The 72,089-nt window shown below is 45.6% G+C and overlaps 1 protein-coding gene across 2 annotated transcripts; it reads left to right on the plus strand.

Moving 5' to 3' along the window:
- The first annotated feature begins 3,641 nt into the window (after positions 1–3,641).
- On the plus strand, positions 3,642–42,563 carry LOC133422311 (NACHT, LRR and PYD domains-containing protein 12-like). 2 transcript variants are annotated; one of them, XM_061712266.1, is made up of 12 exons: positions 3,642–3,669; positions 3,799–3,985; positions 7,875–7,939; positions 8,031–9,819; positions 12,759–12,932; positions 14,768–14,941; positions 26,698–26,880; positions 29,479–29,655; positions 32,917–33,090; positions 33,636–33,818; positions 34,025–34,198; positions 41,876–42,563. In XM_061712266.1, the coding sequence occupies exons 2-12, from the start codon at positions 3,837–3,839 to the stop codon at positions 41,883–41,885; spliced, it is 3,252 nt and encodes a 1,083-aa protein (XP_061568250.1). In that variant the 5' UTR covers positions 3,642–3,669; positions 3,799–3,836; the 3' UTR covers positions 41,886–42,563. The 2 variants fall into 2 exon arrangements, with proteins under 2 accessions (XP_061568250.1, XP_061568251.1); XM_061712267.1 differs by lacking the exon at positions 26,698–26,880.
- Positions 42,564–72,089: the final 29,526 nt, after the last annotated feature.

Genomic DNA, 72,089 nt, shown 5'->3' on the forward strand with positions numbered 1-72,089 from the left:
CATGGCAGCCATCTTGAACACTGGACTTAGAATTTTATAATCCTACTTAAAACCCAACTTTAATAACCCTACTTAAAAAAGTTTGGAAAAAAACATTTTCATATTAGCCTTAATATTCACTGAACAACAATCAATGTTCAAATGTCTATTTCTCCCGCGAGTCTGTAAAAGTACCTATATGCTATATGCTGTATTACGAGAACCGTAGTAGATACAGACATGTATTTGGTACCAAAATGTCCACAATGCCCAAATTTATAGTCGCACTCAATATATTTATGGGGCTTAAAATCGATGCATTTCGAGTTATAAAGGAAAAACCACATTTCTGGGCGGACATCTTGGATTTTGGAGGCCGTCCCCTTTGAATTTTGCGTGGCACGCGGTACTTTTGAATAGAGTGGGGTTCGAAGAGTATGTGTACCAATTTTCATGCTTGTATCCGCAACTGAACAATCCTTGCTATTTTTGGCCTTAATCTGCTCCACTATGGTCCCCTCAGCAGATGTGCTGGTCACCTCAGCAGCAGCTGGTCACCTCAGCAGATGTGCTGGTCACCTCAGCAGCAGCTGGTCACCTCAGCAGATGTGCTGGTCACCTCAGCAGCAGCTTCTGTGTCTGTGGTTCCTCTCTGGTCCAGAAGGACCGGAGTTCCGTCACATGTAAAATACCGGCTGCTCAGCTGAACAGTCCTGGCTCTGCCGTCTCCTGCAGCCGTCTCTGCTCTGGAGAACATCTGAACATCTGCAAGCAGCAAAACCAACCACCTTAAGGTCCATCTGGTTCTTTCCTGATGATTCTCTTCTTGTTCTTTCTCCCAGAATCCAAAACGTGGCTCTTTGACAACTGATGCAGGTTCTATGAAAATCACCAGCCGGCGTTGTCGACCCTGTTTTATCAGCTCCGTGACGTCGTCTCTCTCATCAGTGGTCATGTGATTTCCTATAAATACAGGGAGGAGGAGGAGGAGGAGGAGGAGGAGGAGGAGGAGGAGGAGGAGGAGGAAGAGGAGGAGGAGGAGGAGGAGGAGGAGGAGGAGCGAAAAACACCTGACAGGTTCAAAGTTCAGAGTCCATGTGGACGTGGACGGAGCAGCAGAGGAACCAGGTGAGTGTTTGTTCCTTCTTTTTCTGCTGCTGTTAAAGTGTCTGAGACTGAAACTAAAGAACTAAATAGTTCGGGGACACGGTGGAGCAGCTGGTAGTGCAGCGTCTCACAGCAAGAAGGTCCTGGGTTCAATTCCTGCCGGGGACTCTGTGGGTGCTGAGTGTGTGTTAGTTCCCCCATGACTTCCCCCTGGGTGGGGTTGGTGAAAGGATCTTTCTGTGTGGAGTTTGCATGTTCCCCCTGTGTTCCCTTGGTAGCTAATTTGACCTACCCTCACAAAAACATGCAGCAGTCCTGGTTCTACTGCCCCCTCTGGCCAACCGGAGCAACACATGGGGGGATCTGGCCGGAATAACGTGATCCTTCCACGCGCTACGTCCGGCCGGAGAAGCCCCACCCTGTCTGGTGAAAAGAAGCTGCTCATCCTCAGGTTAAGGAGGAGACCTGAGCTCAGAGCAGGAACTCCCGGGGTTGGTAGAGGGAGCAACGCCCAGGACTGACTTAGCTAGGAGCACTGAGGTTAAAATGGGGAAAAAGCCAGGATAAAAGTATTAAAAAAAAGAAGTAAATAGTTTGGGGTCAGATAAATGTGTTCAGATGTACCTGTATCAGGTTTAATCAAACACAGGAAAAGAGACTCTGGAAGCAGTTAAGATAAGATTAGATAATCCTTTATTACTCCCTCAATGGAAACTCACATGTTAGCAGCAGTAACTTAACACACATGCAGGGAAGGGGGTAAAAAAGTAAAAAAAAATAAAAAATTACAGGATATAGACAGTATATACATTGCGATGGAGATAAAAGTAGTGCGAAGGAAAAAAAACAGTGCAAAATAGCAGGTAGGATGAGTGTGAGGTAGACATCTTGCACATCTTGTTATTGCACACGTTATTTATTGTACGTTAGCTACTGAGATCAGCCGGGTTGTTCAGTCTGATGCAGCGGGGAGGAAGGACCTGCGATGCCTCTCTGACATCCAGCTAACTTCACGTTTAAGGGTCACATGACTTTCTGACATCACTGTCTGGTGTAAAGGCAGGGAGTTCTGGATGTTACTTTGTTGATATTTGAATTAAAACAGGAGCTTCTGCCTTCACGCCCCAACACAACCTCTGTGTGTGTGTGTGTGTGTGTGTGTGTGTGTGTGTGTGTGTGTGTGTGTGTGTGTGTGTGTGTGTGTGTGATACTGATGTTCAGAAGATTTTTACAGATTCTACAAGTTGGATTTATTTCAGTAACAGACTTTTTTAAGCTCTAAGTTTCTATCTTCTTCAAAATGTTAGACTCTTCTCTCTGAGACTTGAATTTAACACAAAGTTTATGTAGCACCTTTAGTCTTAACTATAGATCAAAACTATAATAATGACACTAACATTCACCTAGGTTCGGAATAAAGATGGGAAAGATTTGTGTTCTTTTGTCTGGCGAACCAAAAGAAAACTAGTGGAATAGAATCAAAGGTTAATTCAAGCTTTTAATATGTCAAGTACAAGGTTTTCCGGCCGGAGGTACATTTGTCTGGAACCACAGAAAGTAGGAGAGAAATGCACCCTGTGGTCATCAGTCCAGTAGATTTTATAGAAAGGGGGGTGTTCTTTGCACCTGAATGTCATTGGTAGAGCTAGCTGAGGGGAAGACACCCTAACGTGTCACTTCCAACTCTACATTTCCTTTCCCTGGGGTGTCAAGCCTAGATCACAGGTGAGACCCCCCGGTGCTAAGCATCTGCTGTTCCCCCCGTCTCCTCTTCAACAATGGTATGTGTATTGTATTTAACCTCTAATCTGATCTTGTCTACCCGTATCACCAGAGGGGTCGGCTCCGTGTCTTAATCAATCAATACATCCGTCCACAGTCGATCGTCTCTTATGTTGCTCACAAGGATTCAGAATGATCCAGTTCTGGTCTACAAAATAAATAAAAAACCGAGAGGGGCCCTAACGAGAGGGCCCCAACGAGAGGGCCCCAACGAGAGGGCCCTACCGAGAGGGCCCACAGACGGATGCGGCTCCTCCGTTAGCTTCTCACACACACGATTCAGTTCCAGGAGTTCTTTACTTTATTCAGAGCTTTTCAGGTGGACGTCTTAACCGGGAAAAGAAGAAGCGACCCGAGCCCCGGGCGTGACATCACACCCCTAAATCACAGATACAGGTTTACTAACCACTTGTTTCATGAGGGTTACATTTCTTTGTAAGTCAGTTTCTCAGCGAGTCATTCAGGGGTTTGTTTACCGAACAAAGAAGGAAGTTAGCGTTGAGCTAACAAAGTAGTTGGTTAAACTAACCAACATCTGAAGTCCCACCTGAAAACTGTTGTTTTATGATCTCAGAGAAATAAAGGGATGTTTTTGTGTAGAAAACTGAACAGGAGCAGGTAACGTTCAGGTTGGGGCTCTTTAGTGAGAATCAGTGAAGAAGTGGTTTCCTGGATGACTTCATCTGTCTTTCTTTGAGTGTTTCATGAAACAGAAGATATCTTCTCCAGGTGAAGACTCGGCTTCACAGATCCCACCTGGACAGAAATGTTGGCGTCAGGTTAGAGGAGGCTCAGCTTCAGGTCTGTCTCATCGTCAGTATCAGTAAAACCTCTTTCTTCCTCCTCACCAGTTTGGACAAAGGCCTTCAGGGAAAGTTGTTACATTGATTTCATGACTTAGTGGTGTTCTAATAAAGTTTCTGTCTACAGATTCAAAGATGGTGGGTGTTTGTGGTTCATGTCTCTGAATGACTGAAGTCCAGAAGATGGATGATTGTGTGGAGGAAGAGGAGGAGAGACCAGAGTCTCCAGGATCCATCAGTGTCTCTATGAAGAGTGACTGGTCCAAAGAACATCCTCCAGACTTCAGTAAAGAACCTGGACCCTCAGACACAGAGTAAGACAACTGCTGTTAACTGATTCTAGGACTCATCATGACTTTATATTTTCTGTCCATGGTAGTTTATTTGATGAACATAAACTTCCATATAATTGCATGTGATCTAGTTTTAATACATTTTTCATTTATAAACTAGAATCAATCCTATCACACCTCCTATTGTTCTCTTTCTCTATTAATAAACCTTTTATTTCCCGTTACAAATGTAAGGCATTAATTCCTGTAAAGGTTTGACACAAGTAAAACAGACAGAAGCTGCTGCTTCCTGCTCTCATGTATTATGAGAAACTCGCTCCCTCTACTGGACAAACCATGGTGACTCGTTGATGACATTAAAAACTATCTGTTAAAGATGTAGATAGATTAAATAAATCAATAAGATTATTAAACAACAGAAATCAACTTTCATATAATTACATGTGATCTGGTTTTAATATTTCTTTATAAACTAAAATTGATCCTTTCATACCTCCCATTGTTCTACTTCTATATGAATAAACCTTTTATTTTATATATATTATTATATTGTGGGTCCAGGTGAATGGTTAGATAGATGGACCTCTAAGTATTCACAGTGCTACCCAACACTATTAATTCAATTCAATTCAATTAAATTTTATTTATATAGCGTCTAATACAACAGATGTTGTCTCTAGACGCTTTCCAGAGATCCAGAACATGAACATAAACATAAACATAAACCCCCGAGCAATTATTATATAAACAATGGCAGGTAAAAACTCCCATAGTGGGAGAAAAGCCTTAATCCAAACAGTGGTAAGGAAAAACTCCCCTTTAGGAGGGAAGAAACCTGGACCAGGACCAGGATCATAAGGGGGGACCCTCCTGCCGAAGGCCAGACTGGGGGAGTCAGGGACGTCAGCAGCACACAGCAGGCAGGTGGAAGCAGCAGCGGGATGACCAGAGGTGGGGGGGGGGGGCGTCAGCAGCACACAACAGTCATGTGGAAGGAGTAGCGGGATGACCAGGGGGGGAGGGGGGGGGTGCAGGCAGGCGGAAGCAGCAACAGCAGACATCCACGTAGGCAGGTGGAAGAAGCAATGGGATGACCAGAGGGGGGGGAGGGCCGGGAACACAGGCCAGAACGCAGCTCCTGAGGCTCCGGCCTGCAAACATACACAAAAGAGAAAAAAGGGGGGCCGGCACAAGAAACTACAGGAACGATGGACAAAAATGATAGCTATGAGATATTTATAATAAATAAATATTTTTTTTATGATTATTGATCATTTTAAGAATAAGGATGGTTGTTGGACGTGTGGAGAGCCAGCAATCCTCACACAAGACACTTTACACGGTTAAAACCTGATGGGAATGCTAAAGGGACAATTGACTGGTTAGTTTCCGGTGCATGATGCAGTTTAAAGGAGCCTTCTGTTACCCCTTTTACACCAAGCTGGTTCCAGGGCTGGTGCTAGTGCTGGTGCTAGAGCCGGTTCGCGGTTGGTTCTAAGTAAGAACCGTTTGCTTTTACACAGAACTGGTGCTGGCCAGAGAGCCACATCATCACGTCACCACTCCCCCTCGTTTTCATCCCCACCCTGATCAGGAAGCTGAGAGCCAAAAGCTGTTTTAATTTCAGCTGTAACGCTGTTAATATGGCACTTTATTAAGTTTTAATATTTTTTCAGGTAAAGTAACCTTTAAGATCCCCAACCTGGGCTCAGTTTATCCAAATAACGCCTGTTAAGAAATTTGCTCTGAAAATTTCGGAATTTCTGCCTGACTGCCGGCTCCGGAGCTGATTTATGGTTCCGCGTTAAATCGACGCAGAGCCTACGGCGTAGGGTACGGCGTACGGCGCCCGTCGCCGCGTAACCTACGCCGTAGGCTCTGCGCAGCCCCGGGGCACAGCAGCTCCTCTCCTTTCCTCTCCTCTCCTCGGGAGCTCCTCCGTAACATACGCCGTCGTAGGCTCTGCGTTAGTGTAACGCGGACCAGAACTGCGGGCTGGGAGGCGTCCTCGCGGGCCGGGAATTTTTATTAAATAAATGGATCGATTTTTATTTAATAAAAATTCCCGGCCCGCGGGGACGGGCTGGAACGGGCTCGGACCATGCTGCCGCTGCATCGTCGGGCACGGAGCCCGCCGACGTTACTGTTGATGGATTGTACCGTAGACCACTGCTGCTTCTGTTTTACATCCATTATTAAATAAATGGATATAATAATAAGAGAGTCTGCTAACTTAACCGCCGTCTTAAACGCTCCATTGTTTAAAAACGGCGCGCTTCCGTGTTTATTCTGCTTTGGTTTTTCAGTAACACCGTCCCCAGCCCCGCCCCCAGCCCCCGACGAAACTGGTTCTAACGCTGGCCCAGCAGCTCAAAGGGGCTGGCGTAGCACCCGTTTTGAGAGCCAGGAGCCGGCGCTTAGGCTGTGTAAAACCAAAGAACTGGTGCTAAGTCTGGCTCTAGCCCAGAACCAGCCCTGGAACCAGCTTGGTGGAAAAGGGGTAACATACCCCTTGTAAGAAATGTCCAAAACTGGTACTGCAGTCACTTTCAAAATATTGTTGAGCGGCGTGTACCCTCCCCCTCCTCCCCCCGACCAGAGGTTGCCAGGTAGGCTGCAGAATGCAGCAGGAACGTAGGCTGCCATGGCTGCCATAATTAGAGCCGAGCTGGCAACCCGGATGCCGAAACAATACTGACTTGGTGATTGGGAGATAGGTGGAGGGTGGAGCTTCAGAAACAATACTGACTTGGTGATTGGGAGATAGGTGGAGGGTGGAGCTTCAGAAACAATACTGACTTGGTGATTGGGAGATAGGTGGAGGGTGGAGCTTCAGAAACAATACTGACTTGGTGATTGGGAGATAGGTGGAGGGTGGAGCTTCAGAAACAATACTGACTTGGTGATTGGGAGATAGGTGGAGGGTGGAGCTTCAGAAACAATACTGACTTGGTGATTGGGAGATAGGTGGAGGGTGGAGCTTCAGAAACAATACTGACTTGGTGATTGGGAGATAGGTGGAGGGTGGAGCTTCAGAAACAATACTGACTTGGTGATTGGGAGATAGGTGGAGGGTGGAGCTTCAGAAACAATACTGACTTGGTGATTGGGAGATAGGTGGAGGGTGGAGCTCTTACATACAGCTCCTTTAAAGTCACTTCCACTGTTTCTATACTGGGTAATAAGACACTTTCAAATCAGACTCTCCAGGAAAAGGAAAGATCATTGGAAGTTCAATCATCCCTCTTAAATAATGAAAATCAATGAATTGATATTAGACATTAATAATAGTACCAACCTTTCCCAAATACAAAATGGGAATATCTACAATTTGCAATAAGAAAACTCTCTGTTGCTTTTGGTAAACGGATTAAAACATTGCTCCATTATTACTCTAGTCAGAATCGGGGGGAAGAAGATAAAGTAGGAATCTCAAATACTCAATCAGAGCAGTTGGACCTTAACAAAGCCCCAGGTGCTTTTGGAGAAAAGTAACAGCCATGGAAGGCTTGATGAAGACGCACGTGTTGATGTCTGCCATGCCTGGGAGCACGTTACGGTCCGGGCCGCTTAACGGATGAAAAACACTTAAAGAATAAGTGGAAGAAGAAAAGGGAAACCGATCCTGGATCCTAATATCTGGCCCGGGCAAACTGGTTTTATTTGTTTTTTCTGGTGTTTTTCTTTCTTCCACATAAACGTATGAATGTAAAACATATACACATAAATAAATGAATGTGCTCTTCCAGAAGCATCAGTTTTATTCCCGTCTGGAGGCTGAATTCAAACAGAAAAGCAGCCACACTTTTACTCTCTGAGACCACCTGAGCTTCTGGACACTGTTGACTCATCTGGATGTTTTTCTACAACAGTCAGAAATGACTTTAGTGATGAAGACATGTGTTCACAGAGGGAGGAAGAGGAGAGGAGTTGGTGTGGAGGAGCAGCCGTCCAGTCAGAGCAGAACTGTACCAGGTAAGACTGAACATCTGTCTGCTGATGGAATCATTTCTGACAACTGGAAAGACTTTTGTTCTGTAGTTTCAGAGTTCTTCTTGTCTTTCAGCAGAGGCTGGTCTGCAGGAGGTCCTAGATGAACACAAGACCAGTCTGAGGAGGAGATGTGAACATGTGACTGAAGGAACTGATGAACCAGGAAGTAGAACCCCCCTCAACAGGATCTACACGGAGCTCTTCATCACAGAGGGACTGAGTGAAGAGGTTGATACCCAACATGAGGTGAGGCAGCTGGAGACAGCTCCCAGGATGAAGAGCCTCCATGACGCTCCAATCAGGTGCCAGGACATCTTTAAAGCCTTACCTGACCAACGTGGAGCCATCAGAGTGGTTCTGACCAACGGCGTCGCTGGCGCTGGGAAAACCTTCTCGGTTCAGAAGTTCTCTCTGGACTGGGCCGAGGGCTGGGAGAACCAAGACGTCACCGTGGTGATTCTGCTCTCGTTCAGGGAGCTGCACCTGATCGGACATGAGCAGCTCAGTCTTCTCAGGCTGATCCAGGTTTTCCATCCATCGTTCCAGAAGCTCACAGCAGAGCAGCTGGCTGCCGGGAAACCGTTGTTCATCTTTGACGGCCTGGATGAAAGCAGACGTTCCCTGGACTTCAACAACGGTCCGGTGGTGTCTGACGTCACACAGAGCTCATCGGTCAACGTGCTGCTGACCAACCTCATCCAGGGGAACCTGCTTCCCTCAGCTCTCATCTGGATCACTTCCAGACCTGCAGCAGCCAATCAGATCCCTCACAAACACGTGGACAGGGTGACAGAAGTACGAGGCTTCACTGACGTCCAGAAGGAGGAATACTTCAGGAGGAGGTTCAGAGATGAAGAGCGGTCCAGCAGCATCGTCTCCCACATGAAGACATCCAGAACCCTCCACATCATGTGTCAACTCCCGGTCTTCTGCTGGATCACTGCTACAGTTCTGGACCACATGTTGACCACAGAGCAGAGAGGAGAGCTGCCCAAGACCCTGACTGACATGTTCTCCCACTTCCTGCTGGTCCAGACCAAGAGGAAGAGGAACAAGTACCAGGAGGGACGTGAGACGAGTCCACAGGAGCTGACGGAGGCTGACAGGGACCTTCTCCTGAAGCTGGGGAGGCTGGCGTTGGAACATCTGGAGAAAGGAAACATCATGTTCTACCAAGAAGACCTGGAGCAGTGTGGTCTTGATGTCCCAGAGGCCTCGGTGTACTCAGGAGTTTGTACCCAGATCTTCAGGAGAGAGTGTGAGGTCTTCCAGAAACCCGTCTACTGCTTTGTTCATCTGAGCATCCAGGAGTTCCTGGCTGCAGTGTACGTACTCCACTGTTGCTCCACCAGAAACACAGATGTGCTGGAGAACTTCCTGGGAGGCGACAGATACTCATCTCTGGATGACTTCTTGAAGAGAGTCATGGAGAAATCCCTGGAGAGTAAAAATGGCCACCTGGACCTGTTTGTCCGCTTCCTTCATGGTCTTTCTGTGGAGTCCAACCAGAGACTGTTAGGAGGTCTGCTGAACCAGACGGAGAACGATCCAGGAACCATCCAGAGAGTCATCAACAACCTGAAGGAGATGAAGACTGAGAGTATCTCTCCTGACAGAAGCATCAACATGTTCCAGTGTCTGATGGAGATGAACGACCTCTCAGTTCATCAGCAGATCCAAGAGTTCCTGAAGTCAGAGAACAGATCAGAGGAGAAACTCTCTGAGATCCAGTGTTCAGCTCTGGCCTACATGCTGCAGATGTCGGAGGAGGTTCTGGATGAGTTGGACCTGAACAAGTACAAGACAACACTATGGGGTCGACAGAGACTGATTCTAGCTGTGAGGAACTGCAGAAAGGCTCGGTGAGTCCAGATGGATCAATAACACCATCAGTTAGCAGTTCACTTCTTCAAATCTGGTTTTGATCTTGAAAATGAAAACGTTTGAAAGTCGGATGTGTTTGTTTTATTCTGGGTCCCCTCAAGTCACCTCAACCAGAGGTTCATGTTTCAAACACTTGATGTAGTTGATGTTTCTGCTGCTCAGAGATGAATCTATGTTACCGGAGAAAGATGAAACATCAGAACCACCGGGGAGTTCTCTTTCTAACTTTGTTCGGTATCTCAGCCTATAGGAGAGCGCCCCTCATGCGGTCGAACTACGGAAGCTCCAATGACACTCCGTCTGTCGGAGACAGACCAATGACAGCAGTGACAGGACAGCCCGCCCCTCTCCCTTATACTCTCACTGTGTCAGTGCATGGGCATTCTTCGCTTCTTCCCCGCGAGTGAAACTACAAGCTCTCCTCAGTCACCGACCAGAATCTGTCTTCTGCTGCAGCTCACAGACGAGCCATTAAGGAATCCGTCGCCGAGGGCAGGACTTCGGCTCTGCTGTCGGCATTTGCTGAGGGATATTGCGTGTCATTACGCGATTCCAGACTGGTAGGTCGCCCTGTCAGTCTGCCATTAGCCCGAGTGAAGCTTTTTCCTCGGTGCCCGCAGCTTACACCTGTTAACTCGAATAGTAGTAGCTAGTAGCCTTTACTCTTTACTAGCCCGTCTGTCAACGGGATAAGCTAACGCGTTGTGGCGGGCTCATCCCTTCGGTTCTAGCAGCTTACACTTGCTAACTCCCTCTCGACACGTTCACCGCCGGGAGCCCCGTCGAGGCGGCTTTTTTCCCCGGTCTCATGGCGACAGCCTCGGGAACAAGTGCCGGGAAAACCCCCGAGTCCACATCCCGCTCTTGCCCGGCGGCATGTGGCTCTCACATCTCGGGCAGAGACGGTCACCCTCTCTGCATCGCGTGCATGGGAGTGGCCCACGCTAAAAACGCTCTCGCGAAGATTGCCAGACGGATCGGTGCAGCGTCCGCAGTAATGCGGTCGATGTACTGGACCGTCGTGGTGAAGAGGGAGCTGAGTCGAAAGGCGAAGCTCTCGATTTACCGGTCAATCTACGCCCCTACCCTCACCTATGGTCATGAACTTTGGGTAGTGACCGAAAGGACAAGATCGCGGATACAAGCGGCCGAGATGAGTTTCCTCTGCAGGGTGGCTGGACGCTCCCTTAGAGATAGGGTGAGGAGTTCGGTCACCCGGGAGGAGCTCGGAGTCGAGCCGCTGCTCCTTCACATTGAGAGGAGTCAGCTGAGGTGGCTTGGGCATCTGTACCGGATGCCTCCTGGACGCCTCCCTAGGGAGGTGTTCCAGGCATGTCCCTCCTCCCTAGGGAGGTGTTCCAGGCATGTCCCACCAGGAGGAGACCCCGGGGAAGACCCAGGACACGCTGGAGAGACTATGTCTCTCGGCTGGCCTGGGAACGCCTCGAACTCCCCCCGGAAGAGCTGAAGGAAGTGTCTGGGGTGACGGAAGTCTGGGCATCCCTGCTGAGGCTGCTGCCCCCGCGACCCGGTAACGGATAAAGCGGGAGAAGATGAGTGAGTGATGAGTGAGAGTTTTATACAAGTACAAATATTTTGCCACAAACTGAATAGTTTCTCTCATGTATGATTTGGCTTTTTTCTTTTCCAGAAATTTAACAACTAAAATTAAAACAATAAATAAAAGTAAATAAATAAACTATAAAAAGTCCCAAACTCCAAATACAACATGACTGTTATTGATCTTCTGCCAGAGCTCAGAGCTTCACCTGCTCCAGCCTGAGGCCGTAAGGTGAACCCGGTATCGTTTCATCCTCCACCTTTGGGGACGACACAATCTTTACATCATAAAAAAGATTGATTCATGCTCACCTGATAAGTGTAAGAGGAGATTTATTTTTGTTAAGAAGGTTATTTTGGTAATTCAGGGTTCATTATTTTATAAATATATTCTTTATATTCTGATGTAAATCAGGGACTATAATGACACTAGTCAGTTTATCTGTAGTGATTAGTCTGTTTTAGATTGGGCGGAGTGATACGCCACAGTACGGCACTAGGTGCTGTGTTGATGTTCTAAAATCCTACACTGTTGAGGGACATTAAAGTACACTGGAACTCAGCAGAAGTTGTCCCCGTGTTTATCCTACTCACCACCCCAAAAAGGTTAGTTCCCCCATGACTTCAGCGCCCACACCCTGGGTGGGGTTGGTGGAAGGATCTTTCTGTGTGGAGTTTGTTCTCCCCGTGTTCCCCTGGGTAGCTAATGGGAGCTACCCTCACAAAAACATGCACACAGTCCTGGGCTCTACTGCCCCCTCTGGCCAACCGGGGAACAGATGGGGAGGGGAGGATCCGGTCGGAATAACGTGATCCTTCCACGCGCTACGTTCGGCCGGAGAAGCCCCACCCTGTCTGGTGAAAAGAAGTGGCCTGCTCACTCCTCAGGTTAAGGAGGAGACCTGAGCTCAGTGCAGGAACTCCCGGGGTTGGTAGAGGATGGCAATGCACAGGACTGTTAGGTAGGAGCACTGGGGTGATAAAATGGGGAAAAAACCGGGATAAAAATATTTAAAAATAAAAGATTAATATTAATAACCCAATATCAGCTACAGCTTTTCAGCTCCACGACAGGCATCGTGACGTTTTTGTATCGTGAAATTTCGTGGCACGATATATTGTTACAATATAAAATCAAACTTCTATTGAAGAAGTTCTATTGAAGAAGTTTACAAGTTTAAACGGCTCAGAGCAGTAAACCTACAGTAGTTTTATGTGGACACAGTTGTACTTGGTACGTGACTATAATTTTAGTAACTCTGGTTCTGTGATCTGCACCTGCCTGTAATTCCTGTGGGTCAGTCTGGCTTTAAATCAGACTTTATTACAACTGACATCATGTTTTCTCTCATCACAGATTTGTTGGTTGTCATCTCTCAAAGACTCACTATGAAGTTGTGGCGTCCGCTCTGAAGTCCAACCCCTCCCATCTGACAGAACTGGACCTGAGTCAGAACCTCCTGCAGGATTCAGGAGTGAAGGTTCTGTCTGGTGGACTGGAGAGTCCAAACTGTAGACTGGAGACTCTGAGGTCAGTCCACTGGAGATGTTTCCACATTTATCCACTTATCGTCCTCCAAAGATGGAACTGGCTCTAAAAGTTCTGTCCAAAATAGAATAGAATAGAATATGTAAGGGATAATGCCCGACGAGGTGAACATTATCAGAATTATATGGACGACGCGGGGCGGTTTGCCTCCACAAAGTCCATATATTTATGATAGTGTTCACCTGGAAGGGCATTATCCCGCTTATACCACGGTCACTTACCAAATAACATAAATATTAGATCAGTTATTCATGCTTTAATGTGTTTTCAGTGTAAATCATTAGTTTTATAACAAGCCACAGCTGAGCGGCTGAGCGACTATTTAATCTCTCGTCTGCAGCCGTTGGAACCTGGTGAGTTACAAAGTTTTTTAACAAGCCATAACTCAGTGTTGGTAAGGGGAGATATTCTAGTCCGCTCAGCTCCACTTGGCTATTTTCTTTTCTCTCCTCTTGTACATTCCAGTCATCAAAATTGTTAAATTCACCAAATAAATTAAAATAAATTACAAAATCAATCACCCTGCTGCGGTAGCCGGCTCTTTTTCTCTGAATCTCCGTTGCCGTGGTTACCACCTGGCTGTTGATCCAGCATAATGATATTAAAGATATCAGGCAATTTGAGCAAACCTGTTTTCTAGGTGTAGGTTATCACTTTTAATGGACACCTGCCAGCCAATCAGAATCGAGTTCACACAGACCGTGGTATAAAGTAAAATAAAATAAAATACTAAAATGATAGAATAAAATAGAATAAATATAGAATAGAATAGAATATAGTAGAAGAATAAAATAGAATAGAATAGAGTTTTATTAGCATTTGCACCAGACGGTACCGGTACATTGGAATTGTTTTGCGTTCTCCAAAAGTCAGGCAAGTCAGAAATACACATAAATAACAAAAGGATAAATAACTATATAACGACAATCAACATATATTACAATAACAACAATGTACATATAATACAAAAATATATACACTGGTATACAATATCCTTGTATAGCTGAGGACCCTGAGTTGCATTCACCGTTAAATACAGGACATTTACCAGGTAGAGATTTATTGCACATTTTACTTGTGCTTTTGTAAGTATTGTATTGTACGTTGTGAGGGGGTTGAGCTTTCTCCACCAGAGCTGCAGTGTGTTCTGCTGTTCCAGCTGAGGCTTCACTGATCTGAAGGCCCAGGAACCTGTAGCTCTCAGTCCGCTCAACCACAGTCCCCTGAGGAGAGGAGGCTGCAGAGGGGGGGCTTTTTTCCTGAAGTCCAGGATGACTTATTTTGTTCTGTCCAGGTTCAGAACCAGATCATTGTCTCCCCCAGAGACAGTGGTTTTGTGGACCAGGTTCCTGTGCGATGACTCGTCCTTCTCTGTAATCAGACCAAGGATGGAGGTGTCGTCCCGTCCTTGATGGGGATGTTATCGTCCTGGTTGGAGGTTCAGTCATGTGTGTAGAGGGAGAAGAGTTGTGGGCTGAGGCAGCAGCCCTGCGGGGTTCCTGTGCTCACTGTGAGCTCAGCAGAGCTTCTCTCCCATCCTCACCACGTGTGGTCTGTCTGTGAGAAAGTCCAGGATCCAGTTCCGGGTGGGAGCGGGTACTTCCAGGTCTGCCAGCTTCGTGGTCGCTTCAGTGGCCTGACTGGATTGAAGGCTGAAGCTGTAATCCAGGAACAGGAACAACCAGGAACCAACATCATGGATATAATAGAATTTAAAACCTGTTTTATAAAGTCCAGATACCAGTGATGACCCACATGAACCTGATGACAAAGTTGATATTTGATATTTGATATATGATATTTTACTTTTTGTTCAGATTGCAGCGCTGCAGGATGTCAGAGATCAGCTGTTCTTCTCTGGTCTCAGCTATGAAGTCGAACCCCTCCCATCTGAAACATCTGGACCTGAGTCTGAACAACCTGCAGGATTCAGGAGTGAAACATCTGTGGGGTTTCCTGGAGAGTCCAGACTGCAGACTGGAGACTCTGAGGTCAGTTCACAGATTTAAAACATCTACAGGTTTACTAAACACCAACTACAGGATTACTAAACACTAACTAGAGGTTTACTAACACTAACTAAAGGATTACTAAACACTAACTAGAGGTTTACTAACACCAACTACAGGATTACTAAACACTAACTAGAGGTTTACTAACACTAACTAGAGGATTACTAAACACTAACTAGAGGTTTACTAACACTAACTAGAGGTTTACTAACACTAACTAGAGGTTTACTAAACACTAACTAGAGGTTTACTAACACTAACTACAGGATTACTAAACACTAACTAGAGGTTTACTAACACTAGCTAGAGGTTTACTAACACTAACTAGAGATTTACTAACACTAACTAGAGGTTTACTAAACACTAACTAGAGGTTTACTAACACTAACTAGAGATTTACTAACACTAACTAGAGGTTTACTAAACACTAACTAGAGGTTTACTAACACTAACTAGAGGTTTACTAAACACTAACTAGAGGTTTACTAACACTAACTAAAGGTTTACTAACACTAACTAGAGGTTTACTGAACACTAACTAGAGATTTACTAACACTAACTAGAGGTTTACTAACACTAACTAGAGGTTTACTAAACACTAACTACAGGATTACTAAACACTAACTAACTAGAGGTTTACTAAACACTAACTAGAGGTTTACTAAACACTAACTAGAGGTTTACTAACAGTAACTAGAGGTTTACTAAACACTAACTAGAGGTTTACTAACACTAACTAGAGGTTTACTAACAGTAACTAGAGGTTTACTAAACACTAACTAGAGGTTTACTAACACTAACTAGAGGTTTATTAAACACTACCTAGATGCTTACTAAACACTAACTAGAGGTTTACTTACACTAACTAGAGGTTTACTAAACACTAACTAGAGGTTTACTAAACACTAACTAGAGGTTTACTAACAGTAACTAGAGGTTTACTAAACACTAACTAGAGGTTTACTAACACTAACTAGAGGTTTATTAAACACTACCTAGATGCTTACTAAACACTAACTAGAGGTTTACTAACATTAACTAAAGGTTTACTAACACTAACTAAAGGTTTACTAACACTAACTAGAGGTTTACTAAACACTAACTACAGGTTTACTAAACACTAACTAGAGGTTTACTAACATTAACTAAAGGTTTACTAAACACTAACTAGAGGTTTACTGACACTAACTAGAGGTTTACTAACACTAACTAGAGGTTTACTAACACTAACTAAAGGTTTACTAAACACTAACTAGATGTTTACTGACACTAACTAGAGGTTTACTAACACTAACTAGAGGTTTACTAAACACTAACTAGAGGTTTACTAACACTAACTAGAGGTTTACTAAACACTAACTAGAGGTTTACTAAACACTAACTAGAGGTTTACTAACACTAACTAGAGGTTTACTAACACTAACTAGAGGTTTACTAACACTAACTAGAGGTTTACTAACACTAACTAGAGGTTTACCAAACACTAACTAGATGCTTACTAACACTAACTAAAGGTTTACTAACACTAACTAGATGTTTACTAACACTAACTAAAGGTTTACTAAACACTAACTAGAGGTTTATTAAACACTAACTAGAGGTTTACTAAACACTAACTAGAGGTTTACTAAACACTAACTAAAGGTTTACTAAACACTAACTAGAGGTTTACTGACACTAACTAGAGGTTTACTAACACTAACTAGAGGTTTACTAACACTAAATAGAGGTTTACTAACACTTACTAGAGGTTTACTAACACTAACTAGAGGTTTACTAACACTAACTAAAGGTTTACTAAACACTAACTAGATGTTTACTGACACTAACTAGAGGTTTACTAACACTAACTAGAGGTTTACTAAACACTAACTAGAGGTTTACTAACACTAACTAGAGGTTTACTAAACACTAACTAGAGGTTTACTAAACACTAACTAGAGGTTTACTAACACTAACTAGAGGTTTACTAACACTAACTAGAGGTTTACTAACACTAACTAGAGGTTTACTAACGCTAACTAGAGGTTTACTAACACTAACTAAAGGTTTACTAACACTAACTAGAGGTTTACTAAACACTAACTAACTAGAGGTTTACTAAACACTAACTAGAGGTTTACTAACAGTAACTAGAGGTTTACTAAACACTAACTAGAGGTTTACTAACACTAACTAGAGGTTTACTAACAGTAACTAGAGGTTTACTAAACACTAACTAGAGGTTTACTAACACTAACTAGAGGTTTATTAAACACTACCTAGATGCTTACTAAACACTAACTAGAGGTTTACTTACACTAACTAGAGGTTTACTAAACACTAACTAGAGGTTTACTAAACACTAACTAGAGGTTTACTAACAGTAACTAGAGGTTTACTAAACACTAACTAGAGGTTTACTAACACTAACTAGAGGTTTATTAAACACTACCTAGATGCTTACTAAACACTAACTAGAGGTTTACTAACATTAACTAAAGGTTTACTAACACTAACTAAAGGTTTACTAACACTAACTAGAGGTTTACTAAACACTAACTACAGGTTTACTAAACACTAACTAGAGGTTTACTAACATTAACTAAAGGTTTACTAAACACTAACTAGAGGTTTACTGACACTAACTAGAGGTTTACTAACACTAACTAGAGGTTTACTAACACTAACTAAAGGTTTACTAAACACTAACTAGATGTTTACTGACACTAACTAGAGGTTTACTAACACTAACTAGAGGTTTACTAAACACTAACTAGAGGTTTACTAACACTAACTAGAGGTTTACTAAACACTAACTAGAGGTTTACTAAACACTAACTAGAGGTTTACTAACACTAACTAGAGGTTTACTAACACTAACTAGAGGTTTACTAACACTAACTAGAGGTTTACTAACACTAACTAGAGGTTTACCAAACACTAACTAGATGCTTACTAACACTAACTAAAGGTTTACTAACACTAACTAGATGTTTACTAACACTAACTAAAGGTTTACTAAACACTAACTAGAGGTTTATTAAACACTAACTAGAGGTTTACTAAACACTAACTAGAGGTTTACTAAACACTAACTAAAGGTTTACTAAACACTAACTAGAGGTTTACTAACACTAACTAGAGGTTTACTAACACTAAATAGAGGTTTACTAACACTTACTAGAGGTTTACTAACACTAACTAGAGGTTTACTAACACTAACTAAAGGTTTACTAAACACTAACTAGATGTTTACTGACACTAACTAGAGGTTTACTAACACTAACTAGAGGTTTACTAAACACTAACTAGAGGTTTACTAACACTAACTAGAGGTTTACTAAACACTAACTAGAGGTTTACTAAACACTAACTAGAGGTTTACTAACACTAACTAGAGGTTTACTAACACTAACTAGAGGTTTACTAACACTAACTAGAGGTTTACTAACGCTAACTAGAGGTTTACTAACACTAACTAAAGGTTTACTAACACTAACTAGAGGTTTACTAAACACTAACTAACTAGAGGCTTACTAACACTAACTAGAGGTTTACTAAACACTAACTAGAGGTTCATTAAACACTAACTAGAGGTTTACTAACACTAACTAGAGGTTTACTAACACTAACTAGAGGTTCATTAAACACTAACTAGAGGTTTACTAACACTAACTAGAGGTTTACTGACACTAACTAGAGGTTTACTAACACTAACTAAAGGTTTACTAAACACTAACTAGAGGTTTACTCACACTAACTAGAGGTTTACTAACACTAACTACAGGTTCATTAAACACTAACTAGAGGTTTACTAACACTAACTAAAGGTTTACTAAAAACTAACTAGAGGTTTACTAACACTAACTAGAGGTTTACTAAACACTAACTAGAGGTTTACTAAACACTAACTAGAGGTTTACTAACACTAACTAGAGGTTTACTAACACTAACTAGAGGTTTACTAAACACTAACTAGAGGTTTACTAACACTAACTAGAGGTTTACTAACACTAACTAGAGGTTTACTAAACACTAACTAGAGGTTTACTAACACTAATTAGAGGTTTACTAAACACTAACTAGAGGTTTACTAACACTAATTAGAGGTTTACTAAACACTAACTAGAGGTTTACTAACACTAACTAGAGGTTTACTAAACACTAACTAGAGGTTTACTAACACTAACTAGAGGTTTACTAACACTAATTAGAGGTTTACTAAACACTAACTAGAGGTTTACTAAACACTAACTAGAGGTTTACTAAACACTAACTAGAGGTTTACTCACACTAACTAGAGGTTTACTAAACACTAACTAGAGGTTTACTCACACTAACTAGAGGTTTACTAAACACTAACTAGAGGTTTACTCACACTAACTAGAGGTTTACTGACACTAACTAGAGGTTTACTAAACACTAACTAGAGGTTTACTCACACTAACTAGAGGTTTACTGACACTAACTAGAGGTTTACTAAACACTAACTAGAGGTTTACTCACACTAACTAGAGGTTTACTGACACTAACTAGAGGTTTACTAAACACTAACTAGAGGTTTACTCACACTAACTAGAGGTTTACTGACACTAACTAGAGGTTTACTAAACACTAACTAGAGGTTTACTCACACTAACTAGAGGTTTACTAAACACTAACTAGAGGTTTACTAACACTAATTAGAGGTTTACTAAACACTAACTAGAGGTTTACTAAACACTAACTAGAGGTTTACTAAACACTAACTAGAGGTTTACTCACACTAACTAGAGGTTTACTAAACACTAACTAGAGGTTTACTCACACTAACTAGAGGTTTACTGACACTAACTAGAGGTTTACTAAACACTAACTATAGGTTTACTCACACTAACTAGAGGTTTACTGACACTAACTAGAGGTTTACTAACACTAACTAGAGGTTTACTCACACTAACTAGAGGTTTACTGACACTAACTAGAGGTTTACTAACACTAACTAGAGGTTTATTAAACACTAACTAGATGTTTACTAAACACTAACTAACTAGAGGTTTACTCACACTAACTAGAGGTTTACTCACACTAACTAGAGGTTTACTGACACTAACTAGAGGTTTACTAAACACTAACTAGAGGTTTACTCACACTAACTAGAGGTTTACTGACACTAACTAGAGGTTTACTAAACACTAACTAGAGGTTTACTAACACTAACTAGAGGTTTACTAACACTAACTAGAGGTTTACTAAACACTAACTAGAGGTTTACTAACACTAATTAGAGGTTTACTAAACACTAACTAGAGGTTTACTAACACTAACTAGAGGTTACTAACACTAACTAGAGGTTTACTAAACACTAACTAGAGGTTTACTAAACACTAACTAGAGGTTTACTAACACTAACTAGAGGTTTACTAACACCAACTAGAGGTTTACTGACACTAACTAGAGGTTTACTAAACACTAACTAGAGGTTTACTAACACTAATTAGAGGTTTACTAACACTAACTAGAGGTTTACTAAACACTAACTAAAGGTTTACTAAACACTAACTAGAGGTTTACTCACACTAACTAGAGGTTTACTAAACACTAACTAGAGGTTTACTGACACTAACTAGAGGTTTACTAAACACTAACTAGAGGTTTACTCACACTAACTAGAGATTTACTAACACTAACTAGAGGTTTACTAAACACTAACTAGAGGTTTACTAACACTAACTACAGGATTACTAAACACTAACTAGAGGTTTACTAACACTAGCTAGAGGTTTACTAACACTAACTAGAGATTTACTAACACTAACTAGAGGTTTACTAAACACTAACTAGAGGTTTACTAACACTAACTAGAGATTTACTAACACTAACTAGAGGTTTACTAAACACTAACTAGAGGTTTACTAACACTAACTAGAGGTTTACTAAACACTAACTAGAGGTTTACTAACACTAACTAAAGGTTTACTAACACTAACTAGAGGTTTACTGAACACTAACTAGAGATTTACTAACACTAACTAGAGGTTTACTAACACTAACTAGAGGTTTACTAAACACTAACTACAGGATTACTAAACACTAACTAACTAGAGGTTTACTAAACACTAACTAGAGGTTTACTAAACACTAACTAGAGGTTTACTAACAGTAACTAGAGGTTTACTAAACACTAACTAGAGGTTTACTAACACTAACTAGAGGTTTACTAACAGTAACTAGAGGTTTACTAAACACTAACTAGAGGTTTACTAACACTAACTAGAGGTTTATTAAACACTACCTAGATGCTTACTAAACACTAACTAGAGGTTTACTTACACTAACTAGAGGTTTACTAAACACTAACTAGAGGTTTACTAAACACTAACTAGAGGTTTACTAACAGTAACTAGAGGTTTACTAAACACTAACTAGAGGTTTACTAACACTAACTAGAGGTTTATTAAACACTACCTAGATGCTTACTAAACACTAACTAGAGGTTTACTAACATTAACTAAAGGTTTACTAACACTAACTAAAGGTTTACTAACACTAACTAGAGGTTTACTAAACACTAACTAGAGGTTTACTAACATTAACTAAAGGTTTACTAACACTAACTAAAGGTTTACTAACACTAACTAGAGGTTTACTAACATTAACTAAAGGTTTACTAAACACTAACTAGAGGTTTACTGACACTAACTAGAGGTTTACTAACACTAACTAGAGGTTTACTAACACTAACTAAAGGTTTACTAAACACTAACTAGATGTTTACTGACACTAACTAGAGGTTTACTAACACTAACTAGAGGTTTACTAAACACTAACTAGAGGTTTACTAACACTAACTAGAGGTTTACTAAACACTAACTAGAGGTTTACTAAACACTAACTAGAGGTTTACTAACACTAACTAGAGGTTTACTAACACTAACTAGAGGTTTACTAACACTAACTAGAGGTTTACTAACACTAACTAGAGGTTTACCAAACACTAACTAGATGCTTACTAACACTAACTAAAGGTTTACTAACACTAACTAGATGTTTACTAACACTAACTAAAGGTTTACTAAACACTAACTAGAGGTTTATTAAACACTAACTAGAGGTTTACTAAACACTAACTAGAGGTTTACTAAACACTAACTAAAGGTTTACTAAACACTAACTAGAGGTTTACTGACACTAACTAGAGGTTTACTAACACTAACTAGAGGTTTACTAACACTAAATAGAGGTTTACTAACACTTACTAGAGGTTTACTAACACTAACTAGAGGTTTACTAACACTAACTAAAGGTTTACTAAACACTAACTAGATGTTTACTGACACTAACTAGAGGTTTACTAACACTAACTAGAGGTTTACTAAACACTAACTAGAGGTTTACTAACACTAACTAGAGGTTTACTAAACACTAACTAGAGGTTTACTAAACACTAACTAGAGGTTTACTAACACTAACTAGAGGTTTACTAACACTAACTAGAGGTTTACTAACACTAACTAGAGGTTTACTAACGCTAACTAGAGGTTTACTAACACTAACTAAAGGTTTACTAACACTAACTAGAGGTTTACTAAACACTAACTAACTAGAGGTTTACTAAACACTAACTAGAGGTTTACTAACAGTAACTAGAGGTTTACTAAACACTAACTAGAGGTTTACTAACACTAACTAGAGGTTTACTAACAGTAACTAGAGGTTTACTAAACACTAACTAGAGGTTTACTAACACTAACTAGAGGTTTATTAAACACTACCTAGATGCTTACTAAACACTAACTAGAGGTTTACTTACACTAACTAGAGGTTTACTAAACACTAACTAGAGGTTTACTAAACACTAACTAGAGGTTTACTAACAGTAACTAGAGGTTTACTAAACACTAACTAGAGGTTTACTAACACTAACTAGAGGTTTATTAAACACTACCTAGATGCTTACTAAACACTAACTAGAGGTTTACTAACATTAACTAAAGGTTTACTAACACTAACTAAAGGTTTACTAACACTAACTAGAGGTTTACTAAACACTAACTACAGGTTTACTAAACACTAACTAGAGGTTTACTAACATTAACTAAAGGTTTACTAAACACTAACTAGAGGTTTACTGACACTAACTAGAGGTTTACTAACACTAACTAGAGGTTTACTAACACTAACTAAAGGTTTACTAAACACTAACTAGATGTTTACTGACACTAACTAGAGGTTTACTAACACTAACTAGAGGTTTACTAAACACTAACTAGAGGTTTACTAACACAATCTAGAGGTTTACTAAACACTAACTAGAGGTTTACTAAACACTAACTAGAGGTTTACTAACACTAACTAGAGGTTTACTAACACTAACTAGAGGTTTACTAACACTAACTAGAGGTTTACCAAACACTAACTAGATGCTTACTAACACTAACTAAAGGTTTACTAACACTAACTAGATGTTTACTAACACTAACTAAAGGTTTACTAAACACTAACTAGAGGTTTATTAAACACTAACTAGAGGTTTACTAAACACTAACTAGAGGTTTACTAAACACTAACTAAAGGTTTACTAAACACTAACTAGAGGTTTACTAACACTAACTAGAGGTTTACTAACACTAAATAGAGGTTTACTAACACTTACTAGAGGTTTACTAACACTAACTAGAGGTTTACTAACACTAACTAAAGGTTTACTAAACACTAACTAGATGTTTACTGACACTAACTAGAGGTTTACTAACACTAACTAGAGGTTTACTAAACACTAACTAGAGGTTTACTAACACTAACTAGAGGTTTACTAAACACTAACTAGAGGTTTACTAAACACTAACTAGAGGTTTACTAACACTAACTAGAGGTTTACTAACACTAACTAGAGGTTTACTAACACTAACTAGAGGTTTACTAACGCTAACTAGAGGTTTACTAACACTAACTAAAGGTTTACTAACACTAACTAGAGGTTTACTAAACACTAACTAACTAGAGGCTTACTAACACTAACTAGAGGTTTACTAAACACTAACTAGAGGTTCATTAAACACTAACTAGAGGTTTACTAACACTAACTAGAGGTTTACTAACACTAACTAGAGGTTCATTAAACACTAACTAGAGGTTTACTAACACTAACTAGAGGTTTACTGACACTAACTAGAGGTTTACTAACACTAACTAAAGGTTTACTAAACACTAACTAGAGGTTTACTAACACTAACTACAGGTTCATTAAACACTAACTAGAGGTTTACTAACACTAACTAAAGGTTTACTAAACACTAACTAGAGGTTTACTAACACTAACTAGAGGTTTACTAAACACTAACTAGAGGTTTACTAAACACTAACTAGAGGTTTACTAACACTAACTAGAGGTTTACTAACACTAACTAGAGGTTTACTAAACACTAACTAGAGGTTTACTAACACTAACTAGAGGTTTACTAAACACTAACTAGAGGTTTACTAACACTAACTAGAGGTTTACTAACACTAATTAGAGGTTTACTAAACACTAACTAGAGGTTTACTAAACACTAACTAGAGGTTTACTAAACACTAACTAGAGGTTTACTCACACTAACTAGAGGTTTACTAAACACTAACTAGAGGTTTACTCACACTAACTAGAGGTTTACTAAACACTAACTAGAGGTTTACTCACACTAACTAGAGGTTTACTGACACTAACTAGAGGTTTACTAAACACTAACTAGAGGTTTACTCACACTAACTAGAGGTTTACTGACACTAACTAGAGGTTTACTAAACACTAACTAGAGGTTTATTAAACACTAACTACAGGTTTACTAACACTAACTAGAGGTTTACTAAACACTAACTAGAGGTTTACTCACACTAACTAGAGGTTTACTAAACACTAACTAGAGGTTTACTAACACTAATTAGAGGTTTACTAAACACTAACTAGAGGTTTACTAAACACTAACTAGAGGTTTACTAAACACTAACTAGATGTTTACTCACACTAACTAGAGGTTTACTAAACACTAACTAGAGGTTTACTCACACTAACTAGAGGTTTACTGACACTAACTAGAGGTTTACTAAACACTAACTATAGGTTTACTCACACTAACTAGAGGTTTACTGACACTAACTAGAGGTTTACTAACACTAACTAGAGGTTTACTCACACTAACTAGAGGTTTACTGACACTAACTAGAGGTTTACTAACACTAACTAGAGGTTTATTAAACACTAACTAGATGTTTACTAAACACTAACTAACTAGAGGTTTACTCACACTAACTAGAGGTTTACTCACACTAACTAGAGGTTTACTGACACTAACTAGAGGTTTACTAAACACTAACTAGAGGTTTACTCACACTAACTAGAGGTTTACTGACACTAACTAGAGGTTTACTAAACACTAACTAGAGGTTTACTAACACTAACTAGAGGTTTACTAACACTAACTAGAGGTTTACTAAACACTAACTAGAGGTTTACTAACACTAATTAGAGGTTTACTAAACACTAACTAGAGGTTTACTAACACTAACTAGAGGTTACTAACACTAACTAGAGGTTTACTAAACACTAACTAGAGGTTTACTAAACACTAACTAGAGGTTTACTAACACTAACTAGAGGTTTACTAACACCAACTAGAGGTTTACTGACACTAACTAGAGGTTTACTAAACACTAACTAGAGGTTTACTAACACTAATTAGAGGTTTACTAACACTAACTAGAGGTTTACTAAACACTAACTAAAGGTTTACTAAACACTAACTAGAGGTTTACTCACACTAACTAGAGGTTTACTAAACACTAACTAGAGGTTTACTCACACTAACTAGAGGTTTACTAAACACTAACTAGAGGTTTACTCACACTAACTAGAGGTTTACTGACACTAACTAGAGGTTTACTAAACACTAACTAGAGGTTTACTCACACTAACTAGAGGTTTACTAAACACTAACTAGAGGTTTATTAAACACTAACTAGATGTTTACTAAACACTAACTAACTAGAGGTTTACTCACACTAACTAGAGGTTTACTAAACACTAACTAGAGGTTTATTAAACACTAACTAGATGTTTACTAAACACTAACTAACTAGAGGTTTACTCACACTAACTAGATGTTTACTAAACACTAACTAACTAGAGGTTTACTCACACTAACTAGAGGTTTACTAAACACTAACTAGAGGTTTACTCACACTAACTAGAGGTTTACTGACACTAACTAGAGGTTTACTAACACTAACTAGTAGTTTACTAACACTAACTAACTACTAAAGCTGAAGAAATGCCCACAGCAGCTACCGGGTGGTCCTGGTTGATTTCTACTCTGATCCTGATATTTTCCTGCTAAAGAAGCTCATAAAGTCGTCACTACTGAGAGCTGCAGGAAACTCGGCTCAACACAGTTGTTTCTTTGTCAGCCTGGCTACAGTGCTGAACAGAAAACATGGGTTATTTTTATTATCCTCTATCCACGATGAGTAATGAGCTGTTCTAGCTGTGTGAAGGGCTTTTTTATAGACTAGACTTTTTCCATGCATGATAAGAGACTTACAAGAGAACCACTTCCTTTCCATTTCACACACTTTTTGTTTCAGCATTTGAGCATTACACATTATTGCTGGTCCAGGACTTCTAACATTTCAACTTCAGAGCTGTTTAACTATAAACTTATTTACACAAATATCTTTTCTGAAACATTTATTTCAACACGGTTACAGAAGTCATCAACTGTTTCTTCTTCATTCAGGTTGGAGGGCTGCTGGTTGTCAGAGATCAGCTGTTCTTCTCTGGTCTCAGCTCTGAAGTCCAACCCCTCCCACCTGAAACATCTGAAACATCTGGACCTGAGCTGGAACCAGCTGCAGGATTCAGGAGTGAAACATCTGTGTGGTTTCCTGGAGAGTTCAGACTGCAGACTGGAGACTCTGAGGTCAGACATGTTTTAGTTGTGTGTTCAGATCAATCTGATGTGAAAGTTGTGTTGACACTAGGGTTGCCACCTTTCAGAAATAGAAATAAGGGACGTCCCGATTTTAGCCGCACGAGCGCCCAAAAAAGGGACATCCCCAAAACGTCTAAAATGCATAGAAATGTATATATTTATATGAAAAAACAAAATGCTTTGATTTAAAGGGCTTTAATAGCATTGAACTTTCATGAATGTACACACAGTCTGAACCTGAGCATTGTCATAGTAAATTAAACAAAGTCTGCCTGCATTGGGCAGTTAAACAGTTAAAGGAGCATGAGGCTCCTTTTAAGAAATGAGACTCTCTAGCGCCACCCTTCACCACGACGGCCGTCGGGGGTACTGCAGCCAACATCGAAGCCGGCACGGGAGAACGGGGAGAACGTGCATGCAGCGCCATATGACGTCACATCCGCAGCCCAGCGCGGGGAATTTGGGCCCGAATTGCAGCACATTTTGCAGCACACAGCCTGTTCAAGGCAACGGAGAGATACACTAGAGGGCTCATTCTTTTGGGTTTGGAACGCTTCATCTGACACTATTACTAGAAAACTTAAAACGTATACGATTTTTTTTTACATAAATCCTGCCTCAATCCTGCCTCAAGCTCCTTTAAACCTAAATTAAATGACAATACAACACTAAAATATTCTGTAAATGTAACACGTTCAAGAGGGAAAACAATTAAATTGAACACACTTATAGAACATGCTAGTCTATTATATAAATAATAAAGTGCTGTAACAAAGCCTGCCTTAGAATCTTTTGCTTAGAAAACTAAATAAAACCAATAAACATAAAAAATAAATAAAGTGCATAGCTTCCTTCAACTCCTTTTATGTCCTTTTTTTGGTCAGGCCAGGTTTAAACAGTTCACTCTCACTTCTTCCAGGATCCTTGTTACTTCTTGCAGCTGAGCAGCTCCTTGTCTTTCAGAACTGTGGAACTCCGAACAGTCTGCTCACTCTACATGAGCTCCACTCAGCAAAGCACCATATTTTAAGCCTTTATTTGTTTTAATTTTGATGATTTAATTATTTATTGATTTCATAAAATATTCAAATTTTTTTTAGATTTTTTATTTGGGGTTTTCATAAGCTGTGAGCCATAGTAATCAAAATTATAACAAATAAAGGCTTGAAATACCTCACTTTGCATGTAGTGGGAAATAATATATTTGTTTCACCTTTAGTTGAATTTACTGAAACAAATTAAGTCGGGCCCTGCAGTCGGGCAGCAGTAGCTCAGGTGGTAGAGCGGGTCGTCCAATGATCGGAAGGTCGGCGGTTCGAATCCCGCTCTGTCCCAGTTTGCTGTCGTAGTGTCCTTGGGCAAGACACCTTACCCACCTTGCCCCGTGTGAATGTGTTTGAATGTGTATGAATGTTGGTGGTGGTCGGAGGGGCCGTTAGGCGCGATATGTCAGCCACGCTTCCGTCAGTCTGCCCCAGGGCAGCTGTGGCTACAGATGTAGCTTACCACCACCAGAGAGAATGTGTATGAATGAATAATGATCTCTGTAAAGCGCTCTGGGTGCCTAGAAGGGCGCTATATAAATCCAAGTCATTATTATTATTATTAAGTTTAGCAATATATTCGAATTTTCCGACCTTCACCTGTATATTATGACAAATAAATAAGAGCATAATATATGTCCCGTATTACACCATATCAAGCTCAGAGGATGTTTCAGGTATGAGGAAATGTGCAACTGATGCCTGGCTCCTCTGGGACGTTATATTACGTTTGTGGAGGTTCCTGCAGCTGCTGTCTGACACCTCCGAGAGACACTGAAAACATTCTTCTGCACGCCACGACGAGGTGAGGTGTCTGGAGCCTTTGGAGACATCTGGACTTGACCTTTTTTTAAAAGGCGCGTGGCGGCGGCCGTCTGCAGGGCCGTCTGCATGGCCGTCTGCATGGTCGTCTGCAAGGCTGTCTGCATGGCAGGGTCGTCTGCATGGCAGGGCCGTCTGCATGGTCGTCTGCAGGGCTGTCTGCAGGGTCGTCTGCAGGGCCGTCTGCAGGGCTGTCTGCATGGTCGTCTGCAGGGTCGTCTGCATGGTCGTCTGCAGGGCTGTCTGCATGGTCGTCTGCAGGGTCGTCTGCATGGTCGTCTGCAGGGCCGTCTGCATGGTCGTCTGCAGGGTCGTCTGCATGGTCGTCTGCAGGGCCGTCTGCATGGTCGTCTGCATGGTCGTCTGCAGGGCCGTCTGCAGGGTCGTCTGCAGGGCCGTCTGCAGGGCCGTCTGCATGGTCGTCTGCATGGTCGTCTGCAGGGCTGTATATCCTGGGCTGTATATCCTGTCCTCTATTTTGTTCATTATTATTAGTTCGTTGACAGACGGGCATGGGACAATTGTGAAATACGGAATTCCATATTGGTTCAATACGGAACGCAACTTTTAATTCTGTAACAATGGAACGTAACAATTCCGTATTTCAAGGGACGGGTGACGAGCATAGTTGACACTAACCTGCAGATCAGGCTGATCTCCTCCTGATTCACACTGACCGTCTTACTGCTCTGGTTTCTTCTTCTCTGGTGTCTTTGTGCAGCTTGCAGCTCTGCGGTCTGTCAGGGATCAGCTGTTCTTCTCTGGTCTCAGCTCTGAAGTCCAACCCCTCCCATCTGAAACATCTGGACCTGAGATTCAACTACAAGCTGCAGGCTGCAGATGTGGAGCAGCTGTCTGGTCTGGTGGAGAGTCCAGACTACCAGCTGCAGACTCTCAGGTCGGTTCTGACTGGAGCTTTTGGAGTTTTCTTGGAGGTTTTGGTTTCCTCAAACAGAGAAGACTTCGTCAGTCCAGGTGAAGGAGTTTCAGGTGTTGATCGTCTGAACCTCCTGCTGCTTCTTCATCATTCACTCACATTTCATGTGAAACCTGCTGTGATCCATGTGTGTTCTGTTAGAACCACACACACCTCACCGTCACACATGTGTGTTCTGATAGAACCACACACACCTCACCGTCACACATGTGTGTTCTGATAGAACCACACACACCTCACCGTCACACACGTGTGTTCTGTTAGAACCACACACACCTCACCGTCACACATGTGTGTTCTGTTAGAACCACACACACCTCACTGTCACACATGTGTGTTCTGTTAGAACCACACACACCTCACCGTCACACATGTGTGTTAGAACCACACACACCTCACCGTCACACACGTGTGTTCTGTTAGAACCACACACACCTCACCGTCACACATGTGTGTTAGAACCACACACACCTCACCGTCACACATGTGTGTTAGAACCACACACACCTCACCGTCACACATGTGTGTTCTGTTAGAACCACACACACCTCACCGTCACACATGTGTGTTCTGTTAGAACCACACACACCTCACCGTCACACATGTGTGTTCTGATAGAACCACACACACCTCACCGTCACACATGTGTGTTCTGATAGAACCACACACACCTCACCGTCACACACGTGTGTTCTGTTAGAACCACACACACCTCACCGTCACACATGTGTGTTCTGTTAGAACCACACACACCTCACCGTCACACATGTGTGTTCTGGTAGAACCACACACACCTCACCGTCACACATGTGTGTTAGAACCACACACACCTCACCGTCACACATGTGTGTTCTGTTAGAACCACACACACCTCACCGTCACACACGTGTGTTAGAACCACACACACCTCACCGTCACACATGTGTGTTAGAACCACACACACCTCACCGTCACACATGTGTGTTCTGTTAGAACCACACACACCTCACCGTCACACATGTGTGTTCTGTTAGAACCACACACACCTCACCGTCACACATGTGTGTTAGAACCACACACACCTCACCGTCACACATGTGTGTTAGAACCACACACACCTCACCGTCACACATGTGTGTTAGAACCACACACACCTCACCGTCACACGTGTGTGTTCCTGCTGTCAGGAAGCAGCTCCAGGTCCAGACAGAACCTGACAGAACCTGACAGAAGTGAGTTACATATTCATGTTTAAATCCTCTCTGAAAGCTCATCTCTGACGGAGACAGACCCCCCTGAAGACACAGACCACACACGTCCTGAAGGAAGACGGGTTTCTGCTGACGGCTAACAAACTAACATGTTGTTCAGGTTTCAGGGACTGGGCTGGAATGACGGCTGACCAGGAGTAAAGAATCCTCATCTAAATAATTATTGATCCAAATAGGAATCAGGGGGACCAGGAGAGGGAGATGGGGACCATGCAGGGACGGGCCACCGGTCCAGAGACCGAGACGGTCTGTAGTTCGGTTAGTGTGAGGCAGAAAACAGATCCAGGAACAGTGGGCCAGGGCCAGAACCCAAGACAGACAGAGAGCTCAGACAGACGTAGCGATCAGGGCTGGACCTGAAACAGGTCCAAGGACACAGATCCGGTCCAGCATAGCAGTCCCAGGAGAACTGCTGGAGACCGGTATCTGCAGGGAGACCACAAACCCACTCTGGTGAGAGTGAGAGCTGCAGACGCTTTAAATAGAAGAGGAAGAGGTGAGGATGATGAGGGGGATCAGCTGGCAGGAAACTCTTCATCTCCCTCCAGAAGGTTCTTCATGGACCGCTGTAGTCGCTGTGAGGTCGGGGTTTGTCCGTACCGCCGTATCTCTTTACAGCAGACGTTCTCCCCCTGGCTCCGCTGTTGCACATTCACTGCACGTGCACCGTCCCACATGTGAACATATTGTAGAGTAAAAGTGTTGCTTGAGTCAACAATGGAAACGTCCAACAGCTCTCTCAGTCAGCAGCTCCCCGGTCCAGAACTCATGCGTGACGTTCAGAAGCTTCTTGCAGCCGTTGTTGTCCTGGTTCTGGAGGAACGGAGACAAACGCTCGTTGATAAACTGGTCTCCACGCCAGAACCAGCACCACGCAGGTTTTCCCATCAGCCTTTAACACGTGTGGCGTCTGTGGAGGGAGGAGCAGCAGAGGCTGCAGAGAGCAGCAGGAGGAAAGAAGCAGACAGGAAGTAACATTAGTCTGTCAATCAACACCACTCTGATCATCCCAACCTTTATTCCATGAAAATAGATGTTATCTGTAATAAGTAGATACAGTTGTGATCCAGTGAAAGGACCAGCAGCTCTTCCTGCTGCTGCTCCCTCAGACAGTCCACACCAGATCCTGGAGCAGAAGATGTTCAGCATCGTTATGTCAGATATCACATCTCACAATCAACTAGACCAAACTGCTGCTTTCCTTCATGAAGATGCTCCAAACACTGTAAAAGAAGTCACATCTGTGACTCCGCGGAGCTAAAAGTAAGACCTATAATCAGCTGAGAGAGTAAAATGTAGTTTTGAACAACAAAGTACTTTGTTTCCTTTCAGGAATATTGTTGAATAGTGTTTAATACTCTTATTACTACCAGTGGGATGATGCAGGTCCTGTATTGAGTTCTCCAGAACCTCTTCTCCTCCTACAATCGCTTCTGTTTGATTGTGATGAGTCTGTCATTTGTGCTTCATCCATTATTAACAGAAATATGATGAAATAATACCAAACTGCAAATACCAAAACATTGATGAATGTTGAATTTGACGGCAGCAACGGAACCAGTAAAACTCCAGTCCTGCATTCCCAAGTCCATACAGTCTCCATGATCCCCCGATAGTAATCAGAGTACTCACCACTATTCTATAATACTTTGTTACCACATTCCTGAAAGTAAACGTAGTACTTTGTTGGCTGTCGTTAAAAATGATCATCTGATCAAAGAGACAATCCAGTATCTCCGTCCTGCGTTTAATGTGGAAGCTTCAAGAATCCTGACAGACGTGTTTCTGAACTGTGGAGTTTCTGAGTGAACGTGAAGGAAGATCCTGGAAACGCCAGGCAGAAAGAACCGGGCCAGGATTTGGACCAGGAACCTTGTGACTGTGAAGCTCCAGTGTTGCCCACCACACCCCCTGAACGGAGGAGGAGAAAACACTCATCTAGATGTTTATCTGTGTTTTATTCTTTCTCCAGGTGGGAGCGCTGCAGTTTGTCAGAGATCAGATGTGATGATCTGGTCTCAGTTCTGGAGTCCAACCCGTCTGATCTGGAACATCTGGACCTGAGTAGGAGCGAGCTGCAGGATTCAGATGTGAAGCAGCTGTGTTGTTTCCTGGGTGGTCCAGACTGCAGACTGGAGACTCTCAGGTTTGTTCTTTGACTGAAGTTGTAACAGTTGTGAGTTCTGCAGCCACAAACACCTGAGCTGCTCTGAACCATCCTGGTCTCTGGACTAATCTGCTCCTGACATCATTAGAAACCAGCTGAAGTGTCTGCAGGCTGCTTTCCTCTCCGTGGAGCACAAGTGTGCAGTATAGAGTGGTGAACGATGTTCCCTCAACAAAGATGTCTTCATTCCATCCCAACATGAACTGAACCTGTGCAGCAGAATGTTTGTTTGTGCAGAGATCGTGCAGCATCGTCTACAAACATCTTCATCTTCATCTGTCCAACATGTTTCATCTGATCCAAACACTGAGATTCTAACGTTTGTACCGACTGAGATATTCCAACACAACATGAGTTTGTATGGATGATCCACTGGTGGAGCTGCAGAGCTGCAGAGCTGAAGTCACTACGTCTTTATTGGAGCAGCAGCATGATGTCATGAATATTGATGAAGATCTTTTTCACTGGTTCTGTTGGAACCTGCATCCTGGTGGTTCAGCTCACATCTTTTATTCTTCATGCAGGTTGAAGGGATGCTGGTTGTCAGAGATCAGCTGTTCTTCTCTGGTCTCAGCTCTGAAGTCCAACCCCTCCCACCTGAAACATCTGAAACATCTGGACCTGAACTGGAACCAGCTGCAGGATTCAGGAGTGAAACATCTGTGTGGTTTCCTGGAGAGTCCAGACTGCAGACTGGAGACTCTGAGGTCAGACATGTTTTAGTTGTGTGTTCAGATGAATCTGATGTGAAAGTTGTGTTGACACTAACCTGCAGACATCAGGCTGATCTCCTGCTGATCCACACTGACCATCAGGCTGATCTCCTGCTGATCCACACTGACCATCAGGCTGATCTGCTGATCCACACTGACCAACTTACTGCTCTGGTTCTTCTTCTCTGGTGTCTTTTCAGGTTGCAGTGGTGCGGTCTGTCAGGGATCGGCTGTTCTTCTCTGGTCTCAGCTCTGAAGTCCAACCCCTCCCATCTGAAACATCTGGACCTGAGCAGGAATGACCTGCAGGCTGCAGATGTGGAGCAGCTGTCTGGTCTGGTGCAGAGTCCACACTACCAGCTGCAAACTCTCAGGTCAGTGGAGGTTGGAGTCGGTCCTGCTGCTTCCAGCAGTTTTCTACTAAAACCAGTTGCTATCAAAGATCAGTGTTTCCAGTGAAGCCATTCAAGTTATAGCAGAAAATCGGACAACCTATCAGAAGAAGGGGCGGGGCTAATTCAGGCCAATGAAGCTCAAGGACTCAATACCGAGTCCCATGACACCACCCACGACTCTTTATGTCTCTATGTTCTTTATGTCCATTCAAAAGTTATGGCAGAGAATAGTATTCTAGGGGGCGCTCTTGAGCCGTTAGGCCACGCCCATTAATGCAAACCATGAAATATCAAATGTATCGCCAGGCCTGGCTTGCATGCAAAATTTGGTGACTATCAAATTTGGACCAATCAGATGAAGGGGGGCGCGCCTTTTGGCGTCTAGCGTCGCCACGGTAACACTTTTGAAAGAGAAAAGTAATGCGCGTAGTCGCAGGATGGAGACGCACATTTTGATGTATAACACACCTGTGTGCACATTACGGTTCGGGCCGTATTAATTGCCGAAGGAATGGCATAAATTGCGCCAAAAGTACACAATTAATTCAAAATGGCCGACTTCCTGTTCGGTTTTGGCCATGGCTCCAAGAGACTTTTTCTTTAAGTTGTGCCATGACACAGGTGTGTAGCGATTTTCGTGCATGTACGTCAAACCGTATTGTGGGGCTTGAGGCACAAAGTTTTCTAGGGGGCGCTGTTGAGCCATTTTGCCACGCCCATTAATGTAAACCATTAAATATCACATTTTTTGCCAGGCCTTACTTGCATGCAAAATTTGGTGACTTTTTGGGGACGTTTAGGGGGGCAAAAAGGCCCTCCTTTCGTCAGAAGAAAAAAGAAAGAAAGAAAAAGAAAAAAAAAAATCCTACAGATACAATAGGGCCTTCGCACTGAAGGTGCTCGGGCCCTAATAACTGCAGTGATAATATTGTAGCGACCCTCTCTGCCTGTCACCGGAATGCACGGGATGTCATGAATGGTGCGTGCCGGTGGTGGGCAGAGGGGGTGGGGGAAGTTCAGAACCCCGGGTTTTCTTCTTCTGTTGTTCTTTTTAAGGTGTTGTTTTAAGTTCTACCGGAGACGTTAGACGTTAGAGAGTCAGTCTGCCGTTGGGTTTGTCAGAGAACCTTGTTGGTTTTTCCTGCTCGGTAATAAACTGGCAAGAAACTACGAGCCGTCTCCGCCTGGTCTGTCACTCAGTACACTGGTGTCAGAAGTAAAAATTCGGACGTCGGACAAGCCGGAGAAGAAAAAGAAAGAAAGGAAGAAAGGAAGATCCATCCATCCATCCATCCATCCATTATCTATACCCGCTTTATCCCTTGCAGGGTCACGGGGGTCTGCTGGAGCCTATCCCAGCTCATTTTAGGTGAGAGGCAGGGGTTACACCCTGGACAGGTCACCAGTCCATCGCAGGGCCACATATAAACACACAAACCATGCTCACAACCACACTCACGCTCACACCTACGGGCAATTTACAATCACCAATTAACCTAATATGCATGTTTTTGGACTATGGGAGGAAGCCGGAGTGCCCGGAGAGAAAGGAAGATAAAAAAAAAAAAATCTTCAGTGACGGCAGCTCTAGTGAGTTAACGGGCGGGCTGGCGGCAGTTGGAGCATGGATTATGGTGCAAGACCAAAGACGAGAGAGAGGAGGGGCGGAGAGCCGGAAGGTGCAGGCGGTTGGTCAGTAGATTTGGCCAGAGATGGAGAGACTTTCACGGGAGGCAAAGGACCGCCTGAGAGAGTCGGCCGTTAGGATGGCTAGTGAGGCGGGCATGACGCCTTCCCCGTCATTTCGAGCCGGTCCCCCAACCCGCGTAAGTGAGGCTCGGGAGGTAAACCCCGCCCATCGCCCTGCTTCATCCTCAGCTGTGAAAACACCCAAATACTCCGGTAGGTCAGAGTGGGAAGCCTTCCATGCCCCATTTGACCTACTAGCGGAGGCAGAAGGATGGACAATAGAGACTAAAGCCCTCCAGCTGGCTTTGTGCCTCACAGAGGATGCCCTCTCATGCCTGCTGATGCTCAGCCCTGAGGAACGACGTAGTTATGAAGCTTTGGTGGGAGCTCTGCAGAGGCGTTTTGGACAGTGTTCTCAGCCGGAGCTCTTGCGGACGGAGCTGAGCAACCATTGCAGAAGATACGGGGAGCCGCTGAGGGTCTTAGCCAACGACATAGAGAACCTGACACGTCGGGCTTATTCACACATGCCCCCGGGAGTGCAGAGCGAGCCCGAGACCAGTTCATCAGAGCTCTGTCCCCCACTGACTTGTGTGTGCAGGTTCAGCTGCAGCATCCTCAGACCTTGCAGTCGGCCTTGGAGCTGGCCGTAGAGAGAGAGCAGGTGTGAGGCGGAGCCGCTGGGAGCGAGCAGAGGATGACTTCACCTGCGGCCCGGGCTGCAGTAGGGAGCTCCCCAACGGAGGAGAGACCGGCTTGGGTGGCTGAAATAACCAAACTGATACGTACAGTCTCGCTGCAGGTGCCACGCAGAACACGCCCGGGCCCTAGGGTCTGCTGGGGCTGTGGCCAGCCAGGGCACTTAGTGAGGGAGTGCCCCCAGTCACACACAAGGCAGGGAAACGGCTCGGGGCACGCGTAGAGAGGGATATGCGGACCCCGGGCCCCACCCCACCCTCAGCGGTTCCTACCTCTCCCTCGGCGGGGGGAGGAGCCCCATCTGACAGCAGCCAGAGCCGGGCTCCACCCCCCATGGAAACAGAGGACATTGCAGCCTGGGAGCCTGTCGTAACAGTGGGTCACACCGGTGTGGGGGACTCATGCTATGTCCCGGCCTCAGTGGAGGGGGTGCCCTGCTTGGCCCTAGTTGACACGGGATCAACAGTAACCCTGGTGAGGCCTGACTTCCTGCCAGCGGGGACTCAGTTGGACTCCACCACAGTACGGCTGCGCACGGTCACAGGTGAGATGGCCCAGCTGCTAGGCACATGCCAACTGACTGTGGAAGTTGGAAAAAGAGCAGTGCGTCATCCAGTGTGGATAGCTGCAGTAGAGGACCAGTGCATCCTAGGTTTGGACTTCCTGAAGGCCATGCGCTGTCACCTGGACCTGGGGAGGAGCATCATATGCTTCCGAGGGGGGCCAGCTATCACTTTGACTCCCTATGACCCCACCTCTAGTCGTCCTCTTCCCCCCTCCCCACTAGTACTATCGGGAGTGATTCCACAGCCGATCCGGCCAGTCACATACGCCACTCGTCCCTAGCCCCACCTCTGGGGCCCCCGTCATGGAAGCAGGGGGCTCTGCCTGCGGTAAGAGAGGTGTGGAGTAAGAACAGTGGCGGCCTCAACCCCCTGTAGCAGGAGCAGCTGTGGCAGCTGTTGCTGGAATTCCAGGACAGTTTTGCATGGAGCGAGGAGGAGGTGGGGTGGACTCAGCTCATGCAACACGATATTGATACTGGGGACCATCGTCCTATTAAGTGTCGACCACGCCGCCTCCACTTGGCTAGACAACAGGCTTGTGATGAAGCTGTGCAGAACCTGCTGCAGGCTGGTATCATTGAGCCATCTGACAGTCCCTGGGCAGCAGCCGACGTCATGGTTCCTAAGAAGATGGGCGGCTGGCGGCTCTGCCCAGACTACAGGCCGGTGAATGGAGTAACCACAAAAGATTCTTACCCCCTACCTCGCATAGATGATTCGCTAGACCTGGTCTCAGGGTCCTCCTGGTTCTCCTCCCTTGACCTCCGCAGTGGCTACTACCAGGTCCCACTAGCTCCCGAAGCCCGACCCAAGACAGCCTTCTGCACAGGTCGGGGGCTGTGGCAGTTTAAGGTCCTCAGTTTCGGACTTTGTAACGCCCCTGCCACTTTCGCGAGGCTGATGGACAAGGTGCTGGCTGGGGTCCCCCGTCAACAGTGCCTGGTTTACCTGGATGACATACTGGCGCATGGCAACTCCTTCGAGGCCGCCCTGTCAGCCCTGCAGCTGGTACTGGAACGGATCCGAGCCAGGGGCCTGAAGCTTCACCCCGACAAGTTGCACTTTATGCGGAGAGAGGTAACCTTTTTGGGACACCAAGTGGGGGGGGGGGGGCATCAGCACTTTGGAGGAGAAGGTGCAGGCAGTCACAGGCTGGCCAGCCCCCATCAACCAGAAGCAGCTGAAGAGCTTCCTGGGGCTGGCCTGCTACTACCGGAGGTTTGTGAGGGGTTTCTCCTGCATCGCGGCCCCCCTGTTTCAGCTGCTTCAGAAGGACAGGGAATATGTGTGGACGAAGCAGTGTCAGGAGGCATTCACTGGCCTTCAACAAGCCCTGAGCCAGGTCCCGGTGCTCGCCCCAGCGGACCCCACCTTGCCCTTCACCCTTGACACAGACGCTAGCGGCGTGGGGGTGGGGGGTGTACTGTCTCAGGTGGGTCCCGAAGGGGAGAGAGTGGTGGCGTACTTCAGCCGGGCGTTCAACAAGGCAGAACGGCGCTACTGCGTCACCCGCCGGGAGCTTTTGGCAGTGGTGTTGTCAGTCAGGCATTTCAGGTACTATCTGTGCGGCCCTCCTTTCACTGTGAGAACTGACCACTCAGCTTTTCAGTGGCTCATGACATTCAAAGAACCTGAGGGGCAGGTAGCCAGGTGGCTAGAGGAACTGCAGGCTTTCCACTTTAAAGTGGAGCACAGGCCAGGGGCTCGTCACACCAATGCCGACGCTCTCTCCCGGCGCCCATGCGCAGCTGAAGGGTGCCGCTACTGTGCACGGAGAGAAGACCGTGAGAGAGAGCTACGGGAGGAGGAGAGTTGTACTGTGGGGCGACGTTCAGAAGTGTTCATCTGTCGGGAGTTGCAGACAGTGGACACAGCAGATTGGGGCCAGCATCAAGAGCAGGATGCAGACCTACGGCCAGTCCGGCAGTGGGTAGAAGCTCAGCGGCGGCCGCCATGGGAAGAGGTGTCCGCTCTCTCCACACACACCAAGGGGCTGTGGTCTAAGTATGAGGCTCTGCGGCTTTGTCAGGGGGTCCTGCAGCGTGCGTGGAAGGAGCCAGCCACCGGAGAGGAGAGGTGGCAGGTGGTGGTCCGTAGGGGCCTGAAGGAGGCCATGCAAGGCCATGCATGGAGCCGCCGGGTCGGGGGCATTTCGGGGGTCACTAAGACACTCCGACGCCTGCGACAGGGCTTCTACTGGGGGCAGTGCAGGAGGGATGTAGAGGACTTTTGTCGCCGCTGCGACGCATGTACTGCGCGTAAGGGTCCTCCTGACCGTTCCCATGCCCCCCTCCAGCAGTTCCCTGTGGGGGCTCCCATGGAAAGAGTGGCGGTAGATATAGTGGGCCCGCTACCTCACTCAGACCGGGGTAACCGCTACATCCTCTCCGCCGTAGACAATTTCACCCGATGGCCCGAGGCGTACGCAATCCCAGATCAGGAAGCAGAGACGGTTGCAGACGCCCTGGTGGAAGGCATGTTCAGCAGATTTGGAGTGCCGGAAGCCCTGCACAGTGATCAAGGGAGAAATTTCGAGTCCCGGGTGTTTGCAGCCATGTGTGAACGCCTGGGCATACGCAAAACGCGCACCACACCCTTGCGGCCGCAGAGCGATGGCTTGGTGGAAAGGGTCCACCGCACCTTGGGTCAGCAGCTGGCCATTCTCACCTCTCAGCACCAGCGTGACTGGGACCTCCACCTCCCCCTAGTGCTCATGGCGTGTCGCTCTGCGGTGCAGGAGACCACATCCTGCACCCCCGCCCTCCCCACGTTGGGGACAGAGCTCCGCACCCCTGCAGAGCTGGCCTTTGGTCGGCCACCAGTTTCCCCAAACCGGCCACCAGGCCCCGAGTATGCTAGCAGGCTGCAGGACCGGCTCGAGTCCGCTCACAGGTTTGCCAGGGAGCAACAGCTGAGAGCAGGGGTGCGTCAAAAACGGAATTATGATGTGAGGGCACACGGGAGGCACTTTCGGGCCGAGGAGCTGGTGTGGGTCTACCTCCCTCAGAGGAAAAAGGGCCGTTGCCCTAAGCTAGACAGCCAATGGGTGGGCCCTGGCAGAATACTGGAAAGGCTGGGAGAAGTGGTGTACCGAGTGCAGCTGCCACACACCAGGAGGAAGGTGGCGCTCCACCGAGACAGACTGGCCCCGTACCGAGGGGACGCTTCACTTCAGTCTCACTCATGGGAGTGAGTGAGACTCCCATGAGTGAGCGGGAGCACGGTGGGCTCCAGAGTCAGTGTCCACAGCACTCCACCCCATTCTTCCAGACCCCCCTCCCGGGAACCCAGATTCACCGGGTGTCAGCTGCCCATCAGTGACTGATTCACCTGCCCCTCCCTCCCCAGCCCCCCCATTTGAGGCTGCATCCTCGGTCCCGTTCCCCCGGGTTGTCAAACGCCCAGGCGGTGCTTCCGCAACGGCAGAGGAGGCCGCCAAGCCGCTTCAGAGACTTTGTTTGACTTTGGACCCCCCGGACCCCCCTGGACCCCCCTTGACCCCCCTGGACCCCCTGGACCCCCGGTCCCCCCTGGACCCCCGGTCCCCCCTGGACCCTCCCAGACCCCCGGTCCCCCCTGGACCCCCCCAGACCCCCGGTCCCCCCTGGACCCCCGGTCCCCCCGGTCCCCCCTCGACCCCCCTGGACCCCTGGTCCCCCCTGGACCCCCCTGGACCCCCCTGGACCCCCAGACCCCCCTGGACCCCCCTGGACCCCCGGTCCCCCCTGGACCCTCCCAGACCCCCGGTCCCCCCTGGACCCCCCCAGACCCCCCTGGACCCCCGGTCCCCCCTGGACCCCCTGGACCCCCGGTCCCCCCTGGACCCCTGGTCCCCCCTGGACCCCCAGACCCCCCTGGACCTCCCTGGACCCCCAGACCCCCTTCGACCCCCCTGGACCCCCCCTGGACCCCCCTGGACCCCCGGTCCCCCCTGGACCCAGGACCCCCCTGGACCCCCAGACCCCCTTCGACCCCCCTGGACCCCCCCTGGACCCCCGGTCCCCCCTGGACCCACGGAGCCCCCTGGACCCCCTGGACCCCCTGGACCCCCAGACCCCCCTCGACCCCCTGGACCCCCCCAGACCCCCCTGGACCCCCGGCCCCCCCTGGACCCCCGGACCCCCCCAGACCCCCCTGGACCCCCGGCCCCCCCTGGACCCCCAGACCCCCCTGGACCCCCAGACCCCCCTGGACCCCCCTGGACCCCCAGACCCCCCTGGACCCCCCTGGACCCCTGGTCCCCCCTGGACCCCCCCAGACCCCCCTGGAGGTTCAGGTTCAGTCATTCTTGATCAGATCTCTGGAGGAAGGTGTTGAACTCCAGGCTGGTTTCCAGCATCCTCAACCATGGCAGCTAAAGCGTTGGCTCTGGATTGAACATGAGCTTCAGGAAGAAACCCAGGTTCCTCATCAGGAAGGACGGGTTTGATACCAGACCCAGAAGCAGCTTCAGCATCAGACAGAGCAGCCAGTTCAGTGTGAGCAGAGGTGCATGCTGGGACGCTGCACGCACCTCTGCCTCACTCATCATTATTTACCTGCTCACATTCATTAGATTCACCATGGTTTTACATGTCAGTTTCCATAAACTCTCATACTTTTACAGTCTTGTTGTTATTTCAGGTGTAACTTTAAAATGATTTCCAGATGTCATGAATTTAGTGTCAAATAAAACAACATTCTCATCTGTTTTTATCTGCAGCCTAGACTGAACCAAACAGACGACGGTGGAGCAGGTGGATTCTTCTCAGAGTAGACGTCCTCCTATAATCTCTCAACACCAGCAAAGGTTGGTGAAGCTTGTGGCTCCTCCAACCTCCACTTCTCCCTCATCAAACACCCTGGTCTGCTCCCACCGCACCTTCCTGCTCTCAGACTAACATTCCTTCTGTCCCTGTTCCTAAATCTGCTGAAAGCAGCAGTGAAGAGACACAACAGCGTGAAGAAGAAGACTCCAACCTGGGAGAAGGATGTGAGCCTTTTATCAGAATGATCACAGCGAGCAATGCTCCGCATTCCTCCGGTCCTCTAAAACTCTCCACCACAGGTTCCTGTGAAATAGGCCGTCAGGTCAACCACGTAAATGTCTTTAGAAAGAGGATCTCGCTCCCACCTCTGGGGTGTACATTCTTTTCACTTAAAAAAAAAGAACTATTTATGTTAAGCATAGGATAAAAAGTTGAACTCTGATTTCTAGGAAGTATTTTCACAATCGTTATTTTAAAGAGCATATTGCAGGTTGGAGACCCCTGTGAATCAATGTGTAGGAAAATAATGTAGGAACTGAATTTTCATTGAAATACGCATAAATATATACTACAGTGACCTCCGGAGTTGTTTTTGTGAGAGTATTTTACTTCCGCATCTGAAAAAGTTGAATCGGAAGTGACGTGACATCAGGGAGCGCGGTGAATTCAACAATAGGAAAAATAATGGATCTTAATGTTAGTTGTGACACTGAAGAGGTTGTGAATGTGTATTCACACCAATATGACGGGCCACAGCCTTATAATTACGTTACCCGTTAGTCCCCCCACGTTCTTTTGATTGACAGCTGAAACTCGCTTTTTAAAAGGCTGATTTATGTGTCCGCGTTACACCAACGCAGACCCTACGGCGTAGGGTACGCGGCGACGCACAGAACGCTGCGTGCGCCGCGTACCCTACACCGTAGGCTACGCCGTCGATTTTACGCGGAACCATAAATCCGCCTTTATTCACTGCAGCACCCGCCCGTGCTCCTGAAAGAAACTCCGAAAATAACTCCTTAAAAATGGGTGAGTACTTGTAATCTGTCTACGTTTGTACTTTCTAAACAGAAAACTGGCTTATTATCTTCTCTTTTTTCTGATTAAAAGCATCCGAAATAGCCGGGTATTTTTAAAACCGAATATTTCCCCCCCTTCGTTTATCCACATTACATCTTTGTTAAAAAAAAAAAAAACCTTCCACACATAAACGAAGATCTGCGTTTTCGACCACATTCATAAGCTATTCTAACCTGTAGATCATCTGGTCTTCCAGCCTCCGGGCCGCCTCTGCGGCGCAGTTTCCCCGGGGCCGGCGCCTCCTCCTCGGGTAACGAGCTGGAGTCCCCCCCGGTGTCCGCCGCGGAGCTGCTGCGTTAATCGACGCAGCAGGGCTGCAGCCCGGCTGCAGCCCTGCTGCGCGTCGCCGCGTACCCTACGGCGTAGGGCTGCGCGTCGGTGTAACGGTATCAAGAGCCGAGACCATTTATTTAATAAATAGCTTGGAGGACAGATGGTGGATCATCAGTAGTTCTGGGTCGCACGTTAGACGTCAGACTCAGAGCAGATTTGTTGTCGTTTTGGAGCATAATGTGACGTTGGAAAACGCAGAACTGCTCTCTGTCTCTGTCTACACGCATGTACATAAACGGAGTTTTCAAAAATCTTCTTCCCAAATATGTAGAAAAATACAATATAATGAGCCGAAAAGTGCACAAAAATGACTAAAAACAGTGTCATATGATGCCACAATGAAGATGAATTATAAACTAAAGTGAAATAATAAAAAGTGCCCATAATGTGGTTTCGTTTTTATCATTGTGTGTATCTTTCTCCTTAGACATAAGACATCTCTATGCAACACTATCCCATTAATGCCACGACCATGATAAGTAATATACCTAGCCTCAAGTTAATATAAAACCATTATGTATAACACATGTAAAGTATATTTATTTGGGGCTATTTCAGGCTATTTCATTGAAATTAAATTAATAACAATCATGGCCCTGTCAGTGAAATGGATTTGATCTACTTACTTAACTACACCTACAGGACTGTGTCAGAAAATTAGAATATTGTGATAAAGTTCTTTATTTTCTGTAATGCAATTAAAAAAACTATTAAAGCTGCAAGCAGCGATGAACAGGCCCTCGCACTCACGGCCACCGCCCCCCATAAGCATATCAGAAATGACACCACCCACGACTTCCTATGTCAAACCATTCAAAAGTTATAGCAGAAAAAAGGGACAACCAATCAGAAGAAGGGGCGGGGCTAATTAAAGCCAATGAAGGTCAAGGACTCCATACAGAGTCTGATGACACCACCCACGACTCTCTATGTCAAATCATTCAAAAGTTATAGCAGGAAATAGGGACAACCAATCAAAAGAAGGGGCGGGGCTAATTTTCACCAATTATGGTCAAGGACTCAATACCGAGTCCCATGACACCACCCACGACTCTTTATGTCAAACCATTCAAAAGTTATGGCAGAGAAAAGTATTCTAGGGGGCGCTGTTGAGCCGTTAGGCCACGCCCATTAATGCAAACCATGAAATATCAAATTTATCACCAGGCCTGGCTTGCATGAAAAATTTGGTGACTTTTGGAGAACTATCAAATATGGACCAATCAGATGAAGGGGGGGCAAGCTTTTTGGCGTCTAGCATCACCACGGTAAGACTTTTGAAAGAGAAAAGTAATGCGTGGTGTCGCAGGGTGGAGACGCACATTTTGATGTATAACACACCTGGGTGCAAGTTACGGTTCGGGCCGTATTAATTGCCCAAGGAATGGCATAAATTGCGCCAAAATTACACAATTAATTAAAAATAGCAGACTTCCTGTTCGGTTTCGGCCATGGCACCAAGAGACTTTTCTTTAGGTTGTGCCATGATACAGGTGTGTACCGATTTTCATGCATGTACGTCAAACCGTATTGTGGGGCTTGAGGCACAAAGTTTTCTAGGGGGCGCTGTTGAGCCATTTTGCCACGCCCATTAATGCAAACCATTAAATATAAAATTTTTCGGCAGGCCTGGCTTGCGTGCAAAATTTGATGACTTTTTGGGCACGTTTAGGGGGGCAAAAAGGCCCTCCTTTCGTCAGAAGAAAAAAAATAAATAAATTAAAAAAAAAAAATTCCTACAGATACAATAGGGCCTTCGCACTGTAATTGCTCGGGCCCTAAAAATGTCATACATTCTGGATTCATTACAAATCAACTGAAATATTGCAAGCCTTTTATTATTTTAATATTGCTGATCATGGCTTACAGCTTAAAGGAGCATGAGGCAGGATTTATGAAAAGAATTTGTATATGTTTTAAGTTTTCTAGTAATAATGTCAGATGAAGCATTCCAAACCAAAAAGAATGAGCCCTCTAGTGTATCTCTCCGTTGCCTTGAACAGGCTGTGTGCTGCAAAATGTGCTGCAATTCCGGGCCGGAATTTCCCGCGCTGTCCTGCGGATGTGACGTCACATGACGCTGCATGCGCGTTCTCGGCGGCGCACGAGTAAACATTGGATACGCGTTTGAGTCATGGAGGCAGCTTCAACTTGAATTGGGACTGAAAACAGATGCTGACATGGCTCATTTCCTACTGACCAGGTAAGATAACATTGTAAGTCTGATTTAGAGCTTGATTTGAACGGCGCTCCGGTGCCGGCTTCGCTGTTGGCTGCAGGAACCCCGACGGTCGTCGTGGCACTAATGAGTCTCATTTTCTTATTCTTGCCTCATGCTCCTTTAAGAAAACTCAAATATCCTCTCTCAAAAAATTATAATATTCTGGGAATCTTAATCTTAAACTGTGGGCGGAGAAGCCGCCGCCGACTGTGCCGAGACCCCTCACTCTCAGAGTCATGAGGAGTCAGTGGAAGTCATGATGACCAGTGAATGTGATGAGGAAGGGGGGGAGCGCGAGGCCCCCACTATTCAGGAGGATGAAGGGCAAGGTGCAGGGCTCACGACAGGCAAGCTGAGTTACCATGTCAGCCACCCCATGTATGATGATTGTGTTCTTTGTAGTTGTTATAGCCCTGCTACGTCATTGCCTGTCTGCTGCTGGGGTTTCCCCACGCAGTGAGTGTGCCCCGCCCCGAGGAAGTCGAGGCACATATTTTTCGTTTTCATTTATTTAGCCTCGCTCTCAGTAACAAGCTGATTTCATTCATTATTTGTGTGTGAACAATGTTGTAATAAACAGGCATTACTATAAAAAATATCTTGACTTGTCATGTCTTGTCAATGCAATGCTTCATAATGAAACGTGTGTATGTGTTTGTAACCAGTATTTTGCTAATTGGAGAGTTAAAATTGCGCATATAGACACCCGATCTGATCCGAAAAACCCAAAAGTTTTGTGCTATTTCAGCTACCAGCTACACAGCCCTCTGGCAGTGAGTCATTCCAGTAATGGACTGCTTAAACATTTTACAACGGGGAGAATAGAACACACCCTCGTCAGGGGTAGGTTCCCAATCAGTTGCACCCTCCCCTTTACAAACAAATCAACCCAACCAATGCCATTCTGCATCAGATGGTCTAGACAACAAAACATAGGGAAGATGAACAGCATGGGACAGAAACAACGGTTTCTGCTCTGGGGTTAGTGAGACGGACAAAACGTAAAAATTCCGCCTTCCAAAACATTCACACAACATTCAACTTATCATATTTTTGTTTGTAATATTTCTTCTCATATTCTGGATCTTGGTCACCTTGACTAAAGAAAGATGTGCACTGCAAATCCACCTCCTTCATATAGTCTGAACTTGGTTGTGTCCTGGCACAGCACAAGTTCATCCAATATTTGGAAGTGGGACCATCTCCAATTTTCTACTAGTAAACACATGATGGAGTGGTGTAGCTACTTCAACATGGTATGGTGGTTCATAATCACCTTCTTCAGGATTTGATAAGGTCTGAGTTATTTGAAGACCTTCAGCACCTGATGGGATCTTTAGCCTTAATGTACGTTATAAGTCCCTTCCCAAAAGGTTTATGGGACACAAATCTGATAATAGAAAACTATATTTAAAGCTTCCTGTCCCATGAAAGAGACAGTGAAGTGGTACAGTGAAGGTTTCTCTTTGTCGGTGACCAGATGCAGAAATACAGAGGATCAGACGTCCTCCCAAAGGGGGAGGAGGGTCAAACACGGAAGATCTTAGCATAGATAAACATCATTTGAAATATGAGTTATGTATGTATGTTTGTGTGCAGCTGCAGCTTCAGGTTTTTTTTTGTTTTGTGTGTGTGTGTGTGTGTGTGTGTGTGTGTGTGTGTGTGTGTGTGTGTGTGTATGTGTGTGTGTGTGTGTGTGTGTGTGTGTGTGTGTGTGTGTGTGTGTGTGTGTGATGTCTCACTCTCTTATTATGCGTTGATAGAAGAGAGTGGAGGTTGTCATTTATCCGGGGTCCTCTCTCGCACGCCATCAGTCCGCCTGGCCTCCACCTCTGGAACCTCCAGGGGGTCTGAGACATTCATTTTTCCAGTGTCCAGTGTGACCACAGTTATAAACATCGGTCAGATCCTCCAGGCTGCCAGCAGCCTCTGCTGTGGTGGAGCCCATGGCCCTGTCCACGCTGCTGACTCACAGACAGGGCTGATGGCTGATCTGGCTTTTCAGGGACTGATGCATCTGCAGGACCAGCCAAATCTCCACTCAGATCCCATCCTCTTTTAAATTTCCGATACACGCTATTTTTTTTTTTATCTAATCATTCCATTCCTTCTCAATATGAACTTGACCTGAGTCATACTAAGAGTTCCCCCTTCTGGAAACCCACATTCTCTAGACCATTCGTTCACACATTCTAAACCCCCGGGCCCTTACTTTTTGACATGTCTTTGGAGTATCTGGAGGACTGTCTGACTGAACAGATCTGTTACCTATCTCAGTCAGAACGTATTCTGCTGGCGCTTTCTGCCTTCGTGAACCAACACCGGCGCAAAAGCCATAAATGCTGCGTCAATTAGTCCTCCATTTCACAATAATTGAAATGAGGAACAATTCACTTAAACCCGCCAGACCTATTTTATTTCCTAGGGTCGTTTAGGTCTGCACATTCACGCTAATATTCAGACAGTCCTCTAGTTAATCCTAATTAAAAAAGAGCTCAACGTGTTGCCTCTAACCGGAGTTCTCCCAAAAAGAGGTCAGGGGATCCCAGCAGTGTTCCGACGTCGGAGTGGTGATTCCTGGTCCCTCCTTTCTATCGTCAATCGCGGTACGTCTGAGGTAATTTGTCCTCAGGACGTCCAAATCAACAGGGTCCTCTCCTGACGAAGTTACACTTGTGAGATCCTGCCAACAACGCCAAATTGTTGTGGAAATTTTATGCACTTCCACAAAGTAAAGCACTGGGGCCTCATCTATAAAGCTTGCTTGCGCACAAAAAGGGCCTGAAAGATGCGCAAGCCACCTTCTACGCAAAGGCTGGGATCTAAAAAGAAAAAACTAACCGAAAAATCTGCGTATCCCTACGGCAACCCCGACCCTCCCGTAGAAACTTACTTAAGACATGGGGAACTGGCGACGCAGACTGTGAGGTGGTGAAATGAAGCCAGATTCATGTCATAGTCTTAATAATGTCATCACATATCACAACATATATCAGACTTATAATATAATAGCGCTGATCGTGTCCCTCTGTGTTTGAAGCTCAGCGTCAGTCAGGACTGCTGCTGCTGGAGCTGCAGCCGCGGTGAGTGGGTTCGCCACCCGTCCCTTGAAATACGGAATTGTTACGTAATTGGGAATTCAAATTTATATAAAAACAGTTTATTCCATATTTCACAATCGTCCCATGCACGTCTGTCACACACGCACACACTAGTTAAGCCTAATTATGCCTAAATTATGGTTCCGCGTTAAATCGACACAGAGCCTACGCCGTAGGGTTACGCCGTAGGTTACGCAGCGACACGCCCTGTACGGTGCGCGGGCCGCGTAACGTACGACGTATGCTCTGCGTCGATTTAACGCGGAACCATAAATCAGCCTTGAGCAGCGCTGAGGGGAGGAGGGGGAGCGGGCTCCCGTCCCGTCTTTGCACAGGGTGTCTTGATGATTTGCAATTACAGGCTGAGCCTACCGTTAGTTCTTAAACTGTCAAAAAAAAGGGAAAAGTGGGGGGGACATGTCCCCCCTGTTCCCAGTGGAAATTGCGCCCTTGCGCCATCACTGCGTTTTATTTTCACTCGCTTGATTTTATACTATTTATATACCTCCGTGAAATTCAGTGGCACGGTGGCTGGACAGTCGCATTCATTCTGATGCCTGATGAAGCATTGTGACAGCACGTGGCCCCTGCAGGGCTTTGAACTGGACTCAACACCTTTGAGGTAGCTCCAACTTCCTACCCAGCTTCCTACCCCCCGTGCAGATCCCAACACATTGGAAGTTGGTTCAAACAGACAACTGGACTCGACACCTTTGAGGTAGCTCCAACTTCCTACCCAGCTTCCTACCCCCCTGCAGATCCCGACACCTTGGAAGTAGGTTCAAACAGACATGAATCACGAGAACACCCTAGAGGTAATTTAGAAGTCTGTGACAGTCATGCCAAATGTCTGATAATGACATTTGGCCACATATCATATCTGACTGTAAATTACCTTTGTCTCTCACTTGACTTGTTTATTCCTGCCTTTTGTTCGTTAAACTTCTTGTATAAAAACCTTGTTACAAAATCACTCAAGGTCGGCATATCAACCAGAGGTCTGTGTAGATCCGCCCACCGCCGGCTGAATAAAACTCACATACCACAAAGCGGACTTCTGAAATGGTTTGGTAAATTCCTCAACAATTTGGTGCTGTGACCCGGATTGACAATAGACCTTCGATGGGAACTCCTTTTCCAGAACAACGGCACAATCAGCGACTCTATCTAAAATTTTAGAGGTAAGGGATCCACTTGCAAAATACCAAATTATTGTTGCTGAGTTGTTGTCGAAAGTCTGTGGACTGGAGTACCAGAGAAAAGGTTGACGTCATCCTGAAATTTAGGTAAGTCCGCGGTGTGGTTGTGAGCAAGGGGTTATTGGGAAAAGTTATTGTAGAGATGTTTAGGAATGCTGACAATTTCATAACACTTGAATTTGATTATGATTGTGTTGTGAGAATGCTTTGCTTATCCTGCCTTAGAATTTGACTCGCTCTTCTAAAAAGGTGTAATATCTCGGGTAACATTAAAGAGAGAAATGGCCAGAACACCATGGTTGGTCTGAGTACCAAAAGAATAGTCCAGTGGGACTCATAAGTATATGCAGGACTTGAGGTCCATAAAGAAGTGTTGGAACACTGAGATATTTGTGGGAAACGGACATATATGTAGAGGAACTGTTTTTTTTTATTTTATAAATGGGGATGACTCGCTCTCCCAAATACTTGAGGTATATTTCATTTCAGTAAGAATCGACTCGCTCTCCTTACATAACAGGAATGATTTGTATGCTCAAGTAGACTGATGGTTGGAAGAATTAGCAAGTGATTTGTGGGTAAAAGTAAGTGTAATTGAAAGTTTTTTTGGAGGGATCTTACAGAAAGAAAATGGAAAGTTTTTGGGAAGTTTTTCAGTGAGAGAGTCAGAGAAAGAGTTGACTGGTCCTTTTAAATACATGTATGGTAATCACGGTACCGATAGTTTTATTTGTTAATTTTATTTGTTACTTATTTAGTATTAAATATGGTTAAAATAACTAAAGCACTTCAAACTCCCTCAGATCTTTGGAGGGATGAAAGTAGACGGCGTAATGCAGAATCCCAAATAGCTTTGCTTACTGATCAAAATAAAAGACTCAACAGAAGAATTTAAAAACACAACGCAGACAAAAAGGAAATTAGAGAACCAGTTAAATGATAAAATCAAAACCTTTATCCGGTGAAACAGATTAAAGAATCAAGTGACGACAACACTTCTGATGACGACTGGATTTTACAAAAATCCAAGATCTGTTGCCTACAAAATTTGGAGCCAAATAATAGTAAGAGATTTTAAATAAATAAACAAAAATGGCTAGAGGAAACAGCTGTTAAACTAACTTTGCCACATGATTTGAAAAGTAAAGTACTTGATGCGCAAAGTACTTGATGCTTGTAGAATTCCCTTTAATCCCACAGCTGTTGCCAAAATCACACCAGAGCAAGCTCAGACCTTTTTACAATATTTATTGCCTTAACAGTTCAAAGGGAAGTAGATGATAATCCCAGGGAACTTTATGCTAAAATAATGTTGACAGCAAAAGAGACTTGTGGTCCGTCACAAGATCAGATCGTTGGATTTCCTCCAGGGTACATGCAAAATATATATTTGCTAATTGCCCTCAACAAAGGGTAGGGCTGGATAACGCAAAAAAAAAAAAAAGGAATCTGAAATGTATGAAAATACTAATGTTTGTCAAAAGTGTTTACAGCAGGTTGAGCGCAAAGGAGGTGCAGCGGAACCAGCCAATTAATTAATTCACACCAATCAACAAAAGGCCCCACGTCACACGTCTCAACAAAAGAAAATGAGAACTGCTGGTGAGCCCACATAATTTCTCTCCTGCCTATGGTAACTTCATGTAAGTGCATGGAAATCTGTCTGTGAGCCAACTATAGTGTCTATAAGCCTTCTGAAAGCATGTCTAACTAATCTTTAACTAGAGGTGTCAAGTAACAAAGTACAAATACGTCATTACCTTACTTAAGTAGAAATTTTGGTTATGTATACTTCACTGGAGTAATTATTTTTCAGACGTTTTTTTTACTTTTACTCCTTACATTTTCACGCAATTATCTGTACTTTTTACTCCTTACATTTTACAAACAGCCTTACTCTATTTCATTTCGGCCTTTTTAAAAAAACTATCCAGTTAAATTGTGCCATCCGGATAGAGTGAATTTGGTTGTGGTGGGATGAGAAGTATAAACATAATACCATTCCGACACCCTATTGGTTTGTACGTGTCTGCTCTCTGAAACACATGTTAATGCTCAATAGTGCACATATATGGTTCTTTAATATATTTGCATTATACTAAGATAACTTCATTTTCAATGGCTTTTAGCCTTAACGCCCGCTCCCCCCCCCTTATATTACTTTTACTTTTATACTTTAAGTAGTTTTGAAACCAGTATTTTTATACTTTTACTTGAGGAAAACATTTTGAGTTGATACTTCAACTTCTACAGGAGTATTTTTTAAACTCTAATATCTACACTTCTACCTGAGTAATGAATGTGAATACTTTTGACACCTCTGTCTTTAACACTCGTCCTGACTTTTCCTGTTTTCTTCACTGACGGCTCTGCTTATAAAAATGGAATACCATACGCAGGTTATACAATTTGTGATAATTCTTAATTGTTGAACGCGCCGCCTTGCCCTCCTCCAGCTCCACCCAAGTAGATCAAACTATATACACTGATCAAAAGGTAAAACTGTTACAATCTATACAGATTCCAGATATGCTTTTGGTTGTGTACACGATTTTATGTATATAAACGTGGTAAATTGATTGGTGAACTGTTACAAGCCTGTCAACTACCTTCATCTATTGTTTTGTTAAATGTGAAGCCCACACCCAGTCCAAGGACCCTGTTTCACTAGGCAATGCTTCAGCTGACCATGCAGCAAAAGAAACTGCCAAATTTGGCTTACCTGTCTATGTAAAGCTCTGTCCTTTTATACCCGCTAACGTCCTGGCTTCTCCTAATGATGTAGCCCTCTTACAAGAGACTACTGATGTGAAGAAACACAGATTGCAGCATTCCCATGGTTGTAAAAATGTAAATCATTTGTGGGTCAGCAACGACGGCCGCGTTGTGAAACCCACATCCTTGTACCCGTGAATAGCACGTATGTCACATAGTTGAGCAAAGGGGGAATGTGTCAGATAGTGTTGAAGACTGATAAGCTCCAAGATTTGCATCCTATAAAAATATCGCGAACATTATCAACATTTCCCCCCACCGTGATTTTTTTTGAAGCTCTGCAAATAGACTTTATTCATATATCAAAATGCGAGGGATATGAAAATGTTCTTGTATGAAAATGTTCTTGTATTGGTAGAGAATTTTAAACTGGACTTAAATGGACAATGTTGACACCCGTCAACACCCATTAGGAAGCACAAACTCACGCCTCATGAAAGGATTACGGGTAGACCTATGACCGTACCAAGCAATTCAGTTCTATATATGAAGAAGATGGACTTCCATGTCATGGATGAATCCATGATATCATTTTGTTCTGCTCTAACCTCTACCATTCAGTCAATCCACAGAAAAGTAAAAACTGTCCAGTCTCCTCCTAGTGGCAAACCATGCCACAACCCGGAGACTGGGTTTGTGTCAGAGAAAACCTTGCTGGTCCAAGGCTCAACACGTCCTGCACCACCGACACTCAAGTTTGAGGGGCGCTAACCTCCACGCATCCCACTGCAAGAACACAACTCCTCGACCATGCACCGGAAACCAGCCGATTCCTTCTTCTTCCTTTGGCGCCTCGTCGGAGCCATTGAAAGAAACAACGTAGGCAAGGAAAGCCCAGAAGTAGCTGAACTCCAACACCCAAGACCTCCACGACTGGTAGAGGGGCAGAGGAGCAGAGGAGCAGCGCAGGCCCCAGAGGCAGATACATTGTACACACCGAGACATTCACATCTGTCACAGGAACAAGACTGAGAAAACTTACATAAACCTCAAACAAGACCTATTACTTCATGTGATACCTGTTACATTTTGAACTTCAATTCCTCTTAGGAGCACTGCACCTGTCACAAACCCCCACAAACGAGACAATTATACTGTGACATCGAGATGTGAATCCACATACTCTCCTTCTGAAGCTGTGATCAAAACTGAATGTTGTATATTTATACCAAAATGCCACCATCCAAAAATTAACGGATCACTTGAAAGATATTGCTAAAACGTTACATACACCTGTCACAACTAGTTTGTTTGATTGGTTTAAAGAACAGGTAGGACACGTCGGTTACTTGATTTTTGAATTTGCTTTGTTGGCTTGTTGTTATTTGGCTTCTGATCACGTGTTTAAGGTTCACTTGCAAAATATGTATCACTACTCCACTGTAACAAAAAAAAAAAAAAATTGTGAATTGATGAAGCATTGTGACAGCACGTGGCCCCCTGCAGGGCTTTGAACTGGACTCAACACCTTTGAGGTAGCTCCAACTTCCTACCCAGCTTCCTACCCCCCGTGCAGATCCCGACACCTTGGAAGTTGGTTCAAACAGACATGAATCACGAGAACACCCTAGGGGTAATTTAGAAGTCTGTGACAGTCCTATCTGACTGTAAATTACCTTTGTCTCTCACTTGACTTGTTTATTCCTGCCTTTTGTTCGTTAAACTTCTTGTATAAAAACCTTGTTACAAAATCACTCGAGGTCAGCATATCAACCAGACTCTGGTGTGCGTAGATCCGCCCATCGCCGGCTGAATAAAACTCACATACCACAAAGCGGACTTCTGAAATGGTTTGGTAAATTCCTAAACATGCCAAACAGGCTGCAGGAAGCCACTGCGCATGCTCAGCAGGCTCATTCATATGCAAATACTACTTTGCATTGCCCTTTTAAGGTATGAAGTGGGCGTGTAGAGGGCAGGATATGAGGCGGATTCAGCTGCGCAACCTTCCAGCCTGACTGTGATTTATAAAGCGAACATTGCGTTCAAGTGTGCGTGCACGCGGTTTTATAGATCCAGATTTTTTTTTGCGCCCGCCATTTTCGGCTTTTGGGTGTACGTGCATTTTTAGTATGAATCCTACGCACTCCATTTTAAATGAGGTCCCTGATCCTTAACAAAACTACAACACCGGTGAGCTCAAGATTATCCAAGTTTATTTAACTGGTGCAAATCCAGGAGAGTCCACGTGCAGCCTGCAGGCTGGACGGTGAGTCTGAGGCAACGTGCTGTTACACTTGTTTTTATACAGGAATGGGTAAGATCTTGATAGGTCATTGAAACAATGGTCATTCAATGCAAATTGTGGTCTCCCTTCATGACAGACACATAGGTGCCAGCTCTTCTTGGCCTTTGTTAATATTTGCATTTAAACAGCTGTTGATCTCCCCAGCTGCCGACCCCCTGTTGGAAAAATACAATGTTTGATTTTTTTCCCATGACAACCATTACACAAGCATTTGCTGTTTACAATCTGTGCAGAGAAGCATTTCTATGGCCCAGTCTGTGTCATTGGTTGTACCAATGTATGCCTGTTTATGTCACCCGCTTTTTTGTTTGAACCATCAGCCATTTTCTTGTTTTTTTCCTTCTCGTTCAGACTGGATGGGTGGAGTCACGTGATTAAACACACACACACACTGTACACTGTCTTAAAGAGGAAGGAAAATAGTCTATCAGCACACACAGTCAAAACAATCGATGAGATGTTGATTTTCCTTTTTTTTTCATCAAAACACAGAATTGACCAACATGGGCAAATTGACGTCAGTCATCGCAGTGAATGTATGTATCTAATTTTCTGGTTTATCGCCCAGGCCAAATCAAAGAAACTGGTTTAAAATGGTGTAATTCCATATCAAGAGACTCACCATAACCCTCACATGTGCAAATGTTTGGTCATTTACCCCCGAACCTTAGAATGTTGTTATATTCTAATATGCTTATTAATATGCTAATATTAATAAGCATATTACTAATATGCTTATAGTTGACTTTGACGTGAACAGCAAAGGCACTTTTTATAGTGTTATTGACCCAGGACTGTGGGGGGACCTGGGGGGGGGGCTGATCAACTTTGCTGGCAGCTTTACTTTTATATGTGTTTGTTTGGTTTTGGGTTTGTTTGGGATAAGGATCAGAATAATAGAAATTAATGTTTTCCAAGGCAGTCAATGCGCTTTGATCGTAAACACATTACAAGTGTGACGCATCTTCACACATCCACAAAGCATTCGCTGAATTCCAGCTCGTCTCAGTAGGAGACTATTTATGATCCACATTTCTTATTTTGGGAAAAAACTGGAGGAGGGATTATGTGTTCTAAATCTGGTAGTAGTTAAAGCCAGTGTTCAAATAATTTATGTTTTGCCTAATTTGAGGTGCACCTAATTGAAAAAAAGAAAATAATAAATCTGTTCTTGTTGCTGCTGAATCCAAACCAACCAGTTAATTCATAAAATATAGGTGCTGACATCTGTATTAAAACCAAAGTAAATATTTTCTCATTGCTGGATCTATATCTGCATATTATTTCATGGAAAGATACACACTGTTGGCGCAAGAGAATTCAAATGGAGGATGTAAGATATTGGTGGATGCTGATGCAAGAGTGATTTTTACTACTACTAGTAAAGTTAGGTTGCTAAGATACAATGGAAGGCTAGTGATGTGGACGGGGAGTGGGTGCATGTGTATCTGTGTGTCTGTGGGAGTGAGGGAGTGAATGCTTATTAGACAGATAAGAAACAGCGAAATGGAAGAAAGGCAGAAAAGACCAAACATGAATGAGAGTGAATATAGAAGGAAGGAATAATAGGAATGCAATAGATATATTGAAAGAAAGAGAGGGGTAGTTGTGAGAGATAAGACAGTTGAAAGGGCAAAAGCAAGAAAAGAAGGAGATGGAAAAAAGCTTTTGTGTGAGTGAGTGTAAGTGTTTGGAAGGCCGGAGGGACTGGAGGAGGAAGAAAAACGTAGGCAGAGATGACAAAGCAAGAGGCAACTGTGTATAAGGGTAGAAAGTATGTTACATAGCCAAATTATGTGGAACACAAATTACTACCCCCTTTGATTGACAAGATGAGACAGCTCCCTGCAGTTACATACTGTACATAAAATAGACATCTTATCATTTCTATTTTAATTCTTTTTTTTTTCATTTTTGCAGGGGCCATAGTGTTAAAAAGAAAAGAAAAACATATGTGCTCCTTAGGAGGTGTTAAAATTAAACATTTACAACTTCATGTAAACAAAATGCAATGCCATTATCTAGTTAACAAAATCTAAGCCAAAATGCAGAAAACATGCAGAAAAACAGTGGCAAGCATTCATACATTTGTCAATCCAGGAGTGGACGTCCCAGCAAGTTCACCCCAAGGCCAGGCAGTAAAATACCCAAATTCATAATTTGCAAAAGTTCATTGAATGCATTAATTATTACATTTTATATCAGTAAATTTAGTAGGTAGAAAAGTATTAACCAATGTTGCTTGTTCTGTTGCCGGGACAAAACCATTTTTCTCTAAAACGAATATGGCAGTTTGAATTTGAAAAGAATTTGAAAAGAAAAACAACTCAAGACTTCCAGAACTTCTAGATAAAACCAGAAGGACACGTCTGGTTATAATGCACACTGCCATGACTAGCAACAAAGTGGAACATATCAGCACAAGGAGCTTTATACTGGTGTACTCGGGGGTGGAATATGATGATTTTGACTTGTTTTGCTATCTTATAGTCCTTGAGTTGAGCAAAAACTCTGTTGCATACAAAGTATTTCAGAGTCAAATGTGGGCCATCTACCCGACTGTCAAAGCCCAGCTAAAATTGGATCATGCAACAGGGAAATTATACCAAATGCACCAAATCTAGGAACATGGCTGAAAAAAAAAGAAACAAGGTGTTGGAAAGACCCTACTCCATAACTCACCTTGTTTTAATTGCGGAGGCGGGATTTTATGAAAGATCTGCATAAATACAATACTTTTTTTTTGTTGTTGATCATTTTTCACTTGAATATTTATTCTAATATATAAATAAAATTGATTATTATTATTATTGGCCGGGTTTCCCAGATCAGTTAAGAAGCTCTTAACAGCAAAAGGCTTCTTTCAAACCTTCTTAAGGAGCCTGTGAAAGAAAAACGCATTTCCCAGAGTCGCTCTTAGCTGAAGAATCTCTTTCATTAAGAAGGAAATGTAAGGGGTACGGTGGCGCCTCTGGCCACTTGTAAATCTAGGTTATTCTTGGTTATTCCTGGTTGTGACAGCCAATCGCGTTCCTGCATCTATCCAAGAATTAACCAAGAATTGACAGCTCCGACCAATCAGGGCTCGGTAAATTTCTGGATGTCCCGGCGACATCCAGAAATGGACCAATCAGGAGCGAGTACAGACTCCGCCCGCTGCGGAGCTGCTGGGGATGTTTTTTTCCGGTTTACGCTGTTCAGAAAAACCAGCCTGAAGATTGTTCCGACTACAGCAAATCTTCCCCCCACACATTTCCCGGACGTTTCAGAAGTAAGTGCAGATACATTTTTATAGGAAGATCTGTGCCGTAGCTCTGTAACGTACATGCTACTAACGGTGATGTAAGGACTGAGTAATGGTTCTGCGTTCTGCGTTCTACGACGCCAAATCCACTCGTAAAGGTGGTTTTGGGACGGATGCTAAATCCTGTGAATGTAAAGTTATGTACGGATAAACAATAACATGCAGTGCAAAAAGGGAACAAAGCATCATCAACTTTTTATGAACAAACCTTGGCGAATTATAATGATTGAAAATCAGATATAGGAGTAAATCAGATGAGCATGATTTGGCTTTGTAGATCAATCTAACAAAACATAAAGGAGTTTTCCTCCAAATTGGAAATAAATCTTTACAATCCATTGTTATAAACCATAGATATTTTCAATCCCTGTTTTTAATATTAACAACAATAGTGTTGCTACAATAGCATTAATAAGTAAATACAGTGTATATAATTAGTAGAATGTGAATAAACTACAACTCTCCATCCCCTGGGGGAATCATGATGGTACTTGCAGGCATTCATTCACTGTTTAGCATGAGATAATCCACACTACAGTCTTACATTTGTATTTGCTAATAAACAGACACAGTTACACATCTATGTGTCTGTGTGACTAATGTTCCAATTGTTCAAGTATTGCATTTTATTCATACACTTTTTATTTTATTTTTTAATCTAGTGGAGCCGCGTTTTAGGAGACGGGCAGATGGAAGCCTGAACTTAACTAACACCATAGAAGCATCAGAGCACCAACAGGTAGATAAACTAAGCAAGAACAAGGTCTTCTTGACTGTTTAAAAAATATATTAACAATTCAAAATATCTCATTACAAAATAATAACACTGACAAAAGTTGTGTTTTAATAGTATGTATGGGATTGTATTTTTCAGATCTTTCATCGGGGCCCACAGTCCAGCTCAGTAGCCTGACTGTAACAGGGTGGTGGAGGCGTCTTCCTGAAGCTCAGTGACTGTAACAGGGTGGTGGAGGCGTCTTCCTGAAGCTCAGTGTCTGTAACAGGGTGGTGGAGGCGTCTTCCTGAAGCTCAGTGACTGTAACAGGGTGGTGGAGGCGTCTTCCTGAAGCTCAGTGACTGTAACAGGGTGGTGGAGGCGTCTTCCTGAAGCTCAGTGACTGTAACAGGGTGGTGGAGGCGTCTTCCTGAAGCTCAGTGACTGTAACAGGGTGGTGAAGGCGTCTTCCTGACACTCTCTACCCAAATGCTGTGCACTGTGACGGGAAAAAGGTGTCCCAGTTCACAGTGGTGGCTCGTTTGTACAAGCACATCTGATAACAAACGGTAGATTGATGAGTGAGACCACCATCCAGCTCCCCGAAGTAAACGCTGCACATGCCCCCTCTGGCCAACCGGGGCGCCAGATGGGGTGGGGAGGATCCGGCCGGAATAACGTGATCCTTCCACGCGCTACGTCCGGTCAGAGAATCCTCACCCTGTCTGGTGAAAAGAAGCGGTCCGTCACTCCTCAGGTTAAGAAGGAGACCTGAGCTCAGTGTAGGGCCCTCCCTGGGTTGGCAGAGGAGAGCAATGCCCAGGACTGTTACTTAGGTATGAGCACTGGGTGATGAAATGGGTAAAAAATTGGGGATAAAAAAAAATAAAATAAAAAAAAAGAAGGAAATGTAAGATGCTGCTGACCCAGTCTTTACAGTTACCTTTACCTTCTTAGTGAACAAAGACTCACAGATCCAGGCGCATCAGGCAAATCAATATCACACCAAGCAATGTGATATTAAAACAATGCACACGGCACAAATTTTGATCTATTTTATACTCAAGATTTATATTGTTTTGCATTCATTGGTGACACCAAAGAGGAAAAAAAAGAAAAATAAGGAATAACAAGTGTGTTCCTATATATGCTTTATGCATTACGCAAAAATAAAACGATCATCATGACTATCATTTATCACACGTGTGAGATACCATGGCTGCTATACAGCATATTCTCGCCGTGCGCGAAGCAGAACGGTTTATATGAACGCATTCGTGCGTCAGCACTTCAATCCCCTGGACGTGCTGTCGGACCGGGCTGTCCAGATGAGGTACCGGCTTCCACGGGCTGAGATACAACGCCTCATCACGTTGGTGTCTCCACATATCCGGAGGGAAACCCGGGGCAATTTCGCCCTGAGCCCGGAAGTCCAGTTACTGGCTGCACTGCGTTCTTACGCAGTGGGGAGCTTCCTGGAGGTGGCGGGGGACAGTGGGGAACTTCCTGGAGGTGGTGGGGGACGGCACCCGACTGAGCAAGGCGTCCGTGTCACGGAGTGTGGCAGCCAGTGTTGGGGGTAACGCGTTACAAAAGTAACGCAATTACAGTAATGTATTACTATTTGCTGTAACGCAGTAATATAACGCATTACTAATAAATTTTCGGTAATATTTTACTCGTTACAATCTAAGTAACGCGCGTTACAACGCATTTTAACCCGTTTAGCTGTTGTTTTTTAAAGAATTCACCAACACCGCGTCCGCGAGACATCCCGACAACAGAAAAAAGCGTTGGGAACGCGGCGCGGCGGAACGTAGCGCCGCTGGACACTGTTTGTGTGGGGACTGTTCAGTGAGCAGAGCCGGCAGGGAAAAGTCAACAGTGCGGCGTGTCCGCGTGTAACTTAAATCTACCATGGCCTCAGCGTTGGGGCTCGGCCAAGTGAGGCTTTATTAATATATGGGCTTTATACATTTATTAAATATATATGAGCGCGGAGTCGGCGAGGAGCTGCGCGCGGCGAGGAGCCCGAGCCGGGCTCACAGTCAGTCGCGCTGTGAGAGCGGATTTATGGTTCCGCGTTAAATCGACGCAGAGCTTTCGCCGTAGGGTACGCAGTAGTTCGCGTAACCCACGGCGTATGGCCTGCGTTGGTGTAACGCGGAACCATAAATCAGCCTTAAACCACACCTGCAGCCCATCAGGAGGAGAGGTTAAAACAGCTGCGAGTTGTTGATTGCTGGTTCGTTTTGTTAACTCTGAGAGAAATATTGGTTTGTTTGTTAGCTTGCTGGTGTTTTTTTTCTCTCTGGGAGTTATTTATGAAGAAGTTCTGAGTTCCGTGTGAGCAGTATTCGAGTTGAGGGGGGATGAGGGGTGATGTGATGGCACCCCCCCTGAAATTAAAACGGTCCAAATCACCCCCCCCCTGAAATAAAAACGGTCCAAATCATCCCCCCTGAAATAAAAACGGTCCAAATCATCCCCCTTGAAATAAAAACGGTCCAAATCATCCCCCCTGAAATAAAAACGGTCCAAATCATCCCCCCCCTGAAATAAAAACGGTCCAAATCATCCCCCCTGTAAAACTGCCATCCCCCCTTTCCATCCCTTATGTCATTTCATCAATGAATGTGGTTTTACTGCTATTTCAATATTTAGAGTCATCACCAGAAAAATAACTTATTTGACAATTTTCACCTGTTTTAAGTAAATTTTCACTTGAAATAAGTAGAAAAATCTGCCAGTGGGACAAGATTTATCTTTTTTTGCTATTTTGTTGAAAGTAACTCAAAAGTAATACACAAGTAGTGTAACGCATTACAATTCAGATATAGTAATATTGTAATGTAACTAATTACTTTCAAATGACAGTAACTAGTAATATATAATGTATTATATTTTGGATGTAACTTGCCCAACACTGGTGGCAGCCGTGACACCGATCCTCCTGCGCCGTGCCCGAGTGCACATCAAGATGCCAGCACAAGGGAGGAGATCCGCCAGGTCCACCAAGGATTCCAGGCCATGGCTGGGATCCCCCGGGTGATTGGTGTAGTGGATGGCACCTTGATCCCCATCCTCAATCCCTCCTTGGTGGACCCGTGCTGAATTGGGAGGAAGCACTTTTCTGCCATCAACACGCAGGTGGTGGTGGACCATGAGGGCCTGATAACGGACATCGTTGCCAGGTGGGTGGGGGGCACCCATGACAGCTACGTGTTTGGGAATTAGTGCATTGAGGAGCAGCGTTGCGTGTCTCCACGCACCCGCTGTGTCTCCAAACATCCACAAATACAACGTTGATAAATGCAAGATTCTGCCTAATAGTGAAAAAGGTCAAGCAGCTAAATAAACTTCAGAATATTTGTTTGAGGGGAAGGATTCTGTTTTACTGGTCACGAGGATACAATGTGGTGCTATATGCTGATCGTTAAGTTAATTTGTCCTTTTGTCCATCTTTCACATTTAAAAAAAAACAATACATTTCCTCATTATTCTCTTACCAAGACTACTTCTTATTTAGTTGCAGTCTTGTTTTCATCATGAAAAAGGGTCATTGAAGTATATTTATCATCTTAGTTTTTCATTATAACACACATAATGCACAGGCAGCAGGGAATTAGTGCGTTAGGGAGCAGTGCTGTGTGTGAAAATGCGCTGATAGTGATCGGTGATCGATTTGCCTGGCATCGATTGATTTAGTTTCAGAACCACGGTGGTGGACAACTCCTTTAAAGAGCGATCTTAAGAGCGGTCCTAAGAACGGTCCTAAGAACGGTGTTAAGAAGTCATCTGGGACACACCCGTATCTTAGGGCCCCTTCTTAGTTGAACCCTTCTGAAGAGCCTTCTTAAATCCTTAAGAAGGGTCGGATCTGGGAAACCTGGCCCTTATTATTATAATAAGTCATTTTAGAAGATAGAGTGTGATGCCGGACTGTGGAGATATGGGATTTCCACTAGTTGCAGAATCTCATCCTGATATTTCTCTAAATTGAGATTTCCTCCAATGATAATGAGCCTCATTTTTCCAGTCAAGGAGACTCCGCCTGCCACCATCACACTGCCTCCACCAAAAGATGTTACTCTATTGGTGCAGCAATCAGCTAGGGGTGGAACAATATATCGTGCCACGAAATTTTGCGATACAAAAAAAGTCACGGTACGTTTCATGGAGGTGACAAACTGTAGCGCGATATTGGGTTATTAATATTGATATATTGTGTTTTCTAGTAACATCCTATTGGTGCAGCGGGATCATGTGACGACCTCGACCCGCGGAGGAAAATCTTACTACGCTCAGAAGAAACTAGTACCGTTTTGCGTCCTGATCACTGGACTCTTGGGGGGTTTTGATCTCCGAACTTTTACTTCTAAGGTGAACATGAATCAATCTTTTTTATGATGTAAAGATTGTGTCGTCCCCAAAGGTGGGAGGATGAAACGATAACGGGTTCACCTTACGGCCTCAGGCTGGAGCAGGTGAAGCTCTGAGCTCTGGCACAAGATAAATAACAGAAATGTTGCATTTGGAGTTTGAGACTTTTCATAGTTTATTTATTTACTTTTATCTATTTATTTAATTTTAGTTGTTACATTTCTGGAAAAGAAAAAAGTCAAATCATACGTGAGAGAAACTATTCAGTTTTTGGCAAAATATTTGTACTTATATGAAACTGAAGATGCATAATGCAAACCTGACATTTACTTTTAGTTCAGTTTGTGGAAAATGGTTGGCCTGGCTTTCTCTTTAAAACTTAAACAGTTATAAAGCATTACAAACTGTAACAATAGGGAAAACGCACAGTATTGTTTTGTATTTTGTGTCTTTCAAATAAAAGACATTTTTTTCCAGTCATATGTTCCTCATGCAAGGTTGTTAAAAAAATACTGCTATAATATCGTATCGTATCGTTATCGTGACCTCAATATCATGTATCATACCGTATCATGAGATTAGTGTATCGTTACACCCCTACAATCATGACATCCCCCAATTTAAGGAACTTGGTTTTCAGTTTGGAGATGGTACTAGGGCTCACGCTGAACAATGTTGCAACTTGGTTTTGTAGAACACCAGCTTGAAGTTGTGGCTACGGCAAGGCCTCTGGGGTTACCAGAAGCTCAAAACAAGAGTCAATAAAAACAGCAAAATAAGCTGTTTGGCATTGGCATAGAACATTTGGCAAATTCTTCATGGCTGCAACCCATATACTCAGCTCTGCCGCTCATCCTACAAATGCATGTTGCTTACAAATGTGGCACCATTTAAAATGGAAATAAACAGACTTTCCAAGGGTATGAAATAATCTGCTAAAGACAATTTTCCTTACTCTTTATGCTTAAGTTAAATTACTTAAATTTGGAGGGATGATATGCAACTGAGACCATATATGAAACAGGAATACACCAAACAGGCAAAGTAAGACCTATTATTCTGGGTTAAAGATGAAGAACAATTTTGTTGTATGTCTTTAGAAATCAGGATGCAGTGATATATATATATATATATATATATATATATATATATATATATATATATATATATATATATATATATATATATATATATATATATATATATATATATACCGGTATATATATATATATATATATATATATATATATATCAGAATCAGAATCAGAATTAGAAAAAGTCTTTACGCTAATGAAACGTAGAGTGGGATGGGGGGGCAGTCCGTGGTAGACGGGGGAGAGGGGGGTCCAGGGGGGACCGGGGGTCCAGGGGAGACCGGGGGTCCAGGGGGGTCCGGGGTTCCAGGGGGGTCCAGGGGGGTCCGTGGTAGATGGGGGAGATGGGGGTCCGGGGGTCCAGGGGTCCAGGGGGGACCGGGGCCTTGTTGACGAGGACAGATGCAGACGGGAAAAAACTGTTTTAGTGTCGTGAGGTTTTGGTCCTGATGGACCAGCTCCTGCCAGAGGGAAGAGTCTGGAACAGTTCGTGTCCGGGGTGGGACGATCTGCTGCAATCTTTCCTGCAGCTTCAGGGTCCTGGAGGCTTCAGGTCCTGGAGGATTCAGGGTCCTGGAGGCTTCAGGGTCCTGGAGGCTTCAGGGTCCTGGAGGCTTCAGGGTCCTGGAGGCTTCAGGTCCTGGAGGATTCAGGTCCTGGAGGCTTCAGGGTCCTGGAGGCTGCAGGTCCTGGAGGCTTCAGGGTCCTGGAGGATTCAGGGTCCTGGAGGATTCAGGGTCCTGGAGGCTGCAGGTCCTGGAGGATTCAGGGTCCTTGAGGCTGCAGGTCCTGGAGGATTCAGGGTCCTGGAGGCTTCAGGGTCCTGGAGGCTTCAGGGTCCTGGAGGCTTCAGGGTCCTGGAGGCTTCAGGTCCTGGAGGATTCAGGTCCTGGAGGCTTCAGGGTCCTGGAGGCTGCAGGTCCTGGAGGCTTCAGGGTCCTGGAGGATTCAGGGTCCTGGAGGATTCAGGGTCCTGGAGGCTGCAGGTCCTGGAGGATTCAGGGTCCTTGAGGCTGCAGGTCCTGGAGGATTCAGGGTCCTGGAGGCTTCAGGTCCTGGAGAGATGGAAGGTTGCAGAGTGGATGATACGCTGCAGCTGCTCCTGTCCTTTACAGTGGCAGCAGATGGTGATGGAGGAGGTGAGGATGGAGGAGGTGATGGAGGAGGTGAGGATGGAGGAGGTGATGGAGGAGGTGAGGATGGAGGAGGTGATGGAGGAGGTGATGGAGGTGGTGAGGATGGAGGAGGTGATGGAGGAGGTGATGATGGAGGAGGTGATGGAGGTGGTGAGGATGGAGGAGGTGATGGAGGAGGTGATGGAGGAGGTGAGGATGGAGGAGGTGATGGAGGAGGTGAGGATGGAGGAGGTGATGGAGGTGGTGAGGATGGAGGAGGTGATGGAGGAGGTGATGGAGGAGGTGAGGATGGAGGAGGTGAGGATGGAGGAGGTGATGGAGGAGGTGATGGAGGTGGTGAGGATGGAGGAGGTGATGGAGGAGGTGAGGATGGAGGAGGTGATGGAGGTGGTGAGGATGGAGGAGGTGATGGAGGAGGTGATGGAGGAGGTGAGGATGGAGGAGGTGAGGATGGAGGAGGTGATGGAGGAGGTGATGGAGGAGGTGAGGATGGAGGAGGTGATGGAGGAGGTGATGGAGGAGGTGAGGATGGAGGAGGTGATGGAGGAGGTGAGGATGGAGGTGGTGAGGATGGAGGAGGTGATGGAGGAGGTGAGGATGGAGGAGGTGATGGAGGAGGTGAGGATGGAGGAGGTGATGGAGGAGGTGATGGAGGAGGTGATGGAGGAGGTGAGGATGGAGGAGGTGATGGAGGAGGTGATGGAGGAGGTGAGGATGGAGGAGGTGATGGAGGAGGTGATGGAGGTGGTGAGGATGGAGGAGGTGAGGATGGAGGAGGTGAGGATGGAGGAGGTGATGGAGGTGGTGATGGAGGAGGTGAGGATGGAGGAGGTGATGGAGGAGGTGAGGATGGAGGAGGTGATGGAGGAGGTGATGGAGGAGGTGAGGATGGAGGAGGTGATGGAGGAGGTGATGGAGGAGGTGATGGAGGAGGTGATGGAGGAGGTGAGGATGGAGGAGGTGATGGAGGAGGTGATGGAGGTGGTGAGGATGGAGGAGGTGAGGATGGAGGAGGTGATGGAGGAGGTGATGGAGGAGGTGAGGATGGAGGAGGTGATGGAGGAGGTGATGGAGGAGGTGAGGATGGAGGAGGTGAGGATGGAGGAGGTGATGGAGGAGGTGATGGAGGTGGTGAGGATGGAGGAGGTGATGGAGGAGGTGAGGATGGAGGAGGTGATGGAGGAGGTGATGGAGGAGGTGATGGAGGAGGTGATGGAGGAGGTGAGGATGGAGGAGGTGATGGAGGAGGTGAGGATGGAGGAGGTGAGGATGGAGGAGGTGATGATGGAGGAGGTGGTGGAGGAGGTGATGGAGGAGGTGATGGAGGAGGTGATAATGGAGGAGGTGATGGAGGAGGTGATGGAGGAGGTGAGGATGGCGGAGGTGATGGAGGAGGTGAGGATGGAGGAGGTGATGGAGGTGGTGGTGCACCCCGTCTGAGGGCCGCCGCAGCAACGCGGGAGGAGCTGGCGGCGCCGCAGCCGAGAGGCCGGGAGGCAGAAGCTGCGGGCCGCCAAGCAACAGCTCCCGCGGCGGCGGGACCCGCGGAGCGACCCATCCCTGCACCCCGTCTGAGGTTCACCGCGGCAGCGCAGGTGGCGGCGCAGCTGAGAGGCCGTGAGGCAGAAGCTGCGGGCCGCCAGGCGACGGCTCCGGGGATGGAGTCAGCGGCGGAGACGGAGGGGGAGACGGAGGCGGAGTTGGCTGGGGAGGTGATGGAGGAGGTGAGGATGGAGGAGGTGATGGAGGAGGTGAGGATGGAGGAGGTGATGGAGGTGGTGAGGATGGAGGAGGTGATGGAGGAGGTGAGGATGGAGGAGGTGATGGAGGAGGTGAGGATGGAGGAGGTGATGGAGGAGGTGATGGAGGAGGTGATGGAGGAGGTGAGGATGGAGGAGGTGATGGAGGAGGTGATGGAGGAGGTGAGGATGGAGGAGGTGATGGAGGAGGTGATGGAGGTGGTGAGGATGGAGGAGGTGAGGATGGAGGAGGTGAGGATGGAGGTGGTGATGGAGGAGGTGAGGATGGAGGAGGTGATGGAGGAGGTGAGGATGGAGGAGGTGATGGAGGAGGTGATGGAGGAGGTGATGGAGGAGGTGAGGATGGAGGAGGTGATGGAGGAGGTGATGGAGGAGGTGATGGAGGAGGTGATGGAGGAGGTGAGGATGGAGAAGGTGATGGAGGAGGTGAGGATGGAGGAGGTGATGGAGGTGGTGAGGATGGAGGAGGTGATGGAGGAGGTGATGGAGGAGGTGAGGATGGAGGAGGTGAGGATGGAGGAGGTGATGGAGGAGGTGATGGAGGTGGTGAGGATGGAGGAGGTGATGGAGGAGGTGAGGATGGAGGAGGTGATGGAGGTGGTGAGGATGGAGGAGGTGATGGAGGAGGTGATGGAGGAGGTGAGGATGGAGGAGGTGAGGATGGAGGAGGTGATGGAGGAGGTGATGGAGGAGGTGAGGATGGAGGAGGTGATGGAGGAGGTGATGGAGGAGGTGAGGATGGAGGAGGTGATGGAGGAGGTGAGGATGGAGGAGGTGATGGAGGTGGTGAGGATGGAGGAGGTGATGGAGGAGGTGAGGATGGAGGAGGTGATGGAGGAGGTGAGGATGGAGGAGGTGATGGAGGAGGTGATGGAGGAGGTGATGGAGGAGGTGAGGATGGAGGAGGTGATGGAGGAGGTGATGGAGGAGGTGAGGATGGAGGAGGTGATGGAGGAGGTGATGGAGGTGGTGAGGATGGAGGAGGTGAGGATGGAGGAGGTGAGGATGGAGGAGGTGATGGAGGTGGTGATGGAGGAGGTGAGGATGGAGGAGGTGATGGAGGAGGTGAGGATGGAGGAGGTGATGGAGGAGGTGATGGAGGAGGTGATGGAGGAGGTGAGGATGGAGGAGGTGATGGAGGAGGTGATGGAGGAGGTGATGGAGGAGGTGATGGAGGAGGTGAGGATGGAGGAGGTGATGGAGGAGGTGATGGAGGTGGTGAGGATGGAGGAGGTGAGGATGGAGGAGGTGATGGAGGAGGTGATGGAGGAGGTGAGGATGGAGGAGGTGATGGAGGAGGTGATGGAGGAGGTGAGGATGGAGGAGGTGATGGAGGAGGTGAGGATGGAGGAGGTGATGGAGGAGGTGATGGAGGTGGTGAGGATGGAGGAGGTGATGGAGGAGGTGAGGATGGAGGAGGTGATGGAGGAGGTGATGGAGGAGGTGATGGAGGAGGTGAGGATGGAGGAGGTGATGGAGGAGGTGAGGATGGAGGAGGTGAGGATGGAGGAGGTGATGATGGAGGAGGTGGTGGAGGAGGTGATGGAGGAGGTGATGGAGGAGGTGATGGAGGAGGTGATGGAGGAGGTGATGGAGGAGGTGATAATGGAGGAGGTGATGGAGGAGGTGATGGAGGAGGTGAGGATGGCGGAGGTGATGGAGGAGGTGAGGATGGAGGAGGTGATGGAGGTGGTGGTGCACCCCGTCTGAGGGCCGCCGCAGCAACGCGGGAGGAGCTGGCGGCGCCGCAGCCGAGAGGCCGGGAGGCAGAAGCTGCGGGCCGCCAAGCAACAGCTCCCGCGGCGGCGGGACCCGCGGAGCGACCCATCCCTGCACCCTGTCTGAGGTTCACCGCGGCAGCGCAGGTGGCGGCGCAGCTGAGAGGCCGTGAGGCAGAAGCTGCGGGCCGCCAGGCGACGGCTCCGGGGATGGAGTCAGCGGCGGAGACGGAGGGGGAGACGGAGGCGGAGTTGGCTGGGGAGGTGATGGAGGAGGTGAGGATGGAGGAGGTGATGGAGGAGGTGAGGATGGAGGAGGTGATGGAGGTGGTGAGGATGGAGGAGGTGATGGAGGAGGTGAGGGTGGAGGAGGTGATGGAGGAGGTGATGGAGGAGGTGATGGAGGAGGTGATGGAGGAGGTGAGGATGGAGGAGGTGATGGAGGAGGTGATGGAGGAGGTGAGGATGGAGGAGGTGATGGAGGAGGTGATGGAGGTGGTGAGGATGGAGGAGGTGAGGATGGAGGAGGTGAGGATGGAGGAGGTGATGGAGGTGGTGATGGAGGAGGTGAGGATGGAGGAGGTGATGGAGGAGGTGAGGATGGAGGAGGTGATGGAGGAGGTGATGGAGGAGGTGATGGAGGAGGTGAGGATGGAGGAGGTGATGGAGGAGGTGATGGAGGAGGTGATGGAGGAGGTGATGGAGGAGGTGAGGATGGAGGAGGTGATGGAGGAGGTGATGGAGGTGGTGAGGATGGAGGAGGTGAGGATGGAGGAGGTGATGGAGGAGGTGATGGAGGAGGTGAGGATGGAGGAGGTGATGGAGGAGGTGATGGAGGAGGTGAGGATGGAGGAGGTGATGGAGGAGGTGAGGATGGAGGAGGTGATGGAGGAGGTGATGGAGGTGGTGAGGATGGAGGAGGTGATGGAGGAGGTGAGGATGGAGGAGGTGATGGAGGAGGTGATGGAGGAGGTGATGGAGGAGGTGATGGAGGAGGTGAGGATGGAGGAGGTGATGGAGGAGGTGAGGATGGAGGAGGTGAGGATGGAGGAGGTGATGATGGAGGAGGTGGTGGAGGAGGTGATGGAGGAGGTGATGGAGGAGGTGATAATGGAGGAGGTGATGGAGGAGGTGATGGAGGAGGTGAGGATGGCGGAGGTGATGGAGGAGGTGAGGATGGAGGAGGTGATGGAGGTGGTGGTGCACCCCGTCTGAGGGCCGCCGCAGCAACGCGGGAGGAGCTGGCGGCGCCGCAGCCGAGAGGCCGGGAGGCAGAAGCTGCGGGCCGCCAAGCAACAGCTCCCGCGGCGGCGGGACCCGCGGAGCGACCCATCCCTGCACCCCGTCTGAGGTTCACCGCGGCAGCGCAGGTGGCGGCGCAGCTGAGAGGCCGTGAGGCAGAAGCTGCGGGCCGCCAGGCGACGGCTCCGGGGATGGAGTCAGCGGCGGAGACGGAGGGGGAGACGGAGGCGGAGTTGGCTGGGGAGGCGGCTGCGGAGGCGCAGCCGCCTCCCCACAAGTAACAGGCATTGCTCCCTCTACCAACCCAGGGAGTTCCTACACTGAACTCAGGTCTCCTCCTTAACCTGAGGAGTGAGCAGGCCGCATCTTTTCACCAGAAAGGGTGGGATTTCTCTTGCCGGACGTAGCGCGTGGAAGGATCACGTTATTCTGGCCAGATCCTCTCACCCCATCTGGCGCCCCGGTTGGCCAGAGGGGGCAGTGTAGCCCAGGACTGTTGGGAATTGAACCCGGCTGCACTACCAGCTGCGCCAGCGTGCCCCAGGTCGGAAATCTCTCAGTCGCCATGAGGACCGCATGGGACAACTACTTGAGATAAAAGCCAGGGGCCTCATTTATGAAGCTTGCGTGCGCAGAAAACAGGGCTTGAAAGATGCACATGCCGCCTTCTACGCAAAGGTTGGGATTTAAAAAAAAAAACGTTAAAAATGTGCGTATCTTTATGCAAACTTTGATCCTAGCGCACGAACAGTCTTAAGATATGGGGAACTGGCGACGCAGGCGGTGAGGTGGTGAAATGAAGCCATATTCATGTCATACTCTTGATAATGTCATAACATATCAGACTTATAATATAATAGCACTGATTGTGTCCCTCTGTGTTTGAAGCACAGCGTCAGTCAGGACTCTGGTGCTGGTACTGGTACCGCGGTGCAGGACACGCCGGGAACCTCCTCGTCACCCACCGCCACAACTGGAGAGTGACTGAGGCCACTCTCCTCTTGGCCTCCACCTTCAAATCACACCACTTTTTTTTTATTTCTGCCACAGATCTGTCCGTGGCACTCACGGCGTTTAGCGCAGCAACGACGTGCTGCCACTCACTCACTTTATTTTATACTATTTATATACTATTTATACTTTTACTGTGACCACCAAATAATGTGGTTTTCCTGCCTCCACCTCATCCACAACATCTCCATCTCAGTCTCCGTGAAATTTAGTGGCACGGTGGTTCGACACGTCTCATTCATCCTGACGCGCAAACAGGCTGCAGGAAGCCGCTGCACATGCTCAGCAGGCTCATTCATATGCAAATACAGTCATGAACTACTTTGCATTGACCATTTATGGTATGAAGTGGGCGTGTAGAGGGCGGGATATGAGGCGAATTCACCTGCGCAACCTTCCAGCTGGACTGTGATTTATAAAGAGAACATTGCGTGCAAGTGTGCGTGCACACGATTTTATAAATCAGGATTTTTTTGTGCGCCCGCCATTTTCGGCTTTTGAGCGCACGTACGATTTTAGTATGAATATGACCTTTTATAAATGAGGCCCCAGATCCTTAAAACATCCCATAACTGTGTCTGAACAGACAAACATTAAATTACAATTTGCAGCAAAGAACCGGTTCTCTAAAGTTGTCTTTTTAAAATAAAACATGTCACTGAAAGGTTGGTTGGTACGAACTGATGTGACTTAGCAATGAATGAATAAAGTTTTTATTGAATGTTTAGGCAACTTTCAGAGTCTGATATCGATTCGGCTGCAGATGCTGCAGGACTCCAGAAAGTGTTTCTCTGGTGATGGACCAGGATCTAGACCGGGCTCTCCGCCGGGACTTGGACCGGTCTATT

The sequence above is a fragment of the Cololabis saira genome, chromosome 21, assembly GCF_033807715.1.
Source record: "Cololabis saira isolate AMF1-May2022 chromosome 21, fColSai1.1, whole genome shotgun sequence".
NCBI lineage: Eukaryota > Metazoa > Chordata > Actinopteri > Beloniformes > Belonidae > Cololabis > Cololabis saira.

Bases quoted from the DNA above. Each gene is read 5' to 3' on its own strand.
- LOC133422311 (XM_061712266.1), top strand. From the start codon at position 3,837: ATGACTGAAGTCCAGAAGATGGATGATTGTGTGGAGGAAGAGGAGGAG. The intron at 33,091-33,635 runs GTTTGTTCTTTG...TTCTTCATGCAG, and splicing joins TGCAGACTGGAGACTCTCAG to GTTGAAGGGATGCTGGTTGT. The intron at 33,819-34,024 runs GTCAGACATGTT...GTGTCTTTTCAG, and splicing joins TGCAGACTGGAGACTCTGAG to GTTGCAGTGGTGCGGTCTGT.